The sequence below is a fragment of the Phragmites australis genome, chromosome 11, assembly GCF_958298935.1.
Source record: "Phragmites australis chromosome 11, lpPhrAust1.1, whole genome shotgun sequence".
NCBI lineage: Eukaryota > Viridiplantae > Streptophyta > Magnoliopsida > Poales > Poaceae > Phragmites > Phragmites australis.
In genome coordinates, this window is record NC_084931.1 from 21,643,738 (window position 1) to 21,710,362 (window position 66,625).

A 66,625-nucleotide genomic window follows, 5' to 3' on the forward strand; every position below is an offset into this window, starting at 1 on the left:
TCCCTTCTTCTCTCGGATCGGGAGGAACAGAGGCGATCAAGATTTGGATTTGCATTCGGACAGTGGGCGGCGGCGGCGGCGGCGGCATGGAGAAGGAGGAGAAGCAGGAGATGGAGGAGAGAGCGGCGGCGGCGAGGCGGCGTCTGGTGATCGGGGTTGGGTTCTGGGTGCAGGGGTTCCGGCTGTTCCCGTGGCTGGGTGTCAACTTCTTCCTCAAGGACGGCATGGGCGTCGCCGCCTCCTCGCTGCAGATCCTCCAGGCCTCCGCCAACCTGCCCATGGTCGCCAAGCCGCTCCTCGGCCTCCTCTCCGACGCCGTCCCCATACGCGGACACCGACGCCTGCCCTACGTCGCCATCGGCGGTACGCCCCCCTCCCCTGTTCCTCTCCTCCATTCCCATGTTATGTTCTCGCATTTCCTGCCCAGATCCCGAACCCTCATCTGCCATCAGCTATTTAAGTTATCATTTAATTATTCTCCCCGGGACTTTCCAGAGCTTAATTTAAATAGTTGCTCCGGAATCCGTGCTCCGGAATTTGGAAATTGTATGAATCTTTCATATTTTGTTCCTGGTCGATTCAACCAAGACAGGATTCTTCTTAGCCTTTTTTTGTTGAAACAAGAATAGAATTTCTCTTTAATTGAACTCACAAATTGCACGTCATTGGTTCCATTAGAGTGTGCTAGTGTGTCAGTGAAGAGTGGGAATATGCAGTAGCATCGCTCTCCTTTTGCGCTGTCTTGACATTCACATTCTTTTATTCTCTTTCGCTTTTCCTTTTTTTCGTTGTTCGTACATATGTATCCCATGGCAGATGCCATCACCGCAAAGAATATGCTCACGCGCGCCTATCCTCTTGATTCTTCTCACCCATTCCTTTTGTTCTCTTTCACTTTTCCTTTTTTTCCTGATTACCATAGTCTTTATCTTCGTTTTCCCGGATTTGCCTTTCAAAGCAACAACTTTTATCCGGTGCTCCACCTAATTTGCTCTCTTGGTAATGTTACAAATTCATAAATCACCAAGCAAGAACGCTCCCAACCCATTACCCAACTAGATCACGCATGAGTGTTCTGTCAACTTCTGAATATCTGTGTAACTTATTTTTTAAAAAACAATGTAGAAATCTTTACTAATATCTCCACTCTCCAAAAATGCTTACTCTGTGCTACATTGCTACTGTTCCTAACTGAATTATAAGATTACCACGCTAACCTGCCTTTTCCTCCTTGTGGTTGCAGCTCTCTTGCAGGCAATTTCATGGTTAGCAATTGCCCATTGGCCAGCTATTTCTCTTCCGGTTCTTACCATTTTTCTCCTCTTGAGCAACTTTGGTGCTTCCATATGTGAGGTTGCCAATGATGCCATTGTAGCGGAGGCCGGGAAGCAAGCGACCTCTTCCTCAGGGTCAGGTCAGCTTCAATCCTTTGCTTGGATGTTTGGCTCTTCTGCTGGTGCTTTCGGAAACCTCCTTGGTGGCATTGCTCTCAGTTACTTTTCTCCCAAAATCATGTTTATGTTTTTTGCGATCCTTCTCCTACTCCAGTTCGTCACTACTGTGGCTATACCTGAGAGCTCCCTCAAACTCCCGAAGGCAGCTACTAATCTATCAGCTATATCCAGCATCCGTAAGCAAATCAAAGAGCTATCATGCGCCCTGTGTATGCCCGAAATGTTTTGGTCAATCATATGGTTTTCAGTGTCTTACGCCGTCATACCATTTCTACTTGGGACCATGTTCTTCTATCAGACTGAAGTGTTGAAACTAGATTCATCAGTTATCGGTTTATCAAAGGTGTTTGGGCAAGTGGCTCTCTTGGCTTGGAGCATGTCATACAACAAGTACTTCAAAACAATGTCTGCCCGTAAGGTCCTATCAGTTCTGCAGTTTGTCACAGCACTCGTAATGTTGTCAGATGTGTTATTTGTTCAGGGAATATACAGGAAGATTGGTATACCAGACTCCATATACACAATTGTGTTCTCCGGATTGCTGGAAGGTCTTATGTTTTTCAAGGTGCTGCCCTTCAGTGTTCATGTTGCAAAACTTTGCCCAACTGGCTGTGAGGGATCAGTTATGGCCTTTGTCATGTCTGCACTTGCCCTTGCTACTATTGTCAGCGGTTATCTTGGAGTTGCACTGGTTGCATTCATGGGGGTATCTGGAGACAATTTCTCAGCATTGCCAGCTTGCCTGTTGATTGAGGCTGCATGCACAATGCTGCCATTGTGTTGCTCATCATTGATCAAAGAGAGGAGAGGAAAGGAGAAGAAAGAAGAGTAGCATACATCTATATCATCTAGAGATTTGTGTCGGTGCTTGTTAGGGTTTACCCTCACCTTTTTGGTGCCAGTTCAGTTTCGTTATGTGATCATAGTTAGCAGAAATAAAATAGGAGAAGATTAGATTCGTCAGGTGTTCATACCTCTTAAGGCTTCCCAAGAATTATCGTCAAGCAAGGAGAAGATATGTGCATACATGTGTGCTACCATTCTTCTACAGATCAAGTATTATTTTTATGTACCTTAGTTTGCTTGTTACATGTGTTCTTAATGGACACTTAAATGAATTTATGCTGTGTTATTTACTAGTCCTTGTACCTCTGTTATCAAAAATGTAATCTTGTGACCATATTGGATGCCTAGACTGAAGAAGCTAACATCATAGAATAGACTGAAGAAGCTAACATCATAGAAGTGCAAGAACCCTTCGTTGGCCGTGTGTTGCCCATTGCCGCATGCAGCTCCATTGTGTAGTTATGTGAAGGAAAACCTTCAGGCCAGAGTCGGCTGCAATGATTTCGCATGATCATTGTGGCTTTGCTGCAATGAGCCGGCTGCAATGACCTTGACTTTGCTGTGCTCGTCTTACAAAAAGGAAAACCCAGTGATATTATGTTGTACCTCTTGCGTAATGTTATTTGAGATATGTTAGACTTGTAAAAAAATTGGTGGTGAAATTAATAATCATGCACATGTTCTTTTTGCAGCTCACTTGGCATAACAACACTTGCACATACGGAATCAGTCATCTCATCTCTGCTCTTTTGTTAGCATGAACCGATAAGATTTTCACAACTGTACAGCAGATTATGTTCATCATGAGACCAATACGCCACACACATAACTGAAGTAAATATGAACAAATGCATGAAATTTCAATATCGTTGAGTGAAGCATGGATATACAAGAATGCCCATTTGTTTCAAGATATTTGTTCATGTCCTGTGGTCCATACTTATCTCAAAGAAATGTAATACAATCAATAATAGGATGAAAAGAAGCTATCAAAATCACCTCTATAACGACATGGTTCTAGCAACACTTTGAATTATACGGGATAACAATAATAGCAAAAGCACCACATGACACTTTTGAAAGTCAGTGAGCTTCAGAAAACAATGAAATAAATGTTGGACATACCTTGTCACCTGGGGTCGAGTTGAAATCGCCAGCAATGATCACTGAAGGTTTACAGTTGAATTTATTTGAGATGAGTTTCTCAAACTGAGAGACTCTCGAAAGAAGATACTTTGCCTGAGCCAACTTTACATCAATCCATTCTGGATCCCTACAAAAGTATGCATGAGCAAGACATTCAAACATGTGCTGAAAACAGCTGTCAACCAATATAGCTAAATAAATAACAAAAAAAGGATAGTGCATTATGAAAGCATCTTCAAAAGAGAGAGAGTAGAAATCTCTGGCTATTTCACTTGCCAATAAATATGTGTGTTCGCCACAATTAAAATATGATCACTAGGATCATTAAGCTTGAAAGCTGCGAGTAAACCAACACGGTCACGCTTCAATCTTACGCGTGGATCATTTGGATCTCCACGCTTGTTATTATTATCTGATTTTGCATTTGTTTCTGGAAAAAAAAAACATCACACAGCATTAACTTAAATCAAGCATCAGAGCAGGCAAGAGATAAAGCCAAAACACAGAAAATAACTACAGCGTACAGTTGGATAAGCATGTATCCTCACTAAAAAACGATAAATAATGCATCTCCAAAGAGAGATTTATTAAGAGTTAAGGACAAAAGAAAAATCAACCCCCCTGTGGGCGCGCTACTGAAGCTGTTGAATATGGATGTTTGTTGGAATTATTTTCTTTTGAGATTTAATTAAGCATGCTACTTGTAAGTAGCATGTTTAGCCCAGTTTACAACTTTGAAGGTTCACGCGGGCCACATGAACCCCTCGTCTCTTCACCCCTCCTCGGCCGGCGCTCTCCCCTGTCCCAACCTCCAGCCATGGAAAAAAAATTCTGATTGAAAAAAAAATCAGAGGGCACAGTAAAACGACTTCGGTCAAATTTCAGCCAAATTTGAATAATTTCGGCAGGTAACACAAATATCGGCGGTGACCGGTAGGACCAAAAATCGCGCGATTTTTGGCCAAAATTTTTTTTACATGCCTCCAGCCCACGCCGGCTTCCACTCCGGTTCCGACGGCTACCCTCCCTTCTCTGCCCCACTTAGTGTTGGCCTCCTCCTCCCCCCTCCATATTTTCCCCGTCTGCTATATCGTTCTCGCCGGCTGGACGCTCCAAGGTGCAGCGGTGGCTGGATGACTCCACTCCAAAGCGTATGTCGAGGGATTCACGTGCGACACAAGATAGACCACTGAATGCCTCCTATCGAGACGTGGTGTGTAGAGAGCCCACTCCCTTGCTAGTGGTGGTCGCGACGCATCCACCGGTGGCACGGTGTGTGCGGAACATTGCCCCGTCCGGTCTGGTGCGACGGCCGACAATACAATCTGAGGTTCATCGAGTTCCTCCAGTCATGCTAGGTCCAGACGCTGTGGGCTGGCGGAAGGTCGTCAGCAAGCGTAACCTTCGAAGATGGCCGTGCCAGCAACGTCGGTCGCACAAGCTCGCCCCTGAGGATCTGCGAGGAACATGTTTTAATTGTTTTGCCGCCAACCATCGTGTGGCGTTGTGTGGCCTGCAACCCCGCTACTTCCGCTGTCATGCTTTGGGTCACAGAGCGGCTACCTACCCACGGCAACGCTCCTCGTTGGCTGCTATGCAGGCTGTTGGTTTTGCTCGAAGCATGCGGCATTCCGTGTGGCATCGTATAGGGCCCTCACCTTTGTAGGGTTCTAACTCTACGGATGCTATCGACTCTCGTCATGACCCGGAGTCGGAATCTCTCGCAGGCCCGGGCGTCCTAGGCTCAACGGATGGTAACGACCTTGGTCGTGACCCGGGGTTCGGGATTGTGGCAGCGATGGGCGGGCAACCATAGCAAGGATCCCATGGAGGCCAAGGTGGTCGAAAGCGCCATCGACCAAGTCGACACTGGCCATCCGCTACTGCTACGAGGGAGCACTCTTCCGACCATGAGTCTCCTGGCTCGTCTGAGCCTTCCTATGCTACCCCTCCGGTGATCACCGAGGAGGTCTTGCTGCAAGTGGTGCCCTTCACTGTGATCGATTGTTTGCCTCTGCTCGATCAAGCTGAGGAGGACCTACGCAGGGCCATCTTAGTGTCCATCATTGGCACAAGGCCGAAGATTGCAGCTTAGGAAGTAATTGATGCATTGGCAAATAAGTTTAACGTTGACACTGAGGCATTGCACATTGATAATTCGTTCCCAAAAGACTTTCTGCTCATTCTGCCATATGTGGATGCGGGCGAATTGGTGGTCAATAGGAGCCAATCGATCCATACCCCGAGTTTCACCATGAAGATCAAGCTGTGGACAAGATCAGCGCATGCTGCTAGGAGAACTCTTTCGTTCTGATCACAGCTCGTGCTTCGGGAAGTCTCTATCCATGCCTTGGGGCTCTGAACGGTTGTGAGTTTGCTCAGTCCCTACTGTTGGATTGGACGTCTTCATGCGGCCATGGCTAATCGGTCTGATGTATCCATCTTTTGCCTCACTGTATGGGTAGCTAATCCTGGTCTTATTTCACGTCGCAAAGACCTACTAATTGTAGAGTAGGGAGCCCTTGAGGCGGTGATGGTGCCATTGGGGAAGCGACCCTTGTCTTATCCTATTGATATCATCCAGGAAGAGGTCCATGATTTCTCTCACCCACCAGACCTGTCGGCTCATATCAACTCGGGGGAGGAGGAGGAGGAGGAGGATAACTGCCCCGTCAGGCGTCGCTGCTATTTTGGCACCAGCGGTGGTCTTTCTAGGGGTGTCCAACATGGTGTTTCTTTCATCATGGACCATGTTGATGGAGGTAGCTTCCAATCTTGTACCTAGGAGGTGAGGGGGTGTGCATGTTGATCCTTGCACGCTTGCACCTAGGGACATGTGTTCTTCCTTGGCTTCTGGTAACCATGAGGAAGGAGTGGAATTTTTACCAATTATACTATTGGGCAGCTACAAATACATTCTGGTCAGATGGAGGTTGAGCCACTACGTTCAAACGGTATGACGGCTAGCGCCTCATCCTTGCTGAAGTTGCTAGCTATAGTGGAGGGATTTTTTTAGCATGCAGGTTGAGACGTCGGCAATCCTAGATGATGCCAGTGGTACCCCCGTTTCCCCTGCTCAGGTCTTTCAAAATCTAATTGCTCTGCTAGCTTGGCACTCCCTTTACGTGGTCCTCTTTAGATGTCATGACAGGCAGTGGCTCCCCCTGAGCATTTGGGGGTGGGCTAGCAAACCAAGCCTAATTCCAACCGGTATGGGCCCAAAACATGTCAACAGTATACTCCAAGAGAAAGGCAAAGGGCATCAACATCAACATCCTCATTAATTCTCCAGAGCCGGCACCCCCCCGCCCCAGAGTTCCTATCCAAGGTTTCAAAGCCGGTAAACGCAATTTTGCTCACTCTGATTATACGCAAAAGAAGGACTAAGACTTTACCTCCAGACTTCGTCTCAAGACGTAGTAGATGCATTGCAAGACGAGCTCTGATCCCTGCATCTAATAAGCAGTCCACAGCAAAGGTAATGAAAGAACTAGGCATTGTTGGTGAGCATGAATAGATCGACCAAGATACACAAGATAGATATGGCTGGCTCTTCAAAAATCCCCTCGGTTGCTCTCATATTGCTGCTCTGGCTACTATATTTGGTTGGACACCGCCGGAAGATTCATAGGAGGGGTCAGTGGCTCCAACCACCACAGTCTGAGATCAAATCAGTGTTGGTTTTGTGTTAAGGTTGTTCTTTTCAATGTTGTTGTTTCCATGGCTATGGCATCTTGTATTCTAATATGGAACGCTCGCAGGCTCAATGCCAAGGTGCGTCTTGATGATCTACATTCTTTAATCGAATCATGTCGGCCAGATGTGGTTTGTATTTAGGAAACAAAATTGGCATGCATCTCCACCAGAGACATCCTTTCATTTCTGGGATCTGCATATGATGAGTCGATCTATCTCCCAGCTTCCGAGTCTAGGGGTGGCATTCTGGTAGCTTAGAAAAGCTGCGCGTTTTAGGTTGAGGCCTCACGGGTGCATTGTCACTCGGTTTCAGTGAAGCTCAAATCCATGGATGAGCCGGCCTGGTGGTTCACAGGTATTTATGGCCCTAACATTGATGCTGAAAAGGTCTCATTTTTTGGAAGAATTAAGGGATGTTCGTGAGCATTGTCCTGGCCCGTGGTTGGTAGCCGGAGATTTCAATATGATCTATCAATCGAAGGATAAAAAACAAAACCAATGTCAATAGGGCCATGATGGGTCATTTTAGGCGATTGGTCAATTATCTTGATCTCAAGGAAATCCCTCTATTGGGTTGTCGTTATACTTGGTCAAATGAAAGAGAAGCCCCTCTTTTGGTTAAGCTTGATAGAGCCCTTTGCACAGCAGACTAGGAGCTGATTTACCCACCTACTGCAAAGTCACACCACGGAGATGTCTGATCGTTGCCCTCTCCTATTGGGGCTCAAGGACGGAGTCCGGGGCAAAAGGAGGTTTCACTTTGAAAGTTTTTAGCCAAAAATCTCAGGTTTCCAAGAGGCGGTTGCAAATTCTTGGTTGCAACCAACTAAGGTATGTTGCCCTATTGAGAGAATGTCAGTCAAGCTCAAAAGAATTGCTCGAGCTCTTCAATCATGGGGTCATCACCAAGTGGGTCATGTCAGATAGCAAGGGCTCTCACTTCAAGGGAGAATTGACTAAGATGTGAGTTGAAATGTTAGTCTTTGTTTGGCCTCACTTGAAAGAACCATCGCACGTCTTCGATCACGGATTGGCTAGTTGAACGAAGGTGATGCCAACACATCATTCTTCCACCTGCAGGTTAGCTTCCGTAAAGAAAAAATTATATTGCAAAGCTACAGGATGGTGATCATGTGCTGACTTCTCAAGCTGATAAACACAAGGTTGTTTATGACTACTATTGTGGTCTGTTAGGCACGGCTGAATAGAGGATCTCCACCCTTGATCTTCAGTTCTTCCATCGGGACTCCTTTGACCTCTCTTCACTAGATGACCCCTTCATTGAAGTGGAGGTATGGAATACGATAAAACAAATGCTATTGGATAAGGCCTCGGGTCCGGATGGATTACTGGAAGATTTTATCGCTCTTGTTGGAATGTGATCAAGGGTGATATCATGGAGGCCTTACATGTGTTGCAGCTAGGTGATGGTCGCAAGCTGGGGCTTCTTAACTCAGCATATCTAACTTTAATTCCAAAGAAACCAGATGCTATTCATGCTATGGACTATCGGTCAATAAGTCTCATCCATAGCTTTGCCAAACTTGTGTCAAAAATCATGGCCAATCGTTTAGTTTCGCAACTATCAGCTGTGGTATCCTCTAATCAAAGTGCTTTCATCCGGGGATGGTGGATACATGACAACTATACTCTTGTGCAACAGATGGTCAAGCTTCTTCACTGTCAAGGAGAGCCTAGGTTGTTTCTAAAGCTTGATATTTCTAAAGCCTTTGATTTGGTTTCTTGGCCTTTTTTGCTGGAAGTCCTCACCCATTTGGGCTTTGGTCGGTCTTGGTGCAATCTCATATGCATGCTACTGTCTACGGTCACGACTTGTGTATTATTGAATGGTGAGCCGGTAGAGGTGATTAAACACAAACAGGGTATAAGCCAAGGGGATCCACTTTCCCCCATGCTATTCATACTAGTTATGGATGTGCTAAATTCTTTAATATGCAAAGCAGGTGTGGAGGGTCTTCTCCAGTTGTTAGCGGCCCACGCCCTGAGCCATCGGGTTTCTCTATATGCAGATGACGTTGTTCTTTTTCTCTGGCCTTTCCCTTAAGGAGCTGTAGGTTGTTAGGCATATTCTTGCCTCGAGACTTAGGACAGATCTACAAAAATATTCTGCTATCCCAATTTGATGTGAGGAGTCTTATGTAGAGGTTATTGAAGCTTCTCTTCCTTGCCCTATGACTGACTTTCCCTGCTCTTACTTGGGTCTCCCTATTTCAGTCTAGAAATTGAGTGAATATGTTATGCTCCCTTTTATTGTGAAGGTTGCTGATAAACTTCTGGGTTGGAAGGCTGCACTATTAATAAGAGCAGGCCATACAATTTTTGTCAAGGCGGTGCTCATGACTATTCCCATCTATTTGGTGATCGCTATGGATTTACCGAAATGGGCGATCCACGCAATTGGCAAAATACAACATGGATTTCTTTGGAAGGGAAGGAAGGAAGTAAACGATGGCTACTGCCTTGTTTTTTTGAGATAAAGTATGCATACCTCTTGAGCTTTGAGGATTGGGAATCCATAATTTGGAAAAAAAATGGGGTGGGCATTGAGGATGAGATAGTTATGGTTACAAAAAATCTCAGTCGGATTGTCCTTGGGCTGGTCTACAAGCTCCTCTGCATCCAAACACCTCAGCCATGTTTGCTATTTTGGTGATTACTAATGTGGGTAATGGGTTAAATACAATGTTTTGGACATATTGTTAGCTCCATGGTTAGTCGTTGGTTGATTTGGCACCTTGAGTGCCAAAAAGGATACTCAACCAACGTTCAGTGGCAGAGGCTCTCCAAGATCACATGTGGGTACATGATATTCGAGGAGGGCTATCTACAGAGGTGTTAATTTAGTACTTGCAGCTTTTGGATACCCTAGAGGAGGTTGAGCTGATACCGGAGGTGGCAGATCAATACATATGGCGTCATTCAGTTTCCGAACAATTCTCTACCAGATATGCATATAATATATATTTTGTTGGTTCAGTCGGGTTTGAGCTATGGAAAAGGTTATGGAGGTCATGGGCTCTGCTGAAATGCAAGTTATTCTTATGGTTAGCAATTCGCAACCGGGTTTGGACGTCGAATAAATTGATTTGTCATGGTCTGCAACATCCAGAATATTGCCTTCTATGTGATCAGGGAGAGGAAACAACCCAACACATCCTCACCAATTGTGTGTTTGCCCGTGAGGTTTGGTTTTAGATTCTCTCCCATCTCGGCCTCCAAGAATGCACACCGAAGCAACATGACTTAATTTTCGTGGATTGGTGGAGGACGGCCCATCGTAGAATTGACAAGCCCTACCGTAAGGGATTCAACTCTTTGGTCATACTAGTGGCTTGGTAGTTGTGGAAGCATCGCAATGCTTGTGTATTTAAATGAGCTTCTCCTCAAGTCCAAGAAGTGCTAGGGAATATCTCACATGAAATACACCTTTAGAATTTAGTAGGTGTCAAAGGGCTGGGAGCCTTGTGGCCAAGGTAGTGTGCTACCCTATGGCCTTGGTCGCATCTTGCTCTATAGTTAGTGGCAAGTCTTGTTCTTTCTATCCTAGGAAGGTGGTGTGAGTAGTAACCCTCCCACCTTTTGGGAACATATATGTACTCTTTTTTCTTTTATTAATAAAAATATATGTTGTTCTTATGTGTGTTTGAGAAAAAGAAAGGTTCACGCTCCCCTGACAAAGCACCCCCACAAGAGATTATGATGTTCGACTACCATTACCGTTACCTTCTTCTGGTGAAGAATTATTTGATGGGGCACTATTTACATTATCATTAGGAGCAAAATTTTCCACTAAATCATTGTAATGTATTCCTTCTTTCTTCACCAGTTTTGCGCAAAAAGGTAATAGAGTGTCAAAAAAGAGAGAGGATGAAGTAAAAAAAAAAACTTTTGCAATGCATACAAAGTCGCAAACACAAACTATTAGAAGATCCAACATTTTTTATGTCCAGCTTTCTCGGTCGTTAATCATTTTATTCGCAAGAAATGTGTTCCCAAATTGAATACACACAGCTAAGATGATTCAGTTTTCATATGAAATCAGCAGCAAAGTAAATTGGATGCAAGAGAGCACATATTTTGATGGGTGAAGTTAAAATGACACTTTTGTTCCTGAACTTGGTAACTGTTCTGACATGCATAGCGACTTTTCGGTTTATAGAATATACCACAGCCATCCCGTTTGTCTCCGGATCGCTGAATGTAAATACTTGAATATCCGGAACTTTCCATGTTTTTCTTATAGAAGGTATCGTACTCATTCAACTCCTGTAAGAGTCACATGAATAATATATTGCTTACAAGCATGAACAGGAAGAAAAATGTTCCTAAAATAGAATAATCCACGTTGAATTCACAGAGGTTATGCGAACATCCCAAAATTTTATTTGTGAATAAATAGGATAAAACAATTAAATCGAGCTAAATGCAATATAGTAGGAATCGAGTTGGACAAAACCAGAGTCATTGTGAGAGTAAAGTAAAATCAAGACATACTAATCTCACATTACATCGCAAACCCCAACCGGGCCATGTCTGCATGCCATCAAGTGAGGAGGGGGTAGGGTTGGGGTGGAATTGCTTCAAAAGGAGAAAAATTACCACCGTTACTACTCCATCTTGCAACCCCTTGCCTCATTGCCAGCACAAGCACATGTATCGTTGTTGTTGTGTCCCTACATGCCTACCTATGTATCACTCAATAAACAAAGGAAGGAAGTTGTGCTACCTGTTATAAACCTTGGGTGGCAAGGAACAGAAGAAGCAGCTGTGGAGGCAGGAAAGCCAGGAATACAGATTGTTATGTTCATGGTTCTCATCGTTTATCTTCTTGGTAATGACACAATGTTCAGCCCCTGTTAGTATATCGTTGTAGACTATACTAGAAGCGATAATTAGTGTTAAATCTTCCAGGGAAGTCATGCCACCCGCAAAACCTAGGATTGCTGGAGCACTATATTGGCACACTGTAGATTCAACAAAAATCAACGATTAATATAAGGAGAATCATAGGTACCAGAATACGAAGTCATGCCTGCACATGTAACGACATTAGGGGTCACACGATGGAGTAGCGCAGTGTAGATTTCGCCTTTTCTTGGACAAGATGGCACACAAAATGAGGCCGCTTGACATGGGGGTTTCCCCTGTCCCCCATACTTGGCCAATTATGCTGAATTAGTACAAATCTGTTAAAGTTCTACCTATTCATTCATATGAAAATTTGGGTGTTTTAAAAACCTAGATAAAACTGAATAAGGCTAAAAATTGAATAAAAAAGCCAACATATATTTCAAGCGACTTTAGAGGCTTTATGTCGATGATAGCTTGAATTTTCTTCGAGTTTGCTTCGATGCCTTTACGAGACACCAAGCATCCTAGCAACTGGCCCAAGCGGATGCCAAAAACTCACTTTTCTAGGTTTAACAGACCTGCCTTCCAAAGATTGATAAACGTCTCCTTTAAATTGGCCCCATGGCCCCCTTCGCATCGACTTCAGACCACAATGTCATCAACATATGCAACCACATTACGGTCACGCATGGTACGAAGCACTTTGCTCACTAGCCTTGCGAAGGTGGCCCCAGCATTGCTTAAGCCGAAAGGCATCCGAACATAGCAATAGGTCCCTAAGGGTGTTATGAAGCTCGTCTTTGCCTCGTCATCTTCGACCATCCAAACTTGATGGTACCCGGAATAGGTGTCAACGAAGCTCGCAAATTCTAATCCGGCAGTGGCATCAACTAATTAGTCTATCCTGACTAATGAGAAATCGTCCTTCAGGCACACTTTGTTTAGGTTGGTGAAGTCGACACACATACGCCACCTTCCATTGTGCTTCTTCGCCAGTGCGGGGTTCACCAGCCACTCCAGGTGCATGACCTCACGGATCACCCCTGCTTCAAGGTGTTTCTTGACCTCCTTCGCAACCTCTTGGCGATCTACGTACATCTTCTGAAGCTTCTGCTTCCTCGATTTCACTCCTGGGGTCACAGTTCGGTGGTGATTTATTAGCTCTCTTAGCACTCTTGGGGGGTCCTGGGGTGACCATGCGAATATATCTTTGTTGGACTGAAGGGTAGGAAGTAGCTTCACTTCTTGTTTGGGTGGAAACTCTGTGCCCATATGCATGCATTTGCCTTTGTTCTCCGGGCGCAGTGGGATTCGCTTGATGTTGCCTTCAGGTCTTGCCCTTGATAGTGTGCTCTCTTGCTCCTTTATGTCCACCTCGGACAGCATGTGCACCTTCCGTTGACTTGGAGCATAGCTGTGTTCTATCCGATGGGCTATAATTTGACCCCCTCATGCAAATATGACGCCCTTCGGTTCGGGCATCTTCATGCATAGGTAACCGTGATGCACTACTACGTCAAACTTGGACAACATCCCTCGCTCGAAGATGGCATTGTATTGGTAAGGTACATCGACTACATCAAATAGGATATTCTCTGTCCGAACTCCTCTCCCCTCGCTGAAGGACACTGGGAGTGAGATCTTTCCAAGAGCTTCAATGGGCATCCATTCAAAACCTCACAGTGGGGTTCTAGCCGGCCGCGGTGGCTCCTATGAATTCCCATTTGATCAAAACCTTCCGCAAACAATAGACTAGCATAACTCCCCCCGTCGATCACCACCTACCGTATCTTCGATCCTGACACGTCCGCAAAAATGACAAAGGCATTCGTATGAGGATGATCATGAACTTGTAGGTCCTCCTGAGAAAAGGTAATCAGTTGGTGTGACTATCAAGACTTGACCATTGAGGAGCTGACCATAGGGGAGCTGGTTCTCACATGATTGACCCTGCACACGTACTCCCTATACTACCTCTTGGACTCGAAATCTTAGCTGGCACCCCCAGAGATGGTCAATATCATGCTTCGAGCCCCCTCCATATTCTAGACATACATTGTTCCATTAGAAGGGGCTTCGATAGCCATCCTGGGCGGGACGAGGGCAATTTAGGTGTCTACGACTGATGTGAGGGAGGGGCTTCGGTCCACACTGTGGGGTAGTAGGGTGGGTCGGTGTACACAGGGGTTGGCCTAAAGCTAGGCCTACCTCGTGTCTCCACGTTGTGCACTGTTCAAGGGTCATGCGAAGACCCTGAGCTTGAATGTCCAAACGACTGCCGGTTTAGCTCTTCCTTCAGGGCAACTACATGGGGACACAACTTGGTTGTGTGGCTCGTGTCTTCATCGTGTACCACGCAGTATAGTGGTCGAGGCTGCTCGGAGTTGCATCCCTGACCCCTCATCAAGCCTTTGCCTCTCTGCCTGTTTTATCCGAGCTCTCCTCGATGTTGTGCAACCCCCGCTTGTGGCCCCCTTGGCTGGTGAAAATGACGATGACTGGTTTTGTGCATTTTCGAGGATCTGTGGGCTTCCCTCGGATGCTCTTCCTTCTCTCTTCCTTGAGATGCTTTCTCCTTGCCTGTCCTACTACTCTGGGTCTCGAAGGCTGGTCTATCGGCATGCCTCTGAAGCTTATCCTCCTCAGCCCTCAAATACTCTTCCATTTTGGTAAACAACTCATCCATGTCCCTGACTGGCTTCAGTGCCAGGAATGAGGCAAGGTCCCCTGGACGGAGGCCTTGCCGCAAATATCCACAGATTTTGTGGATCCTTTGTGTGGCCTTCTAGATGACTTGTGTGCCGTCCAAGAGCTTGAGCTTGGGAAGGATTGGGTCCAATGGCACCTTAGGCATATCTAGGGTTCTAGAAAAGAAACTTTTGTAGAGAAATTTGAATATGGTTTGAATTGAATTGAGCTTAGAGTGGATTTGAGATAAACTAAAAATGAGGTTGACAAGAATGGGAGTAGATAAGGAATTTGAATTTGGATTTGGGTAGAATTTGACAAAGATGAGAGATTGGCTTTAAACAAGGATTTGGATATGGTTTGAATTGAACTAGATAAGGATCAGGTATGATCAAGGATTGAATAGATGATGAATTCAAAAAAATTTAATTACAACTATTAAGATCCTTAACTAATTTACAACATAGTTTTGTAAAAACCTTTTCAAAATCTTTTTCACTCAAAACACCAAAGAGAAAGAGAAAGAAAAAGAAAAAGAACTCTAATGCATTTACCTAGCTCCTAGCAAAACTCAGCATGCAATGCATAAAAAATAATAACCTAGGTTGTTTGGTTGTTTATGAAAATAGGTTTTAAACTGCTCTACTGGTGAAGCTACCCACTGAAGTTGAAATTTTTTAAAAAGTTGTAAAATCTTGGAAAGTATGGTGTTACACAGGTCGTTCGGACGTAGGTCGTGGCCTGATGTCGATTTGTCGTTCCCAGGCCTCAGCGGCCTGCGCGCACTTATCCGCAAGCTCGAAGAGCTCGGTGGTGCTTCGGATTACCTAGGTGGCCAGCTTCTCAACCATTTTTCGGTCTTTGACCCCTCGTTTAAACGCTATGATCACGGATTCTCTCATGATCATTGGAATGATATTTCGGCGTTCAGTGAAATGCCGAACGAAGTCTCGCAATGACTCTCCTTGTCGTAGCCAGATCTGATATAGGTCATCCTCAAACCCTGGTCGGGCGTAGGTTCCCTGGAAGTTAACGACGAACTGGTCGCATAGATCCTCCCAGGAGTGAACCGAAACGCGGGGGAGGTTCATCATCCAAGACTGGGCGGAACCAGTTAGGGCAGTAGGGAAATAGTTGGCCATGACCTTCCCATGGGCTCCCACAGCTTGCATCATGGTGGTGTAGATCTGCAAGAATTCTTCCAGGTTGGTCGAGCCGTCATACTTCTCGGCTAGGACCGGCCGGAACCTATCTGGCCAGCGAACTTCATGTAACCTGACGGATAGGGCGTTACACCCTGTCTCGTAACGGGGAGCCACTCGTTGTTCGGCGGCGACGTGAGCCTGAGGAGAGAGGCGGCGGTCTTGGGGTCCCGACGAAGGGGTGGAGCCGTCCGATGCTTCCCTGCAGAGGAAGGTGTGCGACAGGGCTACTTGACCTTTTCCTACTCGCGTCAAGCCTTATCCTCCTTCTCTCTAGTGGCCACCTGGCTCTGGATCACGCCCCGGAGGTCACGTTGGCACAGAGAGTTACGCAGGTCAGAGAGTTGGCTGTCCTGAAGTGGGGGTGGTCCGCGAGTGCTCCCCGTGGTTGGGGGAGCACGAGACCTATTCCGTCGGGGGCCCTGTTGTGACCCCTTGTGACCGACACCCTCACCGGCCCTTGCGATAGGCGCGGTGCATGTTGACGTGTTCTGGCGCCGGGCAGTCTTGACCAGGAGGGCAAGATCACACAACCATGGTGCCACAGGTGAGCCCTCCAGTACAGGTACTGGTGGGTGGCTGAGAAGGATCCGTAGGGTCTATAGGTTCTGCGTCGGCATCATGGTCTCATAATCGAGATGCTGGGTGCGGAGCGACGAGAAGTCGCGAGGTGGGGAGCCCCGGGTGTTTAGGTGGTACGATGGACTAGGCGACGATGCAATCGTGAACTGTGCTTTGTGTAGGGGCTCGTCAGGGCGGTGCTGGGGATGCGGTGGTTATCTTGAAGCACCTTTCTGTCTGGCGTCAGGCTGGTTTCCCTCTAGGCGTAAAGTCGGGGATTCGCCACCGGTATTTGAGTTGTTTGGGCCTTCAGTGCCTCCCGTTGTATGGTCTACCATGTAGACCTCACGTTGGGTCTCGGAGCTCTCGGACTCTGGCTCGGTGTCCCATGCCTGGAGCACTCCGGGTTCATCCAGGTGGTATCCCATGACAAACACCTCGCAGCGGTCGGGGTCCTCGAAACAGGACTCAGCGGTTGCTGTGGATTCGGCCATGGGTGGCCTGGTCAAGTTTTTTTCAACCTGGCTGAAACGACGAAACGCACCCCCTACCTTGCGCACCAAATATCGAGGGTAAATCCATGACAATGATTCTGGGGTATGCTAGACAGTGGGCGCGTGGACTTTGTTTCAGGAAACGGGTGTGTGTTCGGTGAAGTAGGAGACACAAGGAGTTATACAGGTTCAAGCCTCCCAGAAGATAATAGCCATATGTCCTATGTGTGTTATGAAGGATCTCAGTTGAATACATCTGATGTTTTTTGCTAGTTCCCAGCCTCTGCCTTTAGGAACGAGACCCCTGTCCCTTTATATAATAGGGAGAAGGAGAACTTACATGTAGGTCCAAATAGAAGGCCTCTACTCATCCTAATATCTAATCCAAACTATCATTATGGAGGACCAGGTGTGCCCACTTGCTCTGAGGACATCATGCGTCTTGTTGCCGTGCGCTGTTGTTCGGGCCTACAAAGTTCCACCCTGCGGCATTTAATACTACAGGACGGGACAAGGTCCTTTTGTGCTGACTCCATGCACTTGCCTGGTCGGGCTGCTGACAACGTCCCATCCGCCGTGCGCTGTCGTGCCAGCCTGCAAAGTTCTACCCCGTAGCATTTAATGCTACGAGACAGGACAGTGCCCTTCTGCGCCGACCCCGTCCACTTGCCTGGTTAGGCTGCTGACAACGTCCCATCTGCCGTGCACCGCCGTGCCAGCCTGCAAAGTTCTACCCTGAAGCATTTAATGCTACCTGATGGGACAATGCCAAACTGCACCGTTCATAACTTCATCCTCTTGTGCTGGCGCCTGGGGGAAAAACACTTGAGTGGATATTAGTAACTGCGCTCTAGATAGGTTGCGTCAAATCTGGCCCTGCGACCAGTGGAGCTGGTCGTGGGTGTAAGCGATGGTATAGGGAGACTGGTCGTGCGGGCGTTAGACTGGTCGTTGTGGTTGCACGATCGACTAGACTTCGGGGAGTATGCTGCTCTAGTTGTTAGGTCCCCTGCGGAGCCCATTACCTCGGGTACCCCTTTGCTTAATACACTGACAGTCCTGCTCCCTAATTGTCTTATAGAATTCGTCATTAATTGGGCAATTTTCTTAAGCATTAGCTAGTAAAGAACATTTGCTAAGTTCTCCTAAATCAAAGAAACAGCTTTGACAGTACTGAAGTACCAAGAATGAAAGGACACACACAGAGTTGCAGTGGCATAGCATACTCAAAGCTTACTGCAACAATGATCCAAGAACAACTCAACAGGTAGCAATCTAGATAACAAATAACCAGGTGTATCTGGGTGTACTGGACAGAGCCAAAAAAACACTACACAAACCCTAGGTGCTAACACTTGAGTCACAAAACTAGAGAACCCACATGTCTGTGCTAGATTACTTAAAGAACATGCCCAATTTTCAGCAATTCTTTTCATCATCAAGCTAAACATAAGGGAACCTAGCTGTCCAGACCATAGAAAAGGAGGAAATCTAAATACTCACAGAGAGAGCATATGTGCATATAAAATGTTTGAAAGTAAAACATGCCTAATCTCACATCAAGCGTTCACCATCGAGTAAGACATGAGAAAAACAACAGGAATATGACATGATTATGAGTACTCTCGGAAAATTATCATAGAAAGAGCAGTGTTTCTGAGATTTGACCTAGCAACTAGAACCTGATTTAGTTCTCAAGCACCTAAAGAGCAATGTTTCTGAGATTTCACCTGGCAACTAGAACCTGATTTAGTTCTCAAGCACCTAAAACATCAACATGTACTTATCTGTTATGCCAAAATAGGATTCTCAAGTTCTGAACGGAGGGAGGTAGCTACTGCCGTGACAAACAAAATGGAAAACCGAATTGCAAAGGTAGTACTTAGAAGCTAACAACCATGTGTTAACCAGAATTTCATCAACGATGTACCAAGCATCCAAAACAACAGTACTTTCTCAGTGTACAAGAACATAACCAAATCACACCAAGCTATCTCTAGGTGCAAGCTGAGAATATCACAGAACCAGAAAAATTACAGGTCTACTCTAGTGTACTAAAAAACATGCCCTTTCTCATCAAATGTATTTCATCATCGAGCAAAATTGTAAACATGAACCAAAAGAAGGACAACACCTTGTCAATTGACATACTGAAGCTTCAAGGTGGCACGAGATAGATGATACAGAGCACCACCATTTCATGAAGCTTAAGAGAGGGAAGTGAAGCAATTTTTAGAACTATCCAAGGCAATAAAAACAAGCATGAGTAATGCTTAAATGATTTGATCTAGAATAACACGAAAGAGGTACATCCAACTCTGAATCTAATGTTGAGAATAAGTTCAAGCATCATATATGAACAAATTCATATGAACAACTACATAGACTCGACTTGAGGATCATTTGGATTCGGCACATCAACATGGGTTAACCCTTTCCCTTTATCACTTGGATTTGGCCTGAGGGGTATGGCTACTCACCATTGTGGATGACATCGGGGCGATGGTCGAGAGTGTCGGGGCGGCGAGATCCGCGGTCAGTGTGATGGTGGACGACATCGAGGCAGCAGTGGACGAGGTCGTTGCAACGGTGGACAACGTCGGGATGGCAGTGGTCGGTGTCGAGGCGACAGTTGACGGTGTCGGGGCAGCAGTATACGAGGTCGGGGTGGAGCGCGGTTGCCAAGAGGTCATCAGGGTGAGAGGAGGCGGCTAGGGGTAAGGAAACAACTTGTTGGTGGCGTGGGTTGGACAAAACGGCTATATAACGAGCCGTCTGAACTAATATTAGTACAGACGGCTATGTGCAATAAGTCATATGTACTAATGTTATTTATACAGACGACTCTTTATATATAGCCGTGTGTAATAATATTACAGACGGTTACCAGTATTAGCCCGTCTGTACTATTGAATTTCCAGATAAATCTTTAAAACTTGCAAAATTCATAAATAATTCATACAAACTCCAAATGAGATGAAATTTTTATAGAAATTTATGGTTTAATGTGTACTATCACACGGTGTAGGTATCATTGAACCTAAATATTAAATTGAACTAAATCTAGAAAAATTTATAACTAATTCATATGAACTCCAAATTAATGAGATGAAATTTTTACAAATTACATTACAATATATCGGTACATAACAATCAAGTAACATCATACATCTTTAACAATCGACCCTTCTTGATGATCGATGCATGGATAGCAAGTGGCCCCGGTCGGAAGTTGTTCTTTGTTAAGGGCGATGCCATCCCCAAGAGGGTACTCACAAAATTGATTGTACTCTTGTTCGTCCACGACATTCTCAACTCTGTTAATCCTTCTTTTTCCCAAAAGGACTACGTGAAGCTTTGGATTTGCTGGGTCTTGCACATTAAAGACCTGGACAACATGCTTGACAAATACAAATGGTTCGTCTTTGTATGCGGCACGTTCAAGATCGACAGTAGTCATTCCATACTTATCTACCTTAACACTTTAGAGTGTGACCCAACGACATCGAAAGAGGGGGATCTTGAAACATATATAGTCGAGTTCCCAAATCTCCTCTATGTACCTATAGTATGCAAAGACCCCACGTTTGTCCAGAAAATCATCTATGCGCACACCGTTGTTCTGTACCTGTAACACCCTAATTTTTACATTTTTGAAATAGTAATGAATTTTGTTAGAGGTGTTTGTGTTAGCTCTTGACACCCTAGAGAAAAATATTAATTTATGGAGCAAATAATTGATTTAGGAATTATTTGTCGTATTCACGTTGGAGTAGATGCATTAGGGTTTTTATTGTGTGGAAAATTCCCTTTTAAAAACCCCCCCGTGAAGCGCCGCTTAAAAATTGTGGAAGAAATCAATTCAAAATCATAAAAGAAAGTCCAGAAATTCCTTCTCGAGCCGTTTTTCATTTTCCTCCTAATTTTCTTGGCCCATTCCTTTCGGCCCGGCCCGCGCCTCCTCTCTCCTTCGCGTTGGCCTCACCCTCCCGCCTGGGCGGCCTCCCGACCTGCTCCCGTTCTCCCTCCGGCCCAGCCTGCCGCACCCGCGCGCCATCGCCTCCTCTCTGCCTGTCGTCGACACGTGGACCCCGCGCCGTCTTTGTCTTCAATCGCGCCGCGCTGCCTAACTCCAACTCCACGCCGTCGACACCATCGCCCGCCTGAGCCCAGTCCCAACAACCCAACCAAATCCGTTTTCCCCCGCGTGACCGCCTGCCTATATAAGTCCAACCCCCCGCCCTCTTGATCTATCGATGCCCAAATCCAAAAGAACCGCGCCGCCACCTGCCATTGCTGCCACCCTCGGAGCTTATCACCCGCCGCTTCCGTCACCTCCTCGCCGCAGCTGAGCACATCTCCGGCACCGCGTGCTCGCGTTGAGTCTTTTCCACCGCTCGTCTTCGCCCCTCTGCTGTCAAAGCACCGTCCCTGACGAGGAACCAAGGAACTCTGCCGCCCTTCCATCACCGAGCTCCTTCCCGAGCCGTGCCATTGAAGGTGAGTCGTTAATCGAGTTCGCCATGAGCCCCTCTTTGTTTTCTGTCGCTCACCGTCGTCCCCCGTGCTAGGCGACGAGGTCTCTGCTCCCTCCACAAGAGCGCCACCATCAATCCCCTCTTGCCGCCGTTTTCCCTCTCTGTCGCTGGCTGGCCAGCGCCGCCCCCTTGCCTAGCCGTCTAATCCAAATCCAACGGATGAGATTAGATCTAAAATACTCCTTCAGCCATCCAATCCCGAGTCAACACGAGGTTTATATGGATACGTCCTAGCTTAGTAATTAGCGGATCCTCAGCCTAGAATGAGCCACTAGTGGTGTGGTGGAAGGAAAGAGCGATTCTTTCCAGAGCTACAAGGTGCATGAGGGGGCTTCTGGGTGGTGTGACTCCACTTTGACGGCAGTGAGATCTTAGCGGTCTTATTCTTGTTGGGAGGATGCTTTGTAACAACCTTGTAGTGATCTCTGGACGATACACCACTGGCGTGTATTAAGTGCTTGGCTAGCACGGCAACAAGGAAATCACGACTCGTAGCGAAAGCTGGACAACCTCTACAGAGTGTACAATCTAATATATCAGCCGTGCTCACGGTCATGAGAGACTTGGATCCTCACATGATTAGTTGGTTTGGTTTAGTTGTTTTGGTTGGTTACCTGTGAAGGATGAATGTTAGTGGATGGTTCTTGGTTACCTGTGATGGGTATCAAGTTGGTTAGTTTGGGAATCTAATGTAGAATTTAGGTAGCTGGGAATCATGTGGAGATATTCCTAGGAGTTGAAAGTCTACTGATGAATCACATAGTTAAATAAGATGCTTTTATAACTCTTTTATGATAGTATAGTTGGTATTTATGCAAATTTAGCTGTTATAGTCTATTTCTTTAATCAAGCTTGCATGTCATATATTTCCCACACTTGTGGAGTACGATATATACTCACACTTGCTATTTCATCCAAATATGCATCAAACCGCTGCTCAAACAATGAAGACATTGAAGGAGAGCCAAACTTCTACATCGATGAAGATAAATATTGCTAGGCTGGTGGATCCCCCAGTCAATTGCGTGTGGAAGATGGGAGCTTCGTTGTGTTTAGTTTGTGTGCTTTAGTTAAAGACTTTGTGGTCTATATAATTTGTTTAAGTTAAACGTTGTAATAATAGCACTGTGTGTGATACACTGATGAAGTCGCTGCATGTATGAAACTTGATCCTGGTATACATGTGGTTTGTATCTGGTTTATCCCTTTAAAATCGGGTGTGACAGTACCGTGCTCTTACTATCTCATGCTCTGGTATAAAGGTGTACCAATTTATATCGTATGCTTCAAATGTCACAATTGTGTGATTTGGCCATCTTGCCAACTAGCCAATATTGTCCTCTGTTGAACTATTATTACTGAATCGCGCTACCAACCAGTTGTTGAAGCTGCGGTTGTACTGTTTTGTGATCTAAGCCTCCGTACGACCTAGATTCTCTCTGCGTATCATGTCCTTATGCATGTCGATATGTGAGGCTACTTCAATCATGTGTTGCCAAACCATGAAATGAGCTTTAGATAACGTGGCAAAGTCAGTAATGATTGATTTCCTACCTATGGTCCCCTTCCCATTTAGTCTCCCCTCATGGCGAGACATGGGCACACCAATTGGTTTGAGCTAGTCCATGTAATCGATGCAAAACTTGACTACCTCTTCAGTTGTATAACCTTGGACGATGCTGCCCTCCGGACAAGATCGATTATGTACATACTTTTTGAGAATTCCCATGTACCTCTCAAACGGGTACATCTGATGTAGGAATACTGGACCACATATCTTTATCTCTCTCACGAGGTGAACGATTACATGAACCATGATATCAAAAAACGATGGAGGAAGGTACATCTTAAGATGACACAATGTCCTCACCACATTGGCATGTAAAACACCAAGTACTTCGGGATCGATGACCTTTTAAGAAATTGTGTTGAAGAAGTAACATAGCTTGGTGATTGTGTCTCGGAGATAGGTCGGATGGATATTTTGGATTGCAATATGAAGCATCTGTGTTATCAACACGTGGCAATCATGAGACTTCATGCTAACTAATTTCAAATCTTGCATTGAAACAAGTTTCAAGATGTTGTCAGAGTAACCGGATGAAACTTTCACACCATGCAAGCACCGACACAGTTCGGTTCTCTTGCCTTTTTCAGATTATAGAAGGCTGGAGGAAGCCTCGTTCTACCTTTTTCGGAGGGCTCAGGTGCCAACTCGAGTTTTCGGAGGGCTCAGGTGCCAACTCGAGCATGATCTTCAAATCAACCAAGTCAAACCTTGTGTTGGGGCCGTCTTTCATCTTGCCTGGAATATTAAAAGACCAACCAAGCTTTCGCACACGTTCTTCTCTATATGCATGATGTTGATGCAGTGGCGAACTTCAAGGTGCTTCCAATACGGTAGCTCCCACAATATTGATCTCTTCTTTTACATGCCACTGGTATCCTTAGATTTTATACTCCCCTTTCCAAAGACAACATCGATATCTTTAACCATATTGTGCACCTCTTGATCATTGTAGTGCCTTGGACATAAATTTCTCTTCCTCGTTCCATCAAATTATTCCTTCATCTTGCAGTACAGATGATACCTATTAAGGAACCTACGGTGGCGCATGAACACCGTTTTGCGCGAGTGGGGCAGCCATATACTCGTGGTACCATCTAAGCAATGAGGGCACGCCATGTCTGCTTGTTTATTCTGGCCCGAAAGGTTACGTAGTGGAGGCAAATCATTGATCGTGCAGAACAATATGGCATGTAGCTTGAAATTCTCCCTTTTGTATGCATCCCATACTTGCACCCCTTCATTCCATAATGTTTTTAGATCTTCCACTAATGGTATTAGGTATACATCAATATCGTTCTCAGGTTGTTTTTGGGCCTGGGATAAGCAGTGTCATCATCAAGTACTTCTGCTTCATACACAGCCAAGGAGGTAGGTTGTAAATACTGAGAACAACTGGCCAAGTGCTGTGCTTACTACTCATGTTCCCAAAAGGATTCATCCCATCCTTGCTCAAAGCAAACCTTAATATTCCTCTATTCTGCACTAAAATCATCGAAGACCGTGTCGATGTTTCTCCACTGGGGAGAACTGGCAGGGTGCCTTAGCTTTCCATCTTGCTTGCGGCCCTCCGAGTGCCAGCACAACAATTTGGCCTCTTTTTTATTCTCAAACAAATGCTTAAGATGCAGAATTATAGGCAGATACCACACCACCTTAGCAGAAATCCCTTTCTACACCTCATCATCGTTTGATTGACTCTTACGCTTGTATGAGATGCTTTGCACACTGGACATAAATGCAAGTCTGATAGATCTTTATGGTAGAGGATATAGTTGTTCAGACATGCATGTATCCTTTCTATATCCATCCCCAATGGACAAAGAACATGCTTTGCTTCGTATGTGCTTTTGGGTAGCTCGTTTCCATATAGAAGCATGTCCGATAAGAGTTCTAATAGCGCCGTAAAACTCTTGTTCGATCAACCATCGCTTGCTTTCAATTTAAGCATTTCGAGCATGGATGACAACTTTGTGTATTCCGATTTGCATCTAAGGAACAACGACTTCTCCGAGTTCTTAGCCAAGAACATGAATTTGTTAAAGTCTCTCTGAGTCCTCAAGTTCATGTCTGCATCACCAGCATCTGATCCAAACTATCATCGTCTCCTGCAGCACCACAGTCATCATCATCTGCACCAAATTCCTTGCCATCTTCTCTTCTTACTTCAACGATACCAATGTCTTCATGTAACACATTCTGCTCTTCACCATGTTTGGTCCAACACGTATAGTCCGGTTTGAAGCCCCTGATAATCGAGTGCACTTGGATCTGTAGGGCTACGTTCTGTCTAAGAAAGAATCTTTCGTTTCTACAATCGTAGCAAGGATTCAACACCCCCTTCTCCAATTGATCCTCCTCGACAGCTTCCAGAAAAGCCGTCACACCATCAAGGTACCCTTGTTTCGTACGAGAACCGTACATCCAGTCACGATCCATCTACAATATACAAAGTAAATTAATATCAAATCAACCTAATAAAATAGAGCAACCAAGATTTTCATCAAAAAAAATAGAGCTACCATGCATACATGCATGAATGAACCATACAATGTCAAATAATTCGAAAATAATTAATGATTACTATTATATTAATTATATACATGAATACCTAAAAATATGGGCAAAAATTAATTCAAAACTCGTCGTTAAATACTATTGTTAATGATAATTTTATATTTATATTTCAAAAATCCAAAATTTATCTAAAACACTATATTAAAGCTAGACATTTATAGTAATACATAATTGAACCATCATCTACATTTTGAGCTTCATATATACCTAGAACAACAAATATATATTCTAGATCATCATGAAAAATTAAGTCTAATGTAGATATAGTTGATCTCTTAAGACTAAATTAAAACACAAATCTACATCTTCTAATAAATAGAACAAAACTATATTATTATGAAGAAAATCTAGATCTAGCTAGCTCTCCAAACCAAAATCTAGACCATCTAAATCAAAATAGAACATAATGGTTATCTTGGAGTAAAAAATACCAATGAATCTTCAAGTTTTGACCAAAATCCAATAATTTTTTTGTCAAAATCGTCCTCTCCCTTCAAAAGCTGTGCTTTTTCACTGTTCGGGCGCCACATTTTTTGTTCGATTGGATGATATGATGTACTGTTTTAATAGTACAGACAGCTCATGTTTAGAGCCGCCTGTACTAAAGTGTCCCACATCCCCTGGTTATTTTTTTAGATGTCTCGTGTATGGAGCCGTCTGTATTAATATTACAGACAGTTGTTGTTTGAAGTCGTCTAGTTTTAATATAGATGGCTCTAAATACGAGCCATCTATAATATTAATACAGACGACTCGTATTTGGAACCGTTTATGATATTAGTTTTATTACAGACGACTTTATATACGAGCCATATGTAATATTAATACAGACGGTTCCTAATAAAAATTGTCTGTACTAAAAGCGTCCCACTATTCTTAGAGAGGTCTCGTAATTATCACAAACGATTCTTATTTAAGCCGTTTAAGATAATCTTTACACCGACGACTCTACAATAATCTTATGTACACCAACGTCCACTAAATCAATTATGTAATAGGGGTTCCTAGACTTTATTGTATCTTTTTTAGCATAACTCTTATGGAGCACAAAAGAAAATACATATGCTTTTACGTTAGGTTTGCTATTTTCCCTTTTGATTGACTGCTGTGACCAAAATCAACGAATGGCTCATGCGGTATCATTCGCTAACAAATATCTTCCTTAATCCATACCAAAGAGATTGGGTTAATCAATTCAATCTTGTTGGCTCGCAGTTGCTCGACATGGTAAATTTGAAACCTACCGGTTTACCAGAACGAATTAGCTGGTTCTGCTGTGAAACAGCACGAGCAGGTTAAAACTTATACTACTACGTAAAACAAAGCAAGAAAGCAGAGGCCGTACATCGCTACAGACGAGCCAGAATAAACACGGGCAACGAGGAGATTTCGAAACCAAAACTTATGCTCCCTCGTGGATTATTGGATTGGATCCAGCCATCCGTCGTGCGGGGCCGAACACGCGACCCTCGCGCGGGGGCCGTGGCGCTTGGGAGGCAGGCGATGGGATTGCGCAGATGACTGACCGGCTGTGTGGTCTCAGTCTCGATCTCGGTATTCCCGTGGCCTCGTGGAGCCACAAACAGTTGTGGTTCTTGGTCATCACGCTGGGCGCTACAGCGCACTGCGCACCTGCCTCCCCCGCTCTGCGGGCTGCGGCTGGCTAGCTGCTGACCGCCCCGCTGGATTTCGTGTGCTGCGAAGGGCCCGTCCAGCCATTCTGTCCCTTCCGCATCAAATTAGACGTCTTCTATAGGTTTTCTTCGTAAAGAGATTTTTATTCTCTTCGTTTTAACAATTTCTCTTTACGAAATAATACTTTCTCTTATTCTCTTCAGCTTAATATTCTTTTTCTTTTGCCTTCACGAATCCTAAAAAACTATTTAGACACGGGAGAAAATAATAAACATAAGAACTTTTAAATAATCAGAAAGAGAAAAAAATAAAAGAAATATAATTAAAGATGATTTTATCCATCCTCTCCTCCAGTCTTGAATCTAAGTTAGATGCATCAACGTTTTATGTTACATAGTGTTTTACTACTGCTACCTTCAGAGCATTCGTCTGTGTGTTCCAACTGATTGTCGATTAGTACCACTAGAGCACATTGAACGTAAGAAAGTATTCAAAAGATGCCAAGCTATTTAAAAGATGTTGCAACCTTCTTGTCGGCTCTTTTCTAGTGCGTCGCTGGCTGTCACAGACCAAAATTTTCAATTCCTCGCCGTGGATCATGGATGGAAAGCCTCTACCACCCGCCATGAATAGCCTTCTCATCTTGATGGAAAACAGCATGTGTAGAACGCTTCTTTCATAGCGTCCACGAGGTGAGGGAATGACTGAAGTGGTGGTGAAGGATGAATCGGTCTCCGAAGTCGAGGTGACGGGAATTGAGCAATGGTATTGGCGGGAGCGAGATACAAACGTAGACGTGTTTTTTGAAAAAAAAGAATCTTTTATGTACATGTCATGTCATGACATGACAATTTAGAATTTTGTATCACTACACCATGTCGAATAAAATGGGAAACGAAAATCTGTTCGGCGTGCATTGAAACTCTGATAATTCCCGCAAAAATTGCATATTTCCAAGAGAACTCTATTCTATGAATTCCACTCTTGCAAGCTGCAACACTCTGTTACCCCACTCATCCGCTGCATCCATCCACCCTTTGCAGACGTAGCAGAAACAATAGAAACGGAAACGAGAATAATTTGGAAAGAAGCGAAGAGTTGTCGCGGCGACCGAGGCTTGGCGCATTATTGCACACTCATCGTAGTACGTAGAGGACGCCATTATTAATCGGAGTAACTATCCAATCAAGCTCCAATCCATTCGAAGCAAGGACGGAGGCGACCCATTATTAATCTCTCTTCTCCCTAGGCTAGCCAAGCTAGCGGTGGGAGCTCGCTTCAGTCGCTTGCTTCGTTTCACGCCCATCGAGGCGTCGTCCACGCGGCCACCCCCGCCAAGGCGCCGCCTCGGAGGAGCGTGGCGTGGAGCCCGAACGATGGAGCTCGGTCTGGGCCGGTCCGTGGATATGTAAGGTGCGGTGCGGCCGTGCGGGTGTGGTTTGGCGCGTGATGGGATCTGGGAGCAGCAAGGGCGCCTCGTCGTCGTCCGCGGCGGCGGGCGGAGAGGTTCGGAGGGGGAATGGGAGCGGGAAGGAGAAGGGGCGAAGGGGGAGGAGCCTGCTGCCGAGCTCCTCCTGCTTCCGCGGTGTCACGGCGCCGTGCGAAGGCGACGCTCCCGCTGCCCCGACGGCGGCGGTTGAGGTAAGGGCGCTCCCGGCCCCTTCGTTTCTTCTGCGTTGGTTTGATGCGAATCTGCGTGCCTGGAAATGCGGTTTGGTTGCTGGGTGAATCGAGCTTGGGAAGGGTGTTTCCATAAATGGAATGCGAATATGTGATAGATCTCGTCGTTGTGAATTGATTGCTTCACCCATCGAGCGTACTAGTCTCGGTTTGGGAGTCAGCTTTTCTGTGGGATTGGAAATTGTTCAATCGTGGCTTCATAATTTGGTTTCAAATTTCAATAATTGAATTCTGAACTTCTTTTAAGGGAATAAGTGAACTCTGATTAGTTCGATGTGTCACAATAGTTCTCCTCTGTGAATTACTGTCTTCTCTTTGATAGACTATTTGGTTTGGATGATGTCAGATATTGGAATAGTTGACGACCTGGGAGCTTACAAATTTAAACTTCATCTGAATGAAGCTCTATAATGTATTATGATTTATGGATGAATGCTATAACTTGTTGGAACTAGATAGGTTGATTCGTTTGGAGTTGTTCCGTATGCAGTTTCCTAAGTTGGATCTCTCATTGTAGTTAAATGATGCATTTTGCATGTTTCCAGTCTAGCAAGGGAGGATTGACTTCAAGGCTGCCTTCACTTGCTCACACTGAAAAATCCGATGAAGAAGCTCTCGCTATGCCTAAATCTCATCCAGGTGAAGGTACAGTGGCACCTTCATCACATAGTGAGAGAGAACGAGATGATGATGTGCTACAAAATGCTGCTTCCACCAGTGCATCAGCAGCAGCCAATCAATCGCCAAATCATTCTGACAGGTCAATGCCACGTCTTGGTGTCAATTTTGGGTTGAGTAGAGCTGTCAGCTTGGGATCATCAGTAGCATGCTCCATTCTGTCATCTGGCATGACCACTTCAGCTAATCCAGGTGAAGGTTGTGGAGATGTGGACGACTCTTCTCATGCAGCCCAACATGGTGGTTCGCTGACTGCTGGGATTGATTCGTCTCTGGATATGCTTAGAGATAGTGTCACAGCACAAGCTAGAGCGGCTCGTCAGGCTAGGAGACATTTACTAGAATCTGAAGATGCTAACTTGAGGAATTCATACAGAAGGATGGGATCTCAGGAACCTTTTGAAGACAGTGTTCGATTTAGCCGAACATTAAGTGTCGGGCGTCTTCGTGACAGAGTTCTCAGGAGGACTCCGTTCTCAGATGGGTTATTCACCCCTTCACTTCTTGATAGGACAGTATGGCCATCCGGAAATGCTAGTGCTAGGCAAGATTCAGCAATGATGCCAAGGACTAATTCAGACAGAAGTTCAGAACTGCGATCTGATCCTTCAACCAACAGCCTGTACAATTCTAGTAATCGGGATCTACTGGAGCGCCGATCAGCTTTTCTTGAGAGGAGGAGGAGGATACGATCTCAGGTGGTCTACAGTTCAACTATTTTTGGCCATGCTTATTACCTCTGCATATTATAACTTTTGCTGTCGTAACAGGTCAGAGCTCTCCAAAGATTGGGCAGCAGGTTTGAAAATTTATCTGGTCATGAGAGGTCCTGCATACTATCTGGTCAGCATAGAACGGGAAACTGCAACTGCAGAACAAGCAGCCGACCAGGTAATCCTGATGAAGAAACTAGCACAAGGGCTAGCATATCGAGAATTGTTATGTTAGCAGAAGCACTTTTTGAGGTATGTCGTGCAAGTATTTCTACTTGGTTCTGGCCTTTTTGACTGGATAAAGATACTAACATCCATATGGTTATGACTTCCATAGGTTCTGGATGAAATCCACCAGCAGTCTGCTGCTTTATCATCTTCAAGGCCATCGTTTTCTTCAATTGGATCTGCCGTTCCTGCTCCAAGGGAGATCGTTGAGTGTCTTCCTGTAAAAGTGTATAGGAAGCCATTGAAATACCAAACTGATGAGGCTGCACAGTAAGCTATTACAGCTTATTCAGCATAAATTTTGAAAATTGTTACTCGAATATATGAATTTTAAACAGATTTAGCCATACATCTTACTGTTTTTAAATAGGACTAGTTCTTGTACTTCTGGCTCTATTTAACAGCATGGCGTCCATGCACATGATGGAAAGTTAATACATGAAACACCAATACCTGTTTTCAGTTCTTTATAGCTATTATTATTTGCCCACAAAGTTCAGTATCAAAACTCAATCCTAAGGTCAGCAAGTGAGGCATAGGATAGCATATAAAGTATGATTATGCAGCATTCAGATCCAAGCACTTGATTTGTTTATTGTCATCAAGTGGGAGATTCAGGCGTCCCAATTTGCTCATATTGTCATATATTCCAATCTATAATTCAAGCCCCAGTAAAAGGCATGTCTCTGCCTTTTTAATTAAAACCAGACAGGGGATCAAAATTCTAATGAGAATACATGAAAAGTTTGCAATGCACATGTGGTCTGTACAGTTGCCATTTAAGTTGGTAGTTCATTTCTAGCTGTCTAACACCTGTACATTTTATCGCAGCGGGAGTTAACAATATCTGTCTGGGTACTTGTCCTTTAACCTTGCAACTGCATATTATTGTGCAAGTTCTCATTTCCCCCCTCAATGCAGATGCTATATTTGCCTTGTTGAATATGAAGAGGGAGACTGTGTCCGTATACTTCCATGCAATCATGAATTTCATCTAACATGTGTAGATAAATGGCTAAAAGAGATTCACAGGTATGCTTTATGAAATAAATTTTCTTCCTCTTTTTTAACAATGAACTTTCTTTCTCCTTTTTAAAAATGTATTTTCTTTCTAATCCACATTTGGGAAAAGAAAGAAACTGCAGAACCAACATGCTACAATTATCTCCTTAATATGAGAGCTCTGTAGGCTGTAGCTATCCCTTGACGCTCTATGTGACATTACGAGACAATTGACATTCTCTAACAAAAAACCCACATGCTTTGTAATTGTAAACTTGTTTGTTTCTTGCAAATTATGTCAACTAAATTTGGTGTAAAGTTCAATCATTAGCCTAGATGCTATCGGACATCCCAAAATCTAACATTTACCGCCAGTGTGAACTGATAGCTGAGATGCATTAGTGCTGAGTTTAATCCTTGTGCTGCTTCGAGACTAGACTGATGGATATGATGGATATGATAGCCATGAATGTCTTTTTCTAGTGGTTTATATTTGCCGTGTCTTTTCCTGAATATTTTGCTTTTTAAGGGCCCCTTCAGAATGTTTGAGCCACAAGCAACTGGTGGACTTAAATAGGATTGTATTTTCATTTTTCAGAAAAGGATAAATAGGATGCTCAAATATTTGAGCCTGTGCTGTTAAAATTCTCACTTGAGATTATTAATTGAAGGTTTATCCTTTTCTTTTGAAATTATTCGTGATCCCCACTGGACCTCAAATTTAAGGAACAGAACCTGACTTTATTGTTTAGATTTTGATATCTTTACTGGAACATCTTGTTTAGATTTTGATATCTTCACTGAACCTAAGACTTACCTGGTGGGAATGTCTTTTCGGAATTTTGTTACTCTGAAGTTGCTAAAAGGATTATTTTCATATAGTATGTATTTATTGGTACCATACAGTAACCATTGGTTGACAGGTTGTATTTTGCAGTGTACTGCTGCTGAATGCCGATAACCATCTTTCTGCTGATATGAATTTCTGTCTTGTCTTTCTAGGGTGTGCCCACTTTGTCGTGGAGATGTCTGCAGATCTGATGCATTGAACATCGGAAAAGTCGGCTGATTCTTTGTCTCTTAAGAATTAAGCTTCTTACGGAGGAAAATGGAGCTCCTAGCGTGGTTCTCTGATCCAGTCTCGATAGAATCTGCAAAACGTCTCTTGCGGGTGTTATTTTCATCCCCCCCCCCCTCTCATATGGTTAGAAGTCAGAACAGCTCAGGATGCTTCTGTATTATATGGCAAATTCGCATAGAAGTCGTCCCATTATGAAATTGATGAACTGCCATGTTAATTTGAGATTCTTGTATGGCGGGGGATGTTTGTTGATATTGCAATTTTTTGTTCCATCTTATGATTTTAAGTGTGATGCTTGGATTGAGTGGTGTTGAGGATTTGTACTCGATTATATGTAAATATGAAAATAGGGATACCTGCGTAAGTCGTTGAAGAGTATCTTTGGATATTTTACAAATATATGATATTTATGAAATATATAATATTAATTATATATCCTTGTCAGCCTACTCTAGGTGATGACACATTTTTTTGGAAAATGTTATACACGTGGATTCCTTTTTGTATTTCGTGCTTTTCCCATTTTTACTCTAAGCATTCCCACGTAAGTCATGCAATTGCAGTGTTTAGACCCACGCATTATACTACCATGGTTTGTTGATTGTCGCCAAATGGAGTAGATAGTTCTTGTTTATGACCTCATGCTATAGAAGTTTAAAATTTACAGCTATTTTCTTATTGGTCATGGAAGATGCAGCGGGGCGTGTAACATGGGAGAAGAATTTGGAGACCAAATTACAGGAAAATGTCAGCAATCTAAAGAGTTCCTTGATGTCCCAAGAGAAGCAGACCTAGGCTCTAGTGCAACTTTCTAGTATATAATCTGTTTTCACAATGTCATGTGTAGCGTTCTTTATCATATGCAATGTAATTGATAAAAAGTCCATACAGCTCAATTATTCTCTCAGCAGTAGACAATAGAACCTAGATATCTTGTTTGGTATAAGTTATTTTACATTGAAGCAGGAAGAATTGCCATCAATGGAGTATGAACCACCGGAGCAGGATTAGGAGTTTCAGAAGGAGGAATTTTGGGGTAGACGATGATTTGGACACGAAGGTTTTGTGACGAATTTGTTTGGATCACTTCGGGCAAATTAAGCATCCACGACAACAACGCTTGTTCAATGCCATCTTGCCAAGCTTTGCCAGTCAAGTCATTCTCGTAATTTTTGAGGTTTATTTATCCTTTTGGCAGCCCTTGGATAAATCGAAATTACAGTATGTTGCAGTCATTCTGATTTAAAAACCAAATCTAGCACGAATTGAACCAGAACTCAAAACACAAGGTCAAAAACCGGCGGTCACACGCGCTCTGCCACAAGCACGAATCTTGGCACACGCCACAACCCCGAATCCAACGGGCCCAGAAAAAAGCTTTGTCAAATATCCCGACTCGGCTTCAGAGCACGCGTCATCGCCCCCTTCTTTTCCCTACCACCAAATCCAATCCGCCCCGCGTCCCCTCCAAACCCTAGCGCGTCGTGAAGCTCCGGAAGCCATGGCGGTGGCGGCGCCGGGGCAGCTCAACCTCGACGAGTCGCCGTCGTGGGGCTCCCGTAGCGTCGACTGCTTCGAGAAGCTCGAGCAGATCGGGGAGGGCACCTACGGGTACGCATCTATCGAATCCCCCAATCCAGCGAGCACGCCGCCGCCTGCGCATCGGTCTAGTTCGGCCGCGCTGACGCGTTGTTGTTGTGATTGTCTCTAGGCAAGTGTTCATGGCGAAGGAGACGGAGACGCAGGAGATCGTCGCGCTCAAGAAGATCCGCATGGACAACGAGCGCGAGGGCGTAAGTATTCTCCTCCCCTTCCGTGTCATGCGCTTTGAAATTCGCACTGGTCGTGGCTCTTATCTCTATTGAATCCGGCGCAGTTCCCGATCACGGCCATCCGCGAGATTAAAATCCTCAAGAAGCTGCACCACCAGAACGTCATCCAGCTCAAGGAGATCGTCACCTCGCCAGGTTTGGCGAATACGAGTTAGAACATTGTACCAGTTGATGATGGCCTTTGTCCAGAGGATTAACAGATTGCAAAAATTTGCAGGTCCGGAGAGAGATGAGCAGGGCAAGCAAAGTATAATTCTTAACAAAATCGCTATTAACAGTTTTCTTTGTTGCATAATATTGATGTACCATATGCTGTGATGTTGTTCGATAGTCGATGGTAACAAGTACAAGGGGAGCATTTACATGGTCTTCGAGTACATGGACCATGACTTGACAGGGCTGGCAGACAGACCTGGGATGCGGTTCACCGTACCCCAGATTAAGGTAAAAACCATCCATATGTGTAATGGTGTATGATGGTTCTTGGTTGCCAGAAGGTGTTGTTCATGATCTAATGCTAGCAAGATGTCTGGTATGTCCTGTACCAGTGCTACATGAAGCAACTCCTTATGGGCCTTCACTATTGTCATATCAATCAAGTTCTGCATCGAGATATTAAAGGTATATGACATACAGTCTAGTTTCCTACTTTGGGTTATGTTACGACTTGGTTGTCTTTTTTGCTAATGCTGCATTGAAACAATTATTACACTTGCAGGATCTAATCTCTTGATAGATAATGAGGGTAACTTAAAGCTTGCTGATTTTGGCCTGGCGAGATCATTTTCAAGTGATCACAATGGAAACCTCACTAACCGTGTGATCACCTTGTGGTACAGGTATGGGTTCTGTTAGCAAGCTATCATTATTGTTATGCAAGTTATATATTACTTAGTTGTATCCTGCTAATCATTATGTTGGATTGATGATTTGCAGGCCTCCAGAGCTGTTGTTGGGAAGCACAAAATATGGGCCAGCAGTTGACATGTGGTCCGTGGGTTGTATATTTGCAGAGCTTCTCTATGGAAAGCCTATATTGCCTGGAAAGAATGAGGTACAGTTTCTTCCATGCTTTAAACCACCACCATAGTTTTCTTAGCGATTCCTGTCATAGTTTGTTGCTAGTCTGAGTCTAAGATGAGAAAGCATGGAAATATTCTGATTTCTGCATTAAAAATTCTCGGTTTTTGTAATGTTATCTATTCTTAAGTTGGATAAGCAGTACTTTCTGATAGAAATCATGTTACTTATTTTACCGAAGTCATCCTAGAAACGATATGATCCTGTCTCTTGTTTGACCTAATAGAATTTTCGAACTTTCTTGTCACAATTCCTATCAACTATTTGGTGTTATTACCGGCATGTTCTCTACTTATTATCTTCTTCGTACTTAACTGAAGTGTAAGGATGTGTTTTGATGATAAATAAGAGACTTGGAATAGAGCATGTAGGCAATTAGAAACAAATAAACTAGATGTGGTATACGCTGGAGTAATACAGAAAGTATGGTTCACCGTGTTAACGTACCCTATACACAATTTACTCTTTTAGCCCAGTCATGTGAAAAGTAATGTGATGTGATCACATTTTCTATTCATTGGATATGTTTGGCAAATTAAGGAATAAGGAAGCCTTGTGCTTGCCCAGTAGCAACATTAGTGCATCATAAAGCGCTTGGCCATTGTGGATCAACTTCTTACTCTACATCTACTTCAGGATCATGATGTTCTTTTGAGGATCAGAGATTCAAAATTACTCCGTCTAGCTTAGCAACCCTATCCTTATAGTAGTTCATGTGATCATTTTCCATTACCAGTATGTATCCCAACTTCCAAACTTGAATTTGGTAATAGATTGATTAACATGTCTGCATCCATGACTTCCATTTTGAAGCTCACGCTTGCAAATATAAACCTCTGTTGCTCTCTGCTTTCTGATGCAGCCGGAGCAGCTGACCAAAATATTTGAACTTTGTGGCACACCTGATGAGTTGAACTGGCCGGGTGTCACAAAAATGCCATGGTATAATAATTTCAAGCCTCCCCGCCCATTGAAGAGACGTGTTAAGGAGGCTTTTAAGCAGTAAGTATTATACTTGTGTTTTCACCATGTTTGAAGCTTGCCTAGCTGCCCTTCATATGTGTGTTTACTTACCTGTTTTTGTGACTCCAGTTTTGACTGGCATGCTTTGGATCTGCTAGAGAAGATGTTAACGCTGGATCCATCACAGGTACATTTGCTAGCATTGATATGTTTTGACATGCGAAATGACTAAAATCCATATTTTTTCCTTCATATATTTATTTTGAGCCCTAAATTGGCATGCCTTTCCACCGTTCAGAGGATATCGGCAAAAGATGCGCTCGATGCAGAGTACTTCTGGACTGATCCTGTACCAGCGGAGCCAAAAAGGTGTTGCTCATTGCTTTTTTCCCCTTGCCCTTATAGTTTATCATGTTAAGTTGTTCCAAGTCAATTCTATTGCGCTTTGACTCTTAATTGTATCCATTTCATGTCTGCAAATGCAGCCTGCCAAAGTATGAGTCATCACATGAGTTCCAGACTAAGAAAAAACGTCAACAGCAGCGGCAAGCTGAAGAAGCAGCAAAGCGACAAAAAACACAGCATCCTCAACCACATGCCCGTTTGCCACCAATCCAGCAGTCAGGCCAACCACATCCACAAATCAGGCCGGGCCAGCCTATGAACCCTCATCCTCCAATGGCAGCTGGGCCAAGCCATCACTATGCAAAGCCCCGAGGGCCAGGAGGGCCAAACAGGTACCCACAGGGTGGGAACCAAGGTGGAGGTTACCCAAACCGTGGAGGTCAAGGCGGTGGCTATGGCAGTGGCCCTTATACTCAACAAGGCCGAGGGCCTCCATACCCTGGTGGTGGGATGGGTGGAACAGGTGGCCCAAGGGGCGGAAGTGGCAGTGGCTATGGAGTTGCTGGACCAAATTATCCGCAAGCTGCCCCTTATGGCGCTTCTGGTCCAGGCAGGGGGGCAAACTATTCCCAGCAAGGTGGTTCTCGCAACCAGCAGCAGTATGGAAACTGGCAATAGTACAGTACCATCTCAGTGAAACCATACCCTGCTGTACTTTGGGTTCGAGTATGTATTGGGTAATGTTCAAGTGTTTTATGAGATTTTGATTATAACCCAACGAGCTTCTAAGGATCCTCTAATTTTAGGAATCTGAGACACTGCAGCTGATCCTACACTGGATAACAGGCAAGATGTTCCGATGTATGATGCATGTGCTGGTGTCGAATTGTATGTTTCTTTAGTATGGGAAGAATTTCGTGTTGTTTATACAATTACACTTGGTCACCAATGAACTATTTCCATCAACGTTGAATACTGAGGGAACTATTGGCTTGGTATGGAGGCTTCTGAGTTCTGACTGACTTGGTTACTGATTATCTTTCTTGGCTATCTGAGTGTGAGTTGTAAGAGTTCGAACCGACTCAGATATCCATCCCTTTCTTAGTGAATATAATATTTTCATGATACCTTTTTTTTCATAAATTAAATCTTCATACGTGCACGGTTAAATATTACATTCAATCGGTGGCTACTAGCTCCTTATGATAGCTGACTGTAAACAAATATCTTGAGCCCATTGTTCGGAACTTCACACAAATTGACTTGCTACAAGTTGACAACGGTTAAATATTACATGTAAGTTTGATGCCCGTTGTACACACGTTAGTGATTATATTTTAAAGAAGTCATTCAGATTCGACTCCGCCTCTCCGTGGCTACTGCGCCGCTCGTGCTCTGCCCTTGCGCTTTGTCCGCCTTCTTCTTCGGTTCAGGCGTGTCGACGTTGTTGTCCCGGTAGTAGTGCGGCGCGATCTCCAGCAGCCACTCCGGCTTGAGCTCCGTCACCTGCCGCATGTACTCCTTGGTCGTCTCCACCAGCTCGTGGTACACCACCCAACGCGCCGGCGGGTCCACCCGCGCCATCCCGGAGCTCGGGTGCACGAACACCGTCCGCAAGCTCTTGACGGTCCGGTACGTCCCATCCCTCCGCCGCTGCGCCGAGTTGTGGAAGAACCCCGCCGTGATGGCCTTCCTGACCGCATCGAGGTCGCCGGCGCAGGACTGGCGGTCGATCTCCACCCGCTCAAGCAGCGCCTCCAGCTGCTCCCGCACGTCCCGTGCACGCCGCATGGTGCGCGACTGCACGAAGTGATCGAGGCACCACTGCGCCGAGTACCCGGACGCCTCCCACTCGGTGTACACGTTGAGCAGCGCGATGTGGTCGCTGACGTTGGCCGCATCGAAGCGCTGCCGCGCGGAGTCGGCGAGCATCGCCTTGTCCTTGGGCCGGTAGAAGACGGCGTTCCCGGCTGACAGCATGGACGCGATGGTGATCACCTCCTTGGAGCACCCGTACCGCTCGGACGCCACGATCGCCTTGCTCAGCATAGGGTCGAGCGGAAGCTCCACCATCCGACGTCCAGTCTTGGTCAGCTCGCCGCGGCAGTTGAGCGCGCCGAGGGCGAAGAGGTTCTCGAGCGCCTTGAGCAGCGCCTCTGACGCCGGCGGGTCCATGAAGTCGAAGTTCACCAGGTCGTTGATCCCCAGCGCCTTGAGCGAGAGCACCACGCTGGCCAGGTTGCTCCGCTGGATCTCGGGCACCGTCTCGTCCTCCATGTCCATATTGAAGCTGTGCTCCGTGAAAAGGCGGAAGCACTTGCCGGGGCCCGTGCGCCCCGACCGGCCGGCGCGCTGGTCAGCCGACGCCTTGGAGATGGGGCGGACGAGCAGCGACTCCGTCCCCGTGCGCGGGCTGTACGACTTCACTTTGCAGAACCCCGGGTCGACCACGTAGCTGATCCCGTCGATGGTCAGCGACGTCTCGGCGATGTTGGTGGACAGCACCACCTTCCGCGCGCCCGGCGGCGTCAGTTCGAAGATCTTGGCCTGGAGCTCGGTGGGCAGGTTCGCGTAGATCGGGCAGATCACCAGCTCCGCGATCTTGGTGCCCAGGCCCCGGGTCCGGCGCCGGAGGATCTCCTCCACCGTCTCGATCTCCTCTTGCCCCGTGAGGAACAGTAGGATGTCGCCGGGGGGCTGCGTGACGTGCAGCTGCAGCACCGTCGCTACGGCCGCGTCGACGTAGTCCGCCTCCGGCGCCGCCGTGTAGTGGATGTCCACTTTGTAGCGCCTCCCCGGGATTTTGAACACCGGCGCCATGTCAAAGAAGTCGCTGAACTTCTCCGCGTTGAGCGTCGCGCTGGAGATGAGCAGCTTCATGTCCGGCCGGAACCGCGCGACGTCCTTGACGAGTCCCAGAAGGATGTCGGTGGAGATCGAGCGCTCGTGCGCCTCGTCCACGATGACGACGCCGTAGCTGGCCAGGTCCGGCTCGCCGAGGAACTCACGCAGGAGCATCCCGTCGGTCATGTACTTGACCACCGTCTTCTCCGACGTGCAATCCTCGAACCGGATGGAGTATCCCACCTCGTGGCCGAGCTTGACGCCCATTTCCTGCGCCACCCTGGCCGCCACGCTCATCGCCGCCACGCGGCGAGGCTGCGTGCACGCGATCTTCCGCCCCTTGGCCGTGTACCCGGCCTCGTGAAGGTACTGAGGTATCTGCGTCGTCTTGCCGGAGCCGGTCTCGCCGACGACGATGATCACCTGGTGCTCCGCAATGGCTTTGAGGAGCTTGTCCTTGAACTTGTAGACCGGGAGGGTCTCCCTCTCGTCTTGGAGCTCCCTTTGCAGTATAACATTGGCATCAATGTCGTCGGCCAGTTCGTCCGCCTCGTCGTCCGGCTCGGTGCCCAACATCGTCGCCGACTTGACGAACTCGATGCCGTCTTCAAACACGAACTCGTATTCTTCGCCAGGGCGGCTGCGGTCCTTCGATCCAAATTGCAGCCGAGACTTCCTGATCTGCTGTTCTTCCCAGGACTCCTGCTCCGAGAAAGCGTTCGCCTTGCGGCCTCTCGCCTCAGTGCTGACGTCGTCGTGCCGCCGCCTCGCAACCGAGAACCTCTTCTCCTGGTCCGCGTTCGCGGCGTCATCGTAGGCGTCAGGCATCCTGTAGTAGTCGCCGGCGCCGTCGCCGTTCTCGGCGTGGTCGTGGACAAGGCCGTATATTTCCTTCTTGCGCCTGAACTCCCTCTCCTCGGCGTCCGTGAGCCTGACGCCATCGCACATGAACTCGTGGTCTAGGATCTCGTCCCGCATCTCCTCGACCTTCTTCTCCTTCCGCTTCTGCAGGTACGCGCGACGGGACAAACGTCTGAGCTCCGAGGTTTCGCCCTTGTCCATCGCTTCAGATCGGTGAGCTCGCTCGTCCAGCTCTTGCTTGGACGCCTTCCGATCCATCAATCTCCTTGTGTTCGCCTCATCGCGTTCCCGGATGTTCCGTTCGAGCTGGGCCCTCTCAATCTGATCACGCCTCATCTCTTCCTCCTCATCAGGATCGCCGGCATCCTCGTCGGACTCCGGACAACGCCGCCGTCGCACGCTCCGTCCAGAATCGGACAATGCGGCCGCCTCCTCGTCGTTCTCTTGGGGCAGGCCCTTCTTCCTGAAACGCTTCCTTCCGCTGTGAGAAGACGACGTGGCGACGCCACCCTCCACCTCCTCGTCGTCGCTTTTGTCGAGCAGCTTGAACTCGCTCTGCTTCTTGACCAGCGCCGCCGCGTCATGCATCTGCCTCTGGTACTCACTGACCCCTGGGCCGCCTCCGGTAGCCCCCTGCTTGTGCGGTAGCCTGCCGTAGACGTCCTCCGCGAAGGCGGCCGTATCGGGGGAGGAAGGGAACCCGCCGAGGTCGACCAGCCGCGCCGCGAGGTCCCCGGCGGAGGCGCAGTCCCGCGCGAGCCGGACCACGAGCTGCACGACGACGCCCTGGGAGTACCCCAGCAGCGCCATCAGCCGGTCTGAGAGCCACGTCTTGATCTGACCCTCGCTCTCCATGACCTGGCCTCTCCTCCGGCCGTCTCCCCGCGACGAGGGATGGATAGAGTCGTAGGCGGCGGCGAGAGGCGGTACGCGGGGCGCACGCACTTGAGCCAGGGATTTGGGTGCCTTGGGACCTGCTTTATTCGTGGATGGACCGATCCGAAGGCGGCTGTGTGTTCGTTTGCCCGGTTCGACCATTCCGAGGCGATTTCGGTATGTCGGTTTGGTGCTTCAGTCCACGCGGAGAGTCACGAGGACCGCCCGGTCAGGCAGTTGGGGAAGTCCGATGTGGGTCTCCACGTGAGCACTGACCGTACATACATACTCGCGGCTTTTATCATGTAATAGTTCAATATTATTTAGTAAAAATAATTTGTTGTTTATAGCTTAGCTTGTTAGGTGAAGAGTTTTCAATTTTGTGTTTGGATTGATAGATTTTTCACATTTATTTTATTAGAGTTGGTGAACGATGGAAAGCTTATTTGATATTAATAAGGACAGGTCATAAGATGACTTTTTTTTTTAAAAGAGTTAATTTGAGAAATCTATAACTATTTATATCTTGGTAACATAGAACTATAATTTCTAAGATTTATTTCACAAAAGCTACAACTATATATACCTTTGTTAACGCAAAACTATAACTTTGTCACCTAATGAATGGGATTGATCCATGGTCCCACTTGTCAGCCAAACATCCTTGTTCTTCTCGTTATGGACACCATTTTAGACGGTAAGAAAATAAGTTGAGATATGTCTTGATTTGATTGTGATGAGTTATTGACAATGTTGGATTTGAGTTGAACTTGGTTGGCATGAACTTATTTATCCGTGATTTTGTTTATGGCTAACCTAAATTGGAGCTGGAGTTTCTGTCTTGGGTCTAGGAAAATGAACCCATCAAAATATCTGGTATTTGGGAAGTTGGCTTCACCGGATTGTTCGATGTGGTGCTGAAGCTGACGCCGAAGCAATTCTGTGCTCAAGCAAAAATAAAGATCAAGACACCGGATTGTCTGGTGATGGACTTAGAGAGCACCTGACCATTTCTTGCAGAGAAGAAATTTTCGGTGAAAAGTGGAAGATCTCACCGGATGATCCGGTGATGCAATGCTGATAGCGCTAGAGTATTTTCCAGTGCATGACAAAATTTGAAATTCAAATTTGGGCGCCAAATCTGAAGAAGCCACCGGATAATATACCAAACTAATTTTTGCAGAGAAGTTGCAAAAGGAGAGTTTGGCGGAGATAAAGTTGCCGGATGGTCCAGTGACAGGAAAGTGAGCACCGGAGCTTCACACTGGACCAATTCTTGCAGAGAGCATTTTTCAGTGCGCTGAATCGAAACACGCTCACCGGATGTTCTGATGCTCATGTGTTTCTGTAGAATGAATTCTGAACTGAGGTTTTGTGTTATTGGCTAACTAGAGATATCATTGGAATTTAGAGATATGTTATTTGCTTGTTTTATGGTGTGTAGGTGATGGATGCAACTTGATGATCGACGGTGGGATGATCAGGGTCAAGCGGGTGCTTGGTGCCAGATGATCAAGGAGATCGGACGGAGTCAAAGGTAATTCTAGCGGTATATATGGAGTTCAAGCAAAGCATGGAGAGGATGAAGGATGAAGACGGTGTGTGACAACTAGAGATATCATTGAGGATTCTAAACTGAGGATTTGTGTTATGGGCTAACTAGAGATATCATTGGAATTTGGGGATATAGCACCTGGCATGTTGTATTATCGATCTACAACCTTTCACCCTGACTTTGTAATAAGCGGAAATACATTATGTTATCAATCTTAATATCAGGACCAAAACAATATGGCAACGATATTGATATGTACCTCAGTCCTTTAGTCGATGATCTTAAGAAACTCTAGTCGGAAGACGTCGAGGTTTGGAATAAGTACAAGCAAGAGTACTTTACCTTGCATGCCATGTTATTCATCATCATCAATGATCTATCAGCACTTCATAACTTGTTAGGTCAGAGCAAAAGAAAAGGTGAAGCTTACCCCTATTGCTTAGATGACACAAGCAATTTGAGGTTGAACAACTCAAAGAAAATAGTGTACATGCGGCATCGACATTTCTTTCCCATGAAGCACCCGTACCGGAACATGAACAAGCATTTCGATGGCACAAGGGAAAAAGCGTTACCTTCGATGTATTTCAGCGGGGAAGATGTCCACAATCCGATTAAGAATATCAATGTTGTCCTTGGCAAGCAAAAAGATCCACCAAGGACGATGAAAAAAAGAAATGTGGAACAAGAAATCAATACTATTCAAGCTAGAGTATTAGGAAAAATTAGATCTTCACCACTCTATCGATAACATGCATGCAAAAAAGAATATCTGTGAGAGTCCGATCGGTGCATTGCTCCAAATGAAAGGTGTAAGACCCCATTCTCTGGATCTCATGTGCCTCCTGTATCAATCCCTGGATCAAGTAACTAATACGCACAGTATAACAGTTGTAGTATCACAGTCAAACTATGAACATACGTATTAAGGTTACAGAGCACAAAAGGTTGCAAACCATAGCGTATATTACAAACCTAGCCGAACGGCCAACAAAAGCACAGCAGAAAACAGAACCCAAGCCACATGCAGCTAGGGTGCGAACGTGACTCTAAAAGACTGCTCTTCAACCCCATCTTCGCCTCCAGCGTTGGCAGGGTCTGCCTCTTCATCTGAATGACAGTAAGAGTGAGTACGAAAGGCACTCAGCAAACCTTATACTATTTCAAGGTGTTGATAGATGGATAAATGAGTAATTCAAGGATAAGGCTTTATGGTTTAGTTTTATGCGTAAAGCGGATTATGCAGGTATTCCTTTGTATCATTTATTATTGACTTTAAAGGCATTTTAAATAGTTTAAAACCGGGTAACAAGCTTTATCTAGGGGTCTTTTGGTCCTGGGAGGGGCTAAACCTCGTTCCGCAGTCGCTATTATCACATCTGGTGTACCTCTAGTACCGCACAGCTTCTGGCGAATCGAGCCAGGAACCTCATCACACGGACATCTAGTTCACACACTCACTCATCATGACACACACACCTAGAGTCTAGTCATCAGGGTTACTGCTTTCGCATGTCCTATGACCGTGGACACAGCTATTCGAATAGGTTTACACTCTTCATAGTTTGTACAACTTTACCCATACGATATGCTCAGCCTCCAACCGTTGCAAGCGGAGGAGCGAATCCTACTGAGTCAATCACTTCTCCTGCCGGGCTTTTCTACGAGACATCCCATGTACTAGAGACCATGTTTAGAATACCATATTGGTAATGCCGTCTCTTGAAATATTCAACAGAGGGCCAAATGGACACTTGGTTTCTCGCTGCTCCCCAGCCGCCTAGTATGATGTCCAGTCCAGTCCGGTGAAAGAAGAGTCAAGTCCTGCCCATTCAGGACACATGATTGCACGGGGTGGCTAAGCATGACGGCGCAATGACTCGGTCCTTAACCGGCCAGAGCAGGTATCTTCTGGCAATGAACACCACAAAGGTGACTCAAGCCCCCAGGAGCATCCTCGTCCAGAGTACTACTCCACCTGCCATTGCCAAAACAGTTTTCACCCATTTTTACACATCTCCCACCGTATCCCACACAACTTCAAGGATTTCCCAACCATCATGGAATTCACAACCATCAAGGATTCATGGTATATGAGTTATTATTGATAACAGTAAATCTTGTCTCCGAGGAGAGGTGTTTTAAAAAGCGACGTCTCCAAGGAGACGTATTCTATCCTAAGCATGCTAGATATCAAGGCGTCGCCCATCGTTAATATATTTAACAACAGATATTCCTAGGGTGATATGTATTCTAGATGATGATATGTAAGGCATGACAGTGCTGATAGGATTAACTACTGTAAGTAGTTAGAAAGAAAACGCAATATATAACATATGCGATAATAAGTCCGATTTTAGTTGATCATGTATATTATTTGAAAACCATAGATTCAGTATGATCAAGGAGATAGGACTTGACTTCTCCAAAGTTTTCTTTAGAGTCTTGGTTGTAGTCAGGATCCTCCTCACTCCTGATGCTTCCTGCGCAGCACTTGCAGAACTCTGGTTGCTCTGTGATTGCGACTACGATCAATAACGGCTATACTAGAAAAGAATCAAATAATACCAAATGGAAAACGAAATGATCCCTAATGGATATCACAATGTGACAGCTAAGTAGATCTCAATTTTAGATGAATTTTGATGAAAGAATCACCGAAATCGGAGCTAGAACGGAGAAGTTACAGCTCCCGAAAGTTTTAATCTAAATTAAATCTAAAAATACCAAATAATACTATTCATGAGTGGAACCTAATGGTGGGGCCCACTGAACACTAAACCGAGCCCACATGAACAATGATCAGTGGGACCCACATGAACAGTACCAGTTGGGGTTGAGATGGGCCCAGATTGGAACGGGTCCGGGCCGGGCTTGGGCTGCATAGTGTCGGGCTGAACAGTGTCAGGCTGGATGGCTTAGCAGGCTATGAGAGCTAGGTTGGGCCACTGGGGTGTGGCCTTTGAACGGCTGGGCCAGCCTGGTAGGCCTACGGCGCTCGAGCTGAGTTGTGGCCCACTTGGCCAGGCCGAGTCACGGCCTTTGGCTGGCCCACGCGAGCGTGTGGACGCGCGGCGATTGCTGGTGCAACGCGAGCAGTGGAGGGGAGGGGAAAGAGTGACCGGTGGTGAGAAATCCATGGTGGCGCGCATGGAGAAGCTCGCCGGCGTGAGATTCCGACGGGGTTTCACGACGGGAAGTGGACGCGTTTCTTCGTGGAACGGTGAATGCGGCGAGGAGCACGTCGATGGTGGTCAGCGACGAGATCGATACTAGCCGGTAGCCGAAGAGGGGCACTGGCGTGGCTAAAAATCGGGCAGCGCTCCCCTGTACTGGGAGGCGCCAATCCGCACAGGAAGAGGGGCCTAAGGCCTCTAGGAATCACTGCACGACGGCCGGCTACGCACATGGAGTACTAACATGCCGGCGTTGAGCCAAAGCACAACGGCGAAAGTCAAGCACACGGCAGAGCACGACAACCGACCAAGAAAGAGCATGGGGGCATCTACGCGCTATCTAGGAGGGGCGCTAGGGGCTTGGGGTGCTCACCGGGCTCAAGGACGATGAGAAGCGGGACGGGTCAGTGATTCGTCGAAGAGGTGGCGGTGGCACTGTTTGGCTACTAGCGCGAGCGGGCTCCCATCGGGCTTTTAGTGAATGGACGGTGGCCCAAGGACGACGGCAAGGTCCTGAAGCTCCTTGGCAGCACATGGTCGGAGAATCGACGGCGGCGAGATGTGATGGCTTGTAATGGCGATGGTGGCGGTGGAATGTGGGGAAAGGGGGAGAAGAGAGGCTGGGGCGACGCTATTTATAGCGGGAGAGGGAGCACAGAGGGTCGGTGCGCGCATGACATCAGGCGGACGTCGGTGGGCAGCGCGACAGTGAGGTGGCGGAACGGCACCCACCATTTTTCCCACGGCGTGGGCGCTCCGCGCCATCACACGTGGGCAGAGCGCGAAAGTCGCACAGTGCCAGACCCTCGGGCTGCAGGGGGGAGATCAAAGAGTGAGAGAAAAAGCAGAGAGGACGGCAGCATGGGGGAGAGAGTAGGTGGCTCGCTGGTGTCACGGTGGCGAGCGCCAGCGACGCGCAGCATCGTGCTGGAGGAGGAAGGAGATCGCGCGGGCGTGGGCTGGGTGGATGTGCGACACGTGGACGACGTACACGAGTGGGGCACGGGCGAACGCTGGCGCACGCGGTCGATCGGTTGGGCCGGCTCAGCGTGCTGGTTGGCCGTGCGCGGGAGAAAAGCGAGGAAGGGGCGAAAAAGGAATGGGCCGGCTGGCGGGCTGAAAAGAGAGAGAGAAGAGATTTGGCCCGGTGTGAAAGGGAAAAAAAGAAAATGGATATGGGATTAAATTCAAAAGAGAGATTTGAATTTGACTTTGGATTAGGATCAATTGAATTGGAAATATTTGAATTATGAGATTGAGGTAAAGCTCTGAGATTTGGGAATATGATTTGAATCAAAGGATTTAAATTAAATTTGGACTTGAGTTGGAAAGAATTTAAGAAAAGATTTGAATTTGAGAGACATTCAATTCCAATCTCCACTTAAAGATGCATAAAAACCATAAACCAAATGCGTATGAATCAACTTAAGGCAGGGATTACCTTAAAATAAATTTGGAGCATTTTGGAATACTTAGCCAATTAATACTAATATAAATATTCACATACATATTTCCTTGATTTTATTTGGTTTTAATTTACTATAAAAAATTAAATTTTGCACTAAATTTTGCTATTTAATTAATATGCTAGTTTAAGGATGTCACAAACTTACCACACATAAACGAAATCTCGACCCCAAGATTCGGAAAGCTCATCGAAGAGAGTTGGAAACTCCTTCATCATCCTCTTCGCGCTCCCATGTAGCTTCCGCTTCGCTGTTATTACTCCACTATACTCAGCAAAACTTGACTGCAGTTCTTCAAGTTTGACGAGTTGCCACATCCAAGATTCGGATAGGTCTCTCCTCATATTGCAGATCTTGTTGCAGATCCATGATTTCTAAAAGAACATGTTCCTCTGGAATTCTCAAGCATTTTATAACTGGGAGACATAAAACACATCGTGCACGTCGGACATTTCTGCCGGAAGTGCCAACTTATATGCCACTCCTCCAACCCTTCTCAATACTTTATATGGCCCCACATATCTTAGTGCTAGCTTCCCATGAACTTGGAACCTCCGAGTGCCTCTTATTGGGGACACCTTGAGGTAGACGTAGTCCCCCACTTCGAAGGTCAAATCCCTCCTTCGGCTTTCCGCATAACTTTTTGTCTACCTTGAGCTGCTTTCAGATTTTCCCTGATTTTAGCAACTTGATCTTTTGTGTCCTTGATCAGCATGGGCCCGAAGAGCGATCGCTCTCGTACTTCTGACCATAGTAGAGGTGTTCTGTATTTCCGCCCATATAATGCCTCAAAAGGTGACATTTCTAGACTAGCTTGAAAGCTGTTATTGTAAGAGAAATCTGCATATGATAGATTTTTCTCCCAGTCTTTTCCGTAGGTTGTCACACAAGCCCTTAGGAGATCTTCCAAAATATGATTTACTGTTTCAGTCTGATCATCAGTTTGTGGATGGTAAGCAGAACTAAAATCCAGTTTAGTCCCCAGGGCCGTGTGCAAACTCTTCCAGAACCTTGATGTGAACTGGGGGCCTCTATCGGAGACGATCCTGCTTGGGATCCCGTGCAGTCTCATGTTGTCAATATACAAGCCAACCAACTTGTCTCCACTATAGGTTGTCTTGACTGGTATGAAGTGAGCTACTTTGGTTAGACGATCCACTATAACCCATATAGAGTCATTACCCTTCTGAGTCCTGGGTAAACCCACTATTAAATCCATACCAATTTCATCCCATTTCCAAGTTGGGATCTGCAATGTTTGCAGCAGTCCTGCTGGTTGGTGCTCTGCCTTGACCTTTTGACAGGTGTCACATCGAGCGACGAACCCTGCTATGTCAATTTTCATTCTTGTCCACCAATACTTGGTCCTTAGATCCATGAACATCTTGGTGCATCCAGGATGGATGGAATAAGGGGAGTTGTGGGCTTCATCCATGATGAATTCTCTAAGATTTTTCCGATATGGTACACATAACTTTGTACCATATAGTTTCTCGTGGATCTATCCTGAACCCTAGTGCTTTATCTAATTCGAGATTCTTCTTGACTTTTAGAACTTCTTCATCTTCTGCCTGGGTCTCGCGAATTTTATCCTCTAGTGTCGGATGCATTACCAGAGTGTGAGCTTGTCCTTGCGTTATGTGCAGATTCAAATGTTGCATTTCTCTGAACAGTTATGGCATTAACTCCTGAATATGCAGATTACTGCAGTGAACCTTCCAGCTAAGGGCGTCAGCCACAACGTTTGCCATGCCTGGGTGATATTGGATACTCATATTATAATCCTTTATCAATTCTAACCATCTTCGTTGCCTCAGATTAAATTCTGACTGGGTGAAAGTATACTTCAAGCTCTTGTGATCTGTATAAATCTCGCACTTATTCCCAAGAAGATAGTGTCTCCATATCTTAAGTGCATGTACCATCGCCGCTAACTCCAGATCGTAAGTTGGGTAATTCTGCTCATGGTCCTTCAGTTGCCTGGATGCATAAGCCACAACCTTGCCTTCTTGCATCAGCACACAGCCAAAACCTTGGCGTGACGCATCACAATAGACCATGAAGTCCTTCTGGATATCTGGTAATTTCAACACTGAGGCAGTAATCAGCCTCTTCTTGAGTTCTTGGAAACTCTCTTCACAGGTTCATCCCATTTGAACTTGGCGTCCTTCTAGAGAAGCTTGGTCATTAGCCTTGCAATCTTTGAAAATCCCTCTATAAACTTGCGGTAATAACCCGCCAATCTAAGAAAGCTTCTGATTTCTGAGACATTGATTGGTTGTATCCAATTGACCACTGCTTCAACTTTTAAAGGGTCCACTGATACTCCTTCAGCTGTCAAAACATGCCCAAGAAATGCCACTTCTCAAAGCCAAAACTCACACTTGCTAAATTTGGCGTAGAGCTGATGGGCCCTTAGTCTTTCGATGACTATCCTCAGATGTCGTTCGTGCTCTTTGGCACTCTTCAAGTAGATGAGAATATCATCAATGAACACTATCACAAACCTGTCTAGTTCCTCCATAAACACCTTATTCATCAGATTCATGAAGGAGGTTGGGGCATTTGTCAGTCCAAATGATATGACTGTAAACTCATATAACCCATACCTTGTCACAAAGGCAGTCTTTTGGATGTCACTTTTCCTAATTTTTAACCGGTAGTATCCTGATCTCAAATGTATCTTGGAGAAGTACTTAGCTCCTCTTAGCTGATCGAACAGATCATCAATCCTAGGTAATGGGTACTTGTTTTTGATAGTCATCTCATTTAAATAACGGTAATCAACACACATCCTTTGACTCCCATCCTTTTTCTCTATAAACAGAATTGGTAATCCCCAGGGTGAAGAACTAGGTCTGATGAAACCACTTGCTTGTAATTCCTTGAGCTGTTCCTTTAATAACTCTAGTTCATTAACTACCATTCTATAAGGTCGCTTGGCAATCAGGGCTGTTTCGGGTAAGAGATCAATAACAAGTTCAATGTCACGATCTGGTGGCATACCAGGTAATTCATCCGAAAATATATCTGGGTATTCACATATTACTAGTACATCCTCTAACAACTGGGTAGATAAGTTGCATACCATAGGGTCAGATTTGGGTCCTTTAAGCTCAAACTCTACCTTGATCCCTTTCTGATTGACTAGGGTGACCTTCCTACTGGCACAAGCTATATTGCCTTTCAACTTGGTTAACTAATTCATTCCAAGGATGATATCTATCCCATGGGAATTCATAACCACTAGGTTTGCCAGGAATTCTACCTCACTTAAACAAAGTTTAACCCGAGGGCATCCTAGACGGCACAAGATATTCCCCGCAGGGGATCGGACAAGCTTAGGTTTCTTAAGAACCACAGATGCAAACTCATGTTGTGTAGCAAACTTAGAAGAAACAAACGAATACGAAGCTCCAGAATCATATAAGACTGTTGCAAGGGTTGAGTTGACAGGAAACTCACCGAGCAGGACTTCCGGTGCTTCCTGGGCTTTCCGCGTCAATGTGGTTGACGCGACCTCGTCCATAGTTCTTTTGCTGACCTGTGGACCGGTTCTCTCCTAAACCTATTCCTATTGTTGGGGCTGAATTAGCTGGAGCATTGCTCCGGTTGGCATTAGGGCAGTTTCTCATGAAATGGCCCGTCTGATGGCAAATGAAACATGCCCTCTGGGTATTTGCTAATGTTTGGGTGCTGCTCTGCTGGGACTGTCCTGTGTTGGAACTGCAAGGAGCTAATATTACGGTGAACGATGTGGATCCCGGAGTCTGATACTGCATAGTCTATTGTTGCCGGTATTTGACTTTTTGGCGTTGGTTGAGTCCTGCCACTTGAAACCTACTACCTTGCTGCTTCTAGTCAAAGAACTTTCTCTTCCTTTCTGCCTCTATAGGTGCATGGGCCTCTTCCAGAAGGAGGGTCCTGCTCATCATAGTATTAAAGTCAGGGTAGACGACAGGCATGAGCTGGACATATAAGCTATGAATCAGCCCCTTCTTGAAGCGATCTTGCTTTTTCTTGTCAGTCGACACATCTTCTGGGGCATAACGGGACAGGCGGATGAACTTTTAAATGTATTGGTTTACAGTCATTGATCCCTGCTTTAGGTCACGGAATTCACCAGCCTTCATCTCCATGGTACCCTCGGGTACATGGTACTTCCGGAATTCTTCGCAGAAGTCCTCCCAAGTGATGGCATCTGCATCCACCGATGCCTCGCAATAGTTCTCCCACCATTCCGCTGCGGATCCAGTGAGTTGATGGGTTGCCAAATTCACCCTTTCTTGGCCCTCACGGTCGATGACCTTGAGCTTCCTGGTAATTGCCCTAAGCCAGTCATCAGCTTCTAAGGGGTCGTCGGTATTGTCGAAGGTTGGAGGTTTGATCCTCATAAATTCGGCCATCTTGTTCTGAGGTCTATAACGTCGGTTGTTGATTCCTACTTGTGCTAGGGACTCCAATAGGCGGGTTTGATTGGCCATTACAGCCACCAGATCATTCTCTGGGGGTGGGGGTAGTGGGTTTCCTTGATTGCTGCGGTGGCTTTGGTGGACTTCCTCACTGGGTTGAGAGTTGATGTCTCTACCTCCCCCTCTGCCTCTACTTTGGCCCATAGCAACCCTTCCTCATGATCCTATTGCACTCCCTATTTTATATCCACATTCGGGGGCTACATTGATAGGTACAAGCTGGCGTTGTTGGTGAAGGCGACAGGATTGCCTTGATGATTCCATTCGTTTTCTCTGAAGCTAAGAGAAGATCCAATAGCTAAGAATAAGTTTGCAAGATTAGGACAAGCAAGATAGGAGCAAGGACAGCCTTGCCATACACACAAATACAAATGCGAACGAGAAGCAACACCACACAAGGATATAAGCAACATATATTAAACAAACTTAGGACTATCTCCACTAGGTCATTAGTACAAAACTTTTCGACCTACTACATCAAAAGCGTACTCATAGAGCATCATGCTACCAAAGGATCTACTCCTAATGTTATCTAGCCAAGACGCGTCGTCCTCAGGCGTCGTCGATGAACCTGTCGGCGGCATTGCCAACAACTGACTCAACAGGTGAGGGAATCCCTGCTGCTGTCGGGGTAGAAGCAGGGTCGGAGGTCCTGTCGACGCCATCATCATCGCGGTCACTAACTAACTCACGCTCGCTAGGATCCTCCTCCTCCTCGGAGTCCTCTGTGGGTATCACCATATCTCCGCCCCAGATCGGCTCGGCAGGCACTAATCCTCCAGTGGTTGCGGGAACTAGCAAGGGTTGAATCCGGCCATCTGCTATAGCCGCTGTTATATGTGCTGGTAGGAGAGGAACACCTGCAAGGATGACGTGCTGGGTCCTACTCGCAGGGATACGAAAGGTGCTCTTCCTGGCAGTCGTCCTGGTCCGGGAGCCACTCATGGCATGCTGGCGGTTGAGATCCCTGTGATGGGCTCTCACCGCCCTCTGCCATCCTTCATGGTTCCTTACCGCAGTGTCCTCTACAGCTGCGGCCTGAACTCTGGTATGATCTAGCATCACACGGAGAGCTCTCTCCCGTGTCTCGGACTCCTCTGCCCTATTGCGAGCATCCTGAAAAAGCTAATAGCTCTCATTGTGCATGTGCTCCATGGCATGGAGGTACTGTGCTGTGACGGACATGATGGTGTTGTCCTCCTCCTCCTCCTGTCTTGCATCCTCCATGGCGGTTAGGCGTGCACACCAAGCAGCTCGCTGGCCAGCGGCAGTTGGAAAGTGCCTCATGGGAGTGTGTGCAACCTCTCTGACACGCCTCTCGCACAGGTGCTGAAGTGCCTCGTAGGCCACCAACTGGTACGTGTCAGGGTACCGTACCCCGGTGGTGCTGACGTGCCACGGTCACCAGCTGGGGTGCCTCGAGAAATCGAAGATCTGCAGAAAAACCTGGCACTTTTGGTATCAATTCTCGTCATACTCACGCCTGGTGTACTCTGGGCGTCTGGTGTACCCCAGGCGGCAACAAGCTTCCCACAACAACTTGGGAAAGCCCTTTACTCGTAGACATCACACTTTGATCCAGTCCTCGTCTTTCATCTGTCGGGGATCAAGGAATGGCTTAGAACCAACATAAAAGGGGTTTCTAAAGCAAAAGGACAGAAGGTAAGTGCATAAGATGTTTTGACAACATAGCATTTTCAGAAAATAGGTAGACACGAGCAAGTTTATCCTAAGGTCATGTCCTACAGCCAAGCATGGCTCTGACACCACTCTTGTAAGACCCCATTCTCTGGATCTCCTATGCCTCCTATATCAATCCCTGAATCAAATAGCTGATACGCACAGTATAACAGTTCTAGTATCACAGTCAAACTTAGAACATAAGACTAAGGTTACAGAGCACAAAAGGTTACAAACCATAGCGTATATTACAAACCTGGCCGAATGGCCAACAAAAGCACAGCGGAAAATAGAACTCAAGCCACATGCAGCTAAGGTGCGAACGTGACTCTAAAAGACTACTCTTCAACCCCATCTTTGCCTCCGGCGTTGACAGAGTCTACCTCTTCATTTGAATGACAGTAAGAGTGAGTACGAAAAGTACTCAGCAAACCCTATACTATTTCAAGGTGTTAATAGATGCATAAATGGGTAATTCAAGGATAAGGTGTTGATAGAATGTAAAGCGGTTTATGCAGGTATTCCTTTGTATCATTTATTATTGACTTTAAAGCCGTTTTAAATAGTTTAAAACCTGGTAACAAGATTTATCTGGGGATTTTCAGTCCTGGGAGGGGCTAAACCTCGCTCTGTAGTCACTATTATCACATCTGGTGTAGCTCTAGTACCGCACAGCTTCTGGCGGATCGAGCCAGGAACCTCATCACACGGACATCTAGTCCACACACTCACTCATCAAGACACACGCACCCGGAGTCTAGTCATCAGGGTTACTGCTTTCGCATGTCCATGACCGTGGACACAACTACCCGGTTGTAGTCAGTATCCTTCTCGCTCCTAATGCTTTCTGCGCAGCACTCGCAGAACTCTGGTTGCTCTGCAATTGTGACTACGATCAATAACAGTTATACTAGAAAAGAATCAAATAGTACCAAATGGAAAACCAAATGATCCCTGATGTATATCACAATGTGACAGTTGAGTAGATCTCCATTTTAGATAATTTTGGCCAAAAAATCATCGAAATCGGAGCCAGAACAGAGAAGTTACGGCTCTCAAAAGTTTTAATCTAAATTAAGTCTGAAAAATAACAAATGACAACATTCATGAGTGGGACCCAGTGGTGGGGCCCACTAAATAGTAACCCAGGCCCACATGAACATTGATCAGTGGGACCCACATGAACAGTGCCAGTTGGGCCGAGATGGGCCCAGATTGGTTCGGGTCTGGACCGGGCTTGGGCTGCATAGTGTCGGGCTGGATGGCTTAGCGGGCTGCGAGAGCTGGGCCGGCCCTCTGGGGCGCGGCCTTTGAACGATTGGGCCGGCCTGGCAGGCCAGCGGCGCTCGGGCCGAGCTGTGGCCCACTTGGCCAAGCCGAGTCATGACCTTTGGCCGGCCCAAGCGAGCGTGTGGGCGTGCGGCAATTGCTAGCGCAGTGCGAGCAGCGAAGGGGAGGGGAAAGAGTGGTCGGCGGTGAGAAATCCATGGCAGCACGCACACAGAAGCTCGCTGGCGTGGGATTCCGATGGGGTTTCTCGACGGGAAGTCAACACCGGGCTTCTTCACGGAATGATGAATGCGGCGAGGAGCACGTCGACGACGGCTGACGACGAGATCGATACCAGCCGGCAGTCGAAGAGGGGCTCTGGCATGGCCAAAAATCGGGCAACGCTCCCCTGTACTAGGAGGCGCCAATCCTCATAGGAAGAGGGGCCTAAGGCCTCTAGGCATCACGGCACGATGGCCGGTTACTCACAGAGAGTACTAACACGCCAGCGTTGAGCCAAAGTGTGGTGGCAGAAGTCAAGCACATGGCGGCGCACGGCAACCGACCAAGAGAGAGCATGGGGCATCTACGCATTATCTAGGACGGGGCGTTAGGGGCTTGGGGCGCTAGGGGCTTAGGGTGCTCTCCAGGCTCAAGGACGACGAGAAGCAGGATGGCGGTCGGTGATTCGTTGAAGAGGTGGCGGCGACGCTCTTTGGCTACTAGCGCGAGTGGGCTCCAGTTAGGCTTCTGGCGAATGGACGGCAGCCCAGGGACGGTGGCAAGGTCCTGAAGCTCCTTGGCAGCACGTGGTCGGAGAATCGACAGCGGCGAGATGTGATGGCGTGTAATGGCGACGGCGGCGGTGGAATGTGAGGAAAGGGGGAGAAGAGAGGCTGGGGCGGCGCTATTTATAGCGGGACAGGGAGCACAGAGGGGCGATACGCACGTGACATCGGGCGGACGTTAGCGGGAAGCGCGACGGTAAAGTGGTGGAGCGGCGCCCACCATTTTTTTGCGACATGGGCGCTCTGCACCATCCACGCACGGGCGGGGGACGAAAGTCGCGTGGCACCAGACCCTCGGGCTGGCGGGAGCAGAGAGGGAGAGAAAAGGCGGAGAGGACGACAGCATGGGGAATAGAGCAGGTGGCTCGCCGGTGTTGCAGTGGCGAGCGCCAGCGAGGCGCAGCGACGCGTTGGAGGAAGAAGGAGATCGTGCGGGCGTGAGCTAGGTGGATGTGTGACACGTGGACGGCGCAGCGCGAATGGGGCGCGAGTGAACACTGGCGCGCGCACGGTCGATCGGTTGGGCTAGCTCAGAGCGCTGGTGGGCCGTGCGCGAGAGAAAAGCGAGGAAGGAGGAAAAAAGGAATGGGCCGGCTGGCGGGCTGAAAAGATAGAGAGAAGAGATTCGGCCTGGAGTGAAAGGAAAAAAAAGAAAATAGATATGGGATTAAATTCAAAAGAGAGATTTGAATTTGAATTTGATTTTACTTTGGATTAGGATCAATTCAATTGGAAATATTTGAATTATGAGACTCATCATGAGGAGAGACTCATAGGTGTAGGGGTTCTAGGGAAGACGGCAATAACTCCTGATCTGAAGGCATACGACCAAGCTCATTTCCTCGTGCTGCAACAAATGAACGAAGTGTGTCCATATGTCGATGAGCACAAGTAGATGCTAATTGAAGAGAATCCAGGGCAGATCGAAGCTCGGGTTGCGAGGCAACATATGCAAAGGTTCACGACTTGGCTCCGAGATCGAATCAGACAATCGAGTACTCCTACAAGTGCATGGTAAAAAAAACTAGCATCATGCCATATATACATAATTATGACATATCAAAGGTACAATATAAATGGATACACATTTTATACGGTTGCTCAAGATGTGAAGAGCATATACCAGAATAGTGGTGTCCATATAGATGCTTATGACAATAATATACAGAGGGGCACATACTATGGTCAAATAGAGGACATTTGGGAGTTCAACTACCTAGGATTCAAGGTAGCCCTGTTTCGATGCCGTTAGGACATGGAGCAAAGGACGTCACTAATGACAAGTATGGATTCACTAGCATTGAGCTCAAACATGTTGGATACAAGTTTGAACTCTTCGTACTCGCTAAAGATGTTCGCCAAGTCTTTTATGAAACTGACACAACAAAGAAGAAATGCCATGTGGTTCTCGCTGGGGAAAAACACATCATCGGAGTTGCAAACGTCGTTGATGTGAAGGAGTTCAGTCAATTCGATGAAATCTCCCCTTTTGCTACTACAATTGTGCCACGTCTTTCACAGACCAAGAAAACTCTATACCTGTGCTCCGACCATAATAATGGGATCCGTGTCAAGAAAGCACAAAAACAACAAATTTGAATTTGAGTGACAAATTTGTAATATTAGTGTCAAATTTGAATTTGTATATATTAAATTTGTAATATTAATGTCCAATTTGAATGTTAGGTTTTAAGTTATTCCAATTTGTAATATTAATGTCAAATATATAAAATTAATGTCAAATTTGTAATGGGTGACAAGTGATACTATTAACCAGTCACCTATTACAATGAACAGGTGACAGGTGAATAAACCGAGTTCCCACGTGCCCTCCTCTGTGTCATTTTGCATAAGTCATTTCATTCGCCCGTGCTAGGGTTCACTGCTGCACTCGGAGCCTCGTCGCCCTCAGAGCCTCACCTCCCTCCACCCTCCTTGATGCACCCCGACCTCCCTATGCGCCGCCATGCTTCCTCCTCATCCCCGACGCACCGCCCAGCCTCCTCATCCCCGATGCGTCGCTCTGGCCTCCTCCTTCCCCACGAGGTGCGTGCTACTTGGAATCCCACAGGCTCTTGTGGTGTTGGTTTCCATCCTGCCATGTGATGATCACACTGAAATGCTTTATGCAGCACCAATGAAGTCTACAAATCAGTTGATACAGATAGGCTAAGAAAATTTGTATATATACTGCTCCATGCATGTATGATAGATGCAACTTTGAAGTTTCCTGCTAGGGTTAACAGGTGAAAGGTGGCCTATCTTTGCCAAAACACTTGTCTTGAGTTTGTAAAAACTTGGCAGCACTTTGGAAATTTAAGGGAAAGCAAGGTGTCATGAAAGTTGATATAGCCACCATTATCTCCAAACTATCCAAATCCGAAACGTAAAATATTTGTATTATATGCTAGTTAGGCCCTTCTGCAGTCACTTTGATTTTACTACTGTCAGCACTCAGCATGTAACTATGCTCGATCAGTAGTAACTGGCCGTTTACTACGTACTGGTAACAATTTCAATGTAACATTAACACAGAGTTTAACCAAAATGGGATCACAAGTTACTGATGATAAATCATCAGTTATTTCCCCAAGTCAGAAATGAGTTATTTCCCCAAGTCAGAAATGATTGGGATTTGCACTTAAATTATTTCTATAAAGGCTCATATGAAAAAAATACCTTACTTTCAATGGTAAAGTTGTGTTTTAGAGGTTGCGCCCATGTCCAAAATGTAACTTCTTTTACTAGAGGTCATGGTAAAGTTGTGTTTTAGATCTCGGTTGATACATCGATTGTTTAAAAAAATAATGAAGCCATGTATGTAATCAATTAAAAATATGTAGAGAGAAAATATTGATGATAAATCTAGTCAAATCAACATAATTACCTGCCCTGCATATAGAAATTATGCCATACGATATTTTAGTTGTGCTTCTAAAGTTGGAGGCTGGTCTAGTCATATATCCATCGAATAACTCTATAATACGTCATCTTTTTACCACGCAGAAACACTAATGTGCGCCCCTTTTTCCGCCCAATTCATGGCAAGTTAAAGATGCATACACTTGTGTGATGTCTCACTTTATCGATGGATTGGACAAAGCTCGAGGCTACCATCGTGACAACACATGAAGGCCACTAGCTTAATTAGCTATGGCAAAAGATAAGACACATCGATTACATATATTAAAGGGACAAAAATGGAGCAATTCTAGGTGTCAAGTTACTGTAGCTAATGTTATGTGAGTCCCACATGTACGTATATATATGGATATGTATTTGTATCCATATATATCTCCCGTCATCAATGACTAGTCATCAGTGACGTGTTCAGGATGACGGGTGCGAGACCCGTCACCCATGTCCATTATGACTCGTCACTCTTAGTCTTTTTTCACGTAGTGAATGAGCAATAACCACGAGATAAATGCAACTATGGATGTCTCCAGAATTTGGATTTTGTCTGGAGGAACAATGTTAGACAAAATTTCCCTAATCATAAACGTCGGTTTGTGATCAAACAGCTCATTGGACTGGGACCAAGCAAATGGCAAATCCCATTGCGGTCGTGTGCTCCGCCGCGGGCCCCCACCATATCCTACCAAATGAGTGATGAACGAAAACTTACTAGAGGTTCTGGTCGATTAGAGTTTTGTAAGGCTCTCTGGCAACTCAGAATTCATCCAGAAATCTAGGCCTTAATCTAGGGTTTTGGGTAGGTTTTTTTTCACAATTTCAAACCAGTTCACACCAAATCCAGTTCACCATGTTGCTAGCCTTGCTCTTGATCTGATTCTCAGGTTGGGAGTTCCCTATTCTCTTTCTCTCTTCCAGTTTTCGTTCTGTAGTCTTAGGGCGGTCATGGCGAGTCACCAGGGAGGAGACGAGGAGGACCTGGATGGACTCATGATGGAGCTCAAGCTTTCGGAGGAGGAGAGGACTGGAGTTAAGGGTGTATGACACACGATATCGAAGGAGTCACCTCGTTCCCCGCAAGTGGTAGGGAAATTGTTCTCTGACAAGTCGGGGAACGCCGATGACATGGTGCAGGCGGTGGGGAGAGTGTGGTGCTCGAACATGGGGATCAGATGCAAGGTTCTTGGGGATAATTTATTTATGTTCTCCTTTCTTCAACCGGGAGGCAAGAGACGAGCAGTTACTGAAGGGCCATGGGAGTTCGGCGGCGATTTACTGATTGTTGTTGATTTCGACGGCAGCAAGCGTTTGGATGAATTGGAGTTCCTATACTCTCCTATCTGGATTCTTGTTTTCTAGTTACCACTCAACATGATGAATGTGGCGACTGGAGAGGCGATTGGAGAGAAGATAGGAGGCGCCATTGAAGTTGATGCATATGTTGATGGTATGGCGGTGGGTAGATTTCTAAGGGTGAGGCTTTGGTACATGTATGTAAACCCCTATTGCGTAATGTGAAAATGGAGGACGAGCAGCTAGGTAAAAAGATCTGGTGCCCTTTCAAGTATGAATTCCTTCTGAATTTTTGTTGTGCATGTGGATTGCTTGGGCAGGTGGAAAGGTTGTGTGTTGAGAGCAATTGGAGGGCGAAGAACAAACCATATGGTCAATGGCTTCATGTGTATCCAACATGTTGCCGGTTTTAAGGGGAAGGATGTAGTAGAGTATCTGAAGGTGGAAAGGAAAGCTCACTGCAAGTGCTGGAAGATAGGGATCAGATCCCTCAGGAGCTGGGTTCGGAGGATGGGAAGAGAGATAAAGTATCCAACAAGGGAGGTCACATGAAGGTTTTTGAACATGTGTTGTTGGGTGAGAAAAAAGGAGGAGAAAAGGAGAGGGAATGTGTTAATGTTGGGACTAAAGAGCTTGCACAGAGCAATACTACACAAGATGATGCGCTAGTGGTGGTAGGTGGGAAGGAGATGGATATTGATACTGCTGTGCAAGAGAGAGAGGGATCTCTGAACAATTCTCGGCAACAAAATGAAGGCTACAGTGCCATGCAAAATAGTGCCCTGCACGATGAAGAGAGGCTCTCAAGTGCTAAGGGGAATGACAAACGAAATCCAGCAAAGGAGGGTAAGAGAAATGCAGGCGCGTATAAAAAGTTTAATAGGCTAGAAAAGAGGACGGTTAGCACGGTAACCGTAAACACAAAAAAGAAGAGACAACTGGTGGAGGAAGAGGAGAGTGTGCTCCTGAGTGAGCCAATGAAGATGCGAAAGAAATCGATGGCGAATGTTGATGATGAGCCTCAGCTGCATAATGTAAAGGCGGGATTGCATGGCCAATCCCGTCGGGATAAATGAGATCGCTTGGAACTATCGGGGATTGGGGAATGGCCCAGCAATTCATGGGCTTCTGGATGTACAAAAGTGGGAGGCCCCAGACATCCTCTTTCTATCTGAAACTAAGAATGATGGCAAGTGGATGGATTGGTGGAGATGGAAAATAGAAATGCCAAATATGATGGCGAATGACAGTGTGGGCGCGAATGCTGGTTTGGCTCTTTTTTTGGCGGAATGGAATTGATGTACATGTGCAAAGCATTTCCAAATATCATATTGATTGTGTGGTTAAGGAGGATGATGGTATGAAATGGAGGTTCACTGGTGTGTATGGGGAGTTGAGGTGGGAGGAAAAGGACAATACTTGGGAATTACTCTGCACACTAAGGGAACAATATGAGTTGTCGTGGTTGTGCAGCAGTGATTTTAATGAGATCTTGTTTAGCTATGAGAAGGAAGGTGGCCCTCCACGAGCAGAAACAGCTAAGCAAAAATTTAGGCACGCATTGGAAGACTGTGACCTCCATGAACTTGGTTTTTTGGTGATCCATTCACATGGCGTAACCACCATAATGATGCAATGCGATATACCAAAGAAAGGTTGGAGCAAGCTGCAGCTAACACAGGATGGAAGAGCATACTTCCTCTAGCACATGTGACAAATGGGGATCCCCGACACTCTGATCACCAGCTGTCGGTGAATCAGGAACTAGGGGTCCTCGAATCCCAAGGCCAGGCCAGCAATATGCCACGTGGCGCCATCCCGCGAGGTCTCCTCCGCAAGGTAAAAAAGACTAAGTCCCAGGAGAGGGCGCTCGGGGCCACAGTCAGTGGTCCCCGAGTACCCAGGTTCCCCGATGATCTGTGAAGACCAAGTACCGGGAGGGGTGTGCCTGGGGCTGCGAGCAGTAGCCCCCCGGGCACCCGAGTACCCCGAGGGCCCACTGAAGAAAGTTCCGGGAGAGAGTGCTCAGGGCTGCGTGCAGCGGCCCCCGAGCACTCGATTCCCCGAGGATCCGTATGAGCATGCCTGGGAGACAGTGCTCGGGGAGGTGAACAGTAGCCCCCGAGCACTCGGTTCCCCGAGGACCAAGGAAGGGCATTCTCGGGAGAGAGTGCTCGGGGAGGTGAACAGTGACCCCCGAGCACCCGGTTCCCCGACGACCCAGGAAGCCCCCTGATGGTGGCCCCAACAGGGGTCCAACGATGAGGTGTCAGCCAGTCAAAGGCCCGAGACCGCATTTAAGAGCGCGCGTGGCCTGTCACCTCCCGCCATGCTCGGTGTCAGTTTCTGCCATATTCTGGCGGAAGGGCGTAGGGACATTAAATGCACGGGTCCCATCCCGTGCCGTCCGGAGCGCCTCGGGATAACGTCGCAAGGGCCGAGGCGTTCCGTCTGCCGCGCTGCTGTGGCAGGAGAACAAGACAGGGCGGGCATGCCGAGCCACTCTGCGGCTGCCCGGTGGGCTCTCTCCACGGCGCCCGTTGCTAGTGCCATTATGGTGACTGATGACCGGGCGCGGGGTGCATTTTCAACCCCCAGTCACTTCGCACAGAGGCTATGATGACGCCCTTTCCATTTATGGTGCCTTGGAACTCGTGCCCTCCCATTCGGGGCACGCTACTGCCGGTGGGTATTTAAAGCAGCCGGCAGTAAGGACAAAGACAGGTGAAACAAAGTTGAAGTGGAGGCGAGACACAAGAGAAGATCGAGAAGTCCAAGAGCACCCAAAGCCAACAGATACACATAGACCGAAGAACAAGGAGCCCCAGGCTCTAGGATAGACAAACATTCTTGTAACCAGCAACATCCTTGAGGGACATTCTCAGGGCATTTATAGTATCCATACAGGAGTAGGGTGTTACGCCTCCGTGCGGCTCGAACCTGTCTAAACCCCCAGTGCATTTACTTCATTCCGCACTAGATCATTCCACCCCGCCAGCCATCGCATTCATATCCATTTATTTCTCCGGCAAACCTATTCAGAATCACCCCCCTAGCCGAATCTCTAAAAAGGGGTCCCTCAGGATCCCTGTGATAGGAGTTAACCCTCCGACAGCTGGCGCGCCAGGTAGGGCAGAGGCGCGACGACGTCGACTACTTGGAAGAGCGCCGGCGGCGTGCCGCCGTCCGACCAGCCCGCTACCAGCAAAGCCTGCGGCGCTATCATTAGCGTCACATCCGGGCCCGGTCTCTCGAGGTGGGGGATCTAGTTCTCCGACGCGTCCAATTGCGCGAAGGAAGGAATAAACTGTCCCCTATGTGGGAAGGCTCCTTTCGGCTGGCTGCAGAGGATGGGCATCCACTCCCCAACATGTGGAACATCGAGCACCTGCGCAAATTCTTCCCGTAGATGGCATGTATGCATGCTCAGGTCAACCAGGCCGGGGGCTTCCCGCCGCCCAAGTTGACCCGGGGCTACCACTAACCGGGTAAGTCACCCAACCTTGTAAAAATTATCAATACAATATATATGTTATCAATGTGCAGTTCTTATGTCAAATTTTATTTTTCAGGATTCCATATGTTTAATCTGTCTGGTGAGATGCTCGATTGTGCAAGAGAAAAAAATTTGCTCTCTCATTTTCGCTGTTGATAAAAGAATCCCGATCGGTATGCGCGCGGGCAGTTGCTGCTGACTTATGTCTGTCGTGGTAGGTTGTGGTGTTCGGTGTCGTGGCAGTCCCCCGGGCGTCACCGAGTCCCTGGGGTTCTCGGGTAATCCTATCGCTCGAGCAAAGAGTAGTCCGGAGCCTAGGCCCCCGGGGGCGGGCTGTCGGTGCTCGGTCTGGTCTGTCATACCCGGGCGCCACCGAACCATAGGACCTCTGGGTTATGCCCCTGCCTGTATAGTCCGCCGGTCTGGGTATTCGAGAGGTCTCGGGTCAAAAACAAGAGCAACCTATAATGAGTACCGCACTAACAGAGCGCACCAAACAAAGAATCTTTCAATTTTTCTCGAATCACAGATCAACAATCAAAAGCAAAAGTAGCTCGACCGCGAGGGCCTCAGTGCCCAGGTCGCTGCTCGGCCCTAGGGGTCCTCGGGTGGTCCTACTGCTCAGGCATGAGTGGTCGGGATCGCCTGGTCCCGGGCTCCCCATCGCGCTCCCCAGTGCTCGGGCGCTCCAGCCGAAGGAACCAAGTTCCCAAGCACCCCGAGCTCGGAGCACATACCTCTCCTAGATCGGTCGGCCGAAAAGCTGACAGCTGTCCAGTGAGTGGTTAAATTCATACGAATTTACAGTCGTTAATATATTGTTCCCGAGTTATCCTCGGGGCCCTCGTGTTCTAATCTGTTCGGCGAGATGGTCTCCTCACGCACAAAACCCTGCCGCATGTCCGCTTTTACCGGAATGACAGAACGGACAGTAGAAAGGTGTACTGTACAAACGGCGATGTCTGATCGAAGTCCTTCATGGTGGTCATGGTGTTCGGTCCGCTTAAAAGGCCTCGGGCACTACCGATCCTCTAGGGTTCTCGGGTAATCTCACCGCTCGAGCAAAGAGCGGTCGGGAGCCTAGACCCTGGGGGCGGGCTGTCGGTGCTCGGTCCGGTCCGTTCTAGCCTGGGCACCACCAAACCGTGGGGATTCTTGGTCGCATTTCTACCCGCACGTGTCTCCGGTCTACCTGTTTGAGTGGTCGCAAAATGGGAAAGTGTTTACTGGTCGTGGCGTGCTCCGTGCTGGATCAACCTATCTCCCGAGCAAGGAAGTTCGTACCTTTGTCTTTTGACTTAGTCGCTGCGGACTCGCGAGGGCTCGGGGGCTGATCGCGCAAAGAAGGCCTCACTACTCGGGTGACGAGTGGTCGGGGCAACTTCGTTCTCAGGGAGGGAAAGGTCGGGCTCGGTCTGACTGAGTACTCCTCGGGACATCAAGTGAAAAGAACAGAAACTTCATCAAGCACTTGGAAGAACACTGGAGTTGCGACCACAAAGAAAGGCTTCCATTATATTCACAAGAAAGGATAGCTATTCTAAGGGATCACTCCCATATTTACATTAAGTCAAAGAAAAAGAAAATTATAAAAGCCTAATCTAAGTCAGAGCCGTCAGGCTCAGAAGATAGCGGGGCCTCCTCGCCGCTGCTCCCCGGGTCCGGAATCGGTGGCGCCTCCCACGTGAAGCAAGCCGCCACCTCGGTGGCGACGCCCCGGACTGCCTCCCGGGCGGCCTCCTCCTCGGCCTCGACCACCCCTTCCTGAGCTGGTTCCAGCGAGAAGTTCGGATCCCGGCTCCGGTAGCAGGCCAGGACGTGCTCGGCCACCGCTTGGGCCAAGCCACGCCCTTCCCGGGCGGCTAGCTCCTGCACTGCCTGGGGAAGCGCATCGAGTCGCTGGCTGATTTTCTTGAAGCCAAGGGCGATGTGGCCGATGCCCATCCCCTTCTCTCCCACATGGACTCGCTCGAGCCTGGCCACCCTCACGGACCTTCGTGCTTGCCGAAGGATGTCTTCCATCACCAGCTTCACGTTGTCCCGTTCGGCCCTGGCAGTCTCGAGCTCATCCTTCATGCTCTACAGCTGCTCCTCGAGGCTCAGTCCCTCGGCCGCGCTGGTCGAGGCGGCACTGGGTGCCTGGGCTTCGGCCTGCTTCACCTGCTCGGCTAGGGTAGAGAGGGCCTGCTCACGGGCAGTCAGCTCTGACTCCCACAAGGCGGCCCGCTCCTCCCGAGCAGCTGAGGCCACCAACGCCTCGGCAGCCTCCGTCTCCCGGCGGATCAGCAGCTCCTCCCGGACATCCAGATCCGACGCCGTGATGCCGACGTCGGTCTCGCGGATCGCGACGTCCTCCTCCCGGCGCTGGAGCTCCTCCTCCCGATGTTGGAGTTCGGCGCGGATCTGATCAGCCTCACCTTTCTGGCGGGCCAAGTCCGCCTGGGAGGCCTCCACCGTCCTCTCGCGAGACAAGATCGCCTCCTCCCGAGCCTGCACCAGCCTCTCGCTGGCGAGTGCTCAGCAGCCTGCTGCCGCGATGTCTCGGCCAGGCGGGTGGCTTCTTCTTGCTCCTGCACGGCCTCGTTGGCGGCGCGCGCCGCGGCGACGCGAGCCTCAAAAAGGCGCCTGCCCTCAGCTAGCCGCTCCCTCTCCTCAAAGAGGGTAGCGCAGCCCGCCTCAAGTAGCATCCTCTCCCCCGCCACGGCCACCTCCAGTCGCCCGATCACCTCCCGGGCGCTTCCTAGCACGTCCGGAAGGGGTTCTGCAAGCTGGCTGGACGACGGCCGGGCGCTGGGTCCCCTTCAAGCCCTCTCTAAGGGGCTCGGGGTCCTCGAACACCGCCACGCAGGCACCGCAATCGATGAGGCCATCCGCCCCGCACTCGATGTGCTCGAGGCGGGCTCTGCCGGCGCCGGTTGCTCGGGCGTGGCCTCTGCCATCGGCTCGGGGCAGGGCGGCGCCTGTGGCTCTGTTTCGGCCTGCGGGCTCAGCGGCTCCGGCTCCACCGGTGCGCTCAGCTCAGGCGCACTCGGCTCGGGGGCTGGAGCCGGCCTCG

The 66,625-nt window shown here is 47.1% G+C and overlaps 4 protein-coding genes across 4 annotated transcripts in view; 3 read left to right on the forward strand and 1 right to left on the reverse strand.

Annotated features, from left to right (window-relative positions):
* LOC133885174 (probable folate-biopterin transporter 7) overlaps nt 1–2,634 on the forward strand; it is a 2,790-nt gene extending 156 nt beyond the window's left edge. Inside the window, exons 1-2 of the mRNA XM_062324840.1 lie at nt 1–363; nt 1,244–2,634. The exon at nt 1–363 is cut by the window's left edge and continues 156 nt beyond it. Coding sequence (XP_062180824.1) covers nt 87–363; nt 1,244–2,286 — 1,320 coding nt within the window. The 5' untranslated portion in view covers nt 1–86 and the 3' untranslated portion in view covers nt 2,287–2,634. The remainder of the gene's footprint in view (nt 364–1,243) is intronic.
* Nucleotides 2,635–28,301: 25,667 nt separating this feature from the next.
* LOC133885895 (uncharacterized) lies at nt 28,302–32,935 on the forward strand. Its single transcript, XM_062325662.1, has 6 exons — nt 28,302–28,917; nt 29,502–30,332; nt 30,405–30,599; nt 30,685–30,845; nt 31,497–31,607; nt 32,580–32,935. The coding sequence occupies exons 1-6, from the start codon at nt 28,726–28,728 to the stop codon at nt 32,644–32,646; spliced, it is 1,557 nt and encodes a 518-aa protein (XP_062181646.1). The 5' UTR covers nt 28,302–28,725; the 3' UTR covers nt 32,647–32,935.
* A 1,128-nt stretch (nt 32,936–34,063) lies between these two features.
* Nucleotides 34,064–37,876, forward strand: LOC133884420 (cyclin-dependent kinase C-2). The gene is made up of 12 exons (XM_062323817.1): nt 34,064–34,269; nt 34,370–34,451; nt 34,535–34,625; nt 34,708–34,737; nt 34,822–34,934; nt 35,039–35,111; nt 35,209–35,329; nt 35,427–35,544; nt 36,433–36,572; nt 36,663–36,720; nt 36,832–36,902; nt 37,019–37,876. Exons 1-12 carry the CDS (start codon nt 34,160–34,162, stop codon nt 37,554–37,556), a joined length of 1,545 nt encoding a protein of 514 aa, XP_062179801.1. The 5' UTR covers nt 34,064–34,159; the 3' UTR covers nt 37,557–37,876.
* A 168-nt stretch (nt 37,877–38,044) lies between these two features.
* Nucleotides 38,045–41,487, reverse strand: LOC133884419 (pre-mRNA-splicing factor ATP-dependent RNA helicase DEAH1-like). Its single transcript, XM_062323816.1, has one exon. It carries the CDS (start codon nt 41,436–41,438, stop codon nt 38,229–38,231), a length of 3,210 nt encoding a protein of 1,069 aa, XP_062179800.1. The 5' UTR covers nt 41,439–41,487; the 3' UTR covers nt 38,045–38,228.
* Nucleotides 41,488–66,625: the final 25,138 nt, after the last annotated feature.

Bases quoted from the DNA above. Each gene is read 5' to 3' on its own strand.
- LOC133885895 (XM_062325662.1), top strand. From the start codon at position 28,726: ATGGGATCTGGGAGCAGCAAGGGCGCCTCGTCGTCGTCCGCGGCGGCG. The intron at 30,333-30,404 runs GTGGTCTACAGT...CTGTCGTAACAG, and splicing joins GGAGGAGGATACGATCTCAG to GTCAGAGCTCTCCAAAGATT. The intron at 31,608-32,579 runs GTATGCTTTATG...TTGTCTTTCTAG, and splicing joins TGGCTAAAAGAGATTCACAG to GGTGTGCCCACTTTGTCGTG.
- LOC133884420 (XM_062323817.1), top strand. From the start codon at position 34,160: ATGGCGGTGGCGGCGCCGGGGCAGCTCAACCTCGACGAGTCGCCGTCG. The intron at 34,270-34,369 runs GTACGCATCTAT...GATTGTCTCTAG, and splicing joins ATCGGGGAGGGCACCTACGG to GCAAGTGTTCATGGCGAAGG. The intron at 34,626-34,707 runs GTTTGGCGAATA...AAAAATTTGCAG, and splicing joins GGAGATCGTCACCTCGCCAG to GTCCGGAGAGAGATGAGCAG.
- LOC133884419 (XM_062323816.1), bottom strand. From the start codon at position 41,438: ATGGAGAGCGAGGGTCAGATCAAGACGTGGCTCTCAGACCGGCTGATG.